Source organism: Panicum virgatum, chromosome 9N (genome assembly GCF_016808335.1).
Source record: "Panicum virgatum strain AP13 chromosome 9N, P.virgatum_v5, whole genome shotgun sequence".
Classification (NCBI taxonomy): Eukaryota; Viridiplantae; Streptophyta; class Magnoliopsida; order Poales; family Poaceae; genus Panicum; species Panicum virgatum.
In genome coordinates, this window is record NC_053153.1 from 17202230 (window position 1) to 17271865 (window position 69636).

Below are 69636 nucleotides of genomic sequence, written 5' to 3' on the forward strand. Positions count from 1 at the left end.
ATGATGCACATGCTACTAATATTGTGCCCGAGCTTGCTCCTTCTAGGGAAAAAGAATTGATGGATCAAGTGGCAAGCCTCAAGAGTAGTGTGGAGAAGCTCTCACGAGAAGAATACGTCCACAAAGAAATTCTCTTCAACAATGCTCGTGATTATGGCAAGAGAGGTCTTGGTTCATTTCCGGAGCCAAATCAAGGCACTGCTCCTTCTCCGGAGATCAAGACTAGCTTCATAAAAGAAGTTGGATCATATTATCAACATTGCCAAGTCACTGGGCACCACACTAGGGAGTGTCCTTTGCCATCACGTCTTTTCCCTACTTTACCTAAAAATTACTCATCTATGCATCAAAATAACCAATTTCTTTTGAGTAAGGTAAAGGGCAAGGTGAAGGCCAAATTCATTTGCAAGATCACAAATGAAGCAAAGAAGAAGCTCCCGAAGCAACTTTGGGTTCCCAAAGCTCTTGTCACACATGTGCAAGGACCAAAGTTCGCTTGGGTTCCAAAAACTCAAAATTGATTCTCATGTGTGTAGGTGGACTACAAAGCCGGTAGAAAATATTGGGTACTTAATAGCGGTTGCTCTCAATACATGACCGGCAATGATAGCATGTTCACCTCTCTTGAAGACCCCGGCGATCATGAACATGTCACCTATGGGGATAACTCAAGGGGAAAAGCTTTAGGTTTGGGTAGAATAGCAATTTCTAAAGATTTATCTATTTCTAATGTCTTGTTTGTAGAATCACTTAGTTTTAATCTTATTTCAATTGCTCAATTATGTGATCTTGGACTAACGTGTACCTTTGACAAGAATGGTGTTGTAGTAACCTTTGAAGAAGACAAGTCATTGGTATTCACGGGGTTTAAGCATGACAACATTTACTAGAAGCTTCTTGAGCATCCCATGGAGAAGATGGGTGGCATCATGGTTCCTCTAATCTTGTTGCCTCTAGTGTTGGTCAACTTCAAATCATCAACTTTTGTACACAAGGTTCTCCAAACATCTTGCGACATCGTCATCACTTTCTCCATTGTTTGTTGCTGCCTCTTCTTTGTTGAATTCCTTGATCATCCTGCGCAGAACATATACCAAAATTCTACTCCATGGAAAGCCTTATGAAATTACCTTTTCAACGAGTGGTCATTGATCCCAAACGGACTCCGGATGAAGAAGTTATGGTCGTTTTACTCCGGCACTACGCTCTGTCCCGAGACATTTCAGAACGCACAGCGTTGAAAGATTTTACCATAACTCTTCACACCGATCTCCAAAATTCATGATTCTTGATGCGTTGGAAAGTAGACTTGATGGACCTTCAAAATAATCTATTATTTGGTCATGGTACTTCTGATCTTGGATGAAAAACTCATTACAACAGTAACATTTTGGAGATGATGATGATCCGATCGCACGATTTTCTTCGCGGGCATGCTTCATACCTATTGCTTGAACAAACAAGTTTTCCCAAAAACATTAGTCTTTAAAATCAATTGACAAGGCGGCGTACCTTATTTATCATCTTTTTCTTTGGGGAGTGGGGACTCGATAGCGGATGCTGGGCCACTAACAAAAGTTAGCACCTACCACTAAAGAGCGGGTCTTCACGTAGCCATCAACTTGCTTGAGTGAGATTGGACTTGTCAAAGTACGGACGTTGAGAACTTCTCAATCGCTTTGTGTCTAGGGTTTTACCTGCATTCATGGACACAAACAAGAAACACAGGATATATGCAATAATAAAATTAGGGTTAGTCCAAAAACTAGATAGATCGCCCTAGGGTTCGTGTTGCCGATCCCCGGCAACGGCGCCAGAAAAGCTTGTTGACGCTCCTTAGCGCCCCAATTTGTATACCGCAAGCGCACGGTTCGTGTAGCTTTTCCCTTAGAGTATTCCCCCAAGGTTTATCAATCTGTGGATCGACAAAGAACTACCTAAGGTTTTCCATCTAATCTAACGGATCTATCCTAACATGAAGCATTGATAGCATATAAAGGGTAAACCTTTGACAGATATGAGTGATGTGTAAAGGTTGATCTCATCCATGAATATAGGTGTAACCATAGCTAAACCAAAGACATGACTAGGCCTATCGTCATCTAGTTGTAGTTCAAGCTAACGAGCAAATAAATCATGCATCTCAATCAAAAGCATCTTTAAACTCAAAATCTCCAATCCGATCCCTCGATACTCCGCTTACTCAGTGGGAATGTCCTGTCACGATGCCCCCCCTTTGGACGAAATACCCTGAAGCAAGTCGAACCCCCTTTGGTAGTTCCGCCATGAACCTCTAGCCACCATGACTACAAGATCATGCTAAGAGATCTATCTCGATAATAGATCTAAGATGAAGCAAACCCAAAGAAAAGAACGAAATCGAAAGAGAGAACATGATCGCTAATAGATTCGGAAGACATGATTATCATTACTCACATAATAGATTCGTTTGGATCGTCACCACCGAGTACATACCATTGACGACTCCAACTAGCTCATGAACTCCACCATGGCACAACCTCGCAGGGAGGCCATGGCGGCTAGGGGCGGCCTAAGCCATCTCCTAGACAACTTCGAAGACTTGCGGCGGCCGTCGTCTCCCTCCGGTCTTGGCCCTAGGTTTTCATCGAGTTCTGGGTGGATGGATGCTACGAGTTGAATAAGGTGCGAGCTATTTATAAGCCGAGGAAGCCACCGGTCGAAGGGGAGGCCGAACCGCCTCGTAAACGGGCTAGGCCGGCCGGCCTACCCCCTTTCGGGCTCGCCTCGGTCTCATCTTTCGCGTGCAGACTCCTCACATCTTCTAGAGCTTATGTCCTTCACGATTGCACCCCTTTGGACGTCGTTATCTTGGAGATATCTTCGAGGAACGGATATGATAGGGAATCTTTCCTTAAATTTTCATTTGCTTTGCTTAATCCCGAAGTATCTTGATCTCATCTTCGTGGGATTGGTCCATTGGGCTCTCTTGGAGGATGGATGTGCTTGAATGGGCTTCGAATCAACATGGGATTTGGTCCTTCCTTTGGGCTTTGGCCTTCGTCTTTCTCCGTGTTAGCGCTCGATCACGGGCCTCGTCATTTCATGCTCCAAAATAGGCCAAAAACCTGCAAAAATGAAGTTCCTCCAAAATATATGTGCAAGTGTGAAAATGACCAATAATTAGGCCGGGATTAGGACGGTTAGTGATTTTGATATTAAATGCATGCCATTATCAAGGATAAACAAGGGATAAAGTGGGTACTTAAGGAGCGCCAACATTCCCCCCAAGCTTAAACCTTGCTCCTCCTCGAGTAAGTCCAGGAGCTTTGCTTATAAAGAAATCAGCGTTGCCCCTCAATGTCCTCTCCGCACTTAGTCATACATAACAAGACATATTGCTCTCTCAAGTATTTAGCATTTAAGTTCATGTTGTGACCAGCTACTTTTTCATTATGGAAGATAGACTAGCAATTAAAGAACAAGCCACAATAATAAATAAATGCAATGCTCTCAAACTTAAGCGAACTTCAAACCTTTACCTTGTTTCATCGTGAAGAGTTTTCAAAAGAATGCATATCAAACATAAGTGAGGTTATCTTGCAAAAGATCATGGAAATACTCATCTCATCAAGTCGCTCAAGCCTACGTTAGATTGTCTTCAACCTATTCTACTCATATATAAAAGTGGAAGGCTTATGTGGAGCTTGGTAGGTTAAAACAATCCTAGCAAAACATTATATCTTCAACCTATTCTACTCTTTCTTCAGAGCATCTTCACGCTCCCATGTAGCTTCTTCTACTCCGTGTCTGCTCCACTGAACTCTGCAAATCCGTACTTCGGAGTTTCTTGTCCTCCTAGTGATAGTGTCCAAAATCTTGACAGGTACTTCCTGGTATCGAAGGTCTATTTGTAGATCTATTTCTTCTTCTGGCACATGCTCTTTCTCAGGCACCCTCAAACATCTCCTTAGCTGGGATACATGGAACATCGGGTGTATATCTGACATTTCCTCTGGTAGTTGGAGTCGGTAGGCTACTTTTCCGACTTTCTTTAGCACCTGGTATGGTCCAATATACCGAGGGGCTAACTTTCCGTGTACTTGGAATCTTCGAGTTCCCCGAATAGGTGAAACTTTAAGGTAGATGAGCTCTCCCTGGTTGAAGCTTATTTCTCGTCTCTTCTTGTCTGCGTAGCTCTTCTGTCGAGACTGGACGACCTTCAACTTTTCTCTAATCTCGGTCACTCTTTCTTCCGCTTCCTTTATGAGTGCGGGTCCAACTAGGGCACGTTCTCCAACTTCTGACCATATCAGAAGAGTTCTACATTTTCTCCCATAAAGAGCTTCGAATGGTGACATGCCCAAGTTTCCTTGATAACCGTTGTTGTATGAAAATTCCGCATAGGGCAAACTCTGCTCCCAATCCTTGCCATAGGTAAGGACACATGCTCTCAACATATTCTCCATAATCTGATTTACCCTTTCTGTTTGGCCATCCATTTGTGGGTGATAGACGGAACTGAAATCCAATTTGGTGCCCATGGCTTTATGCAAACTTTTCCAAAACTTAGAGGTGAATTGGGTCCCTCTATCTGAAACAATTCTGCTAGGCACACCATGCAACTTTACTATGTTTTCCACATAAAGCTTAGCTAGCTTTTCTCCACCGTAATTGGTCCGCACGGGTATGAAATGAATCGCTTTAGTGAGTCGGTCCACTATTACCCATATGGAGTCATGTCCTTTCTGTGTTCTGGACAAACCCACAACAAAGTTCATTCCTATCTCATTCCATTTCCAAACCGGGATGGGTAGGGGTTGCAACAATCCTGCTGGCTTCTGATGTTCGGCCTTGATCCTTTGACAAATATCACAATGGGCGACAAACCGTGCAATATCCGCCTTCATTCCGTTCCACCAATATTTTTGTTTTAAATCCATATACATCTTGGTGGATCTTGGGTGGATGGAGTAGGCCGAGTTATGGGCTTCATCCATAATTATCTGCCAGAAGTCCCCTTCCTTGGGCACACAAATCCTATTTTTATACCATAAAGTTCCCTCATTATCCACTCTAAAGTCCGGTGCCTTATTTTCTCCAATATGCATTTGGATTTTCATGAAGTCCTTGTCCGCACTTTGGGCCTTTCTGATTTTATCCTCCAAAGTGGGTTGAATGCTCATCTTGCGAATGGAACCTCGAGGGACAATGTGCACATTCAATCATGTCATTTCTTCCTGCAGATGGGCATCCTTGGGTCCATAAGATTTCCTGCTTAAGGCATCGGCTAACACGTTACCTTTGCTAGGTTGGTAATGAATTTTCATATTATAATACTTAACCAGTTCTAACCACCTTCTTTGCCTTAAGTTCAAATCTGGCTGGGTGAAAATATACTTCAAACTCTTGTGGTCAGATCTCACACTTATTTCCAATTAGATAATGTCTCCAAATCTTGAGGGCATGCACTACGGCTGCAAACTCCAGATCATATGTTGGATAATTCTGCTCATGAGGCCTGAGCTGTCGGGAAGCATAAGCTACTATCTTTCCGTCTTGCATGAGGACACATCCTAACCCTTGGCGGGATGCGTCACAATAGATGACAAAGTCCCGGTGGATATCTGGTAGGGTTAGTACTGGAGCGGTTGTCAATCTTCTCTTTAATTCCTGAAAACTCCTTTCGCAGGATTCTGTCCAGACAAACTTCTTTTCCTTCTTAAGTAACTCTGTCATGGGTCGGGCTATCTTGGAGAATCCCTCAATAAATCTCCGATAATACCCAGCTAATTCAAGAAAGCTTCTGATTTCACTAACATTGGTCGGTTGCTGCCTGTTGGAAACTGCTTCGACCTTCTCGGGGTCCACTGCTACTCCTTCTGCGGTCAGAATATGACCAAGGAAAGCTACTTTCTCAAGCCAGAATTCACAATTGCTGAATTTGGCATAGAGTTTATTCGCTCTCAACTTTTCTAGAACCACTCTTAGGTGTTGTTCATGCTCCTGAGCACTTTTGAAGTAGATGAGTATGTCGTCAATAAAGACTATGACAAACTTATCTGACTCGTTCATAAACACCTTGTTCATGAGATTCATGAAATAAGCAGATGTATTGGTGAGTCCAAAAGACATCACGGTGAACTCAAACTGTCCGTTACGGGTGACAAAGGCTGTCTTTGGGATGTCGCTTTCCCTAATCTTGAGCTGGTAATATCCTGACTACAGATATATCTTTGAGAAGTACTTGGCTCCTTTTAGCTGATCAAAAAGATCTTCAATCCTGGGGAGAGGGTGCTTATTCTTGATGGTAACCTCGTTCAGCACGGTAATCTACACACAACCTCATACTCCCATCCTTCTTCTCGACGAATAGAACTAGAGCTCCCCAAGGCGATGAGCTTGGTCTAATGAAGCCACTTCATTGTAAATCTTCTAATTGCTTTTTCAATTCTGCCAATTCGGAGGCTGCCATCCTATAGGGTCTCTTAGCTATAGGAGTGGTTCCAGGGACAAGGTCGTTGGCAAACTCTATATCCCTATCTGGTGGCATTCCTAGAAGTTCTTAGGGGAAAACATCTGGGTATTCGTTTACAACTGGAACTTCTTCCAAGGACTTAGCTTCCATGCTAAACACCATTGGGTCTGGTCCACTTCCCCGGGTATGGCAGGTCACTCGTACTCCTTCTGGTTTCGTTAGGTGTACCACCTTGCCAGTGCAACCTATGAGACCATTGTGTAGGCTTAACCAGTCCATTCCAAGGATCACGTCTATTCCCTTAGACTTAAGTACTACTAGGTCTACTAGGAATTCTACCCCACTTAAATTGATCCTTACCCGTAAACAACCTAGTTGGCACTTGATGTCACCTCCAGGCATTCGGGTTAATAGGGGTGTTTTTAGTAGTACAGTAGGTATTTTATGCTTATCCACAAAACTTGACGATATGAATGAGTGTAATGCTCCAGAATCAAATAACACTATTGCCAGAGTTGAGCTGACTAGGAACTCACCAAGTACCACTCCTTGTGCACCCTGAGCCTCCTGTGCATTGATGTGGTTGACGCGGGCTCGTCCATAAGGCTGCTGGCTGTTGTTGTTGCCCTTGTTGTTGCTACCGACGGGGACACGGTTGGCTTCGGATACAGGTGGCCTAGACCCATTCACCGAGTTGGAGAAGGCTAATGCCGCAGGCTTGTTCTTGGCATATGGGCAGTTGGCAATGTAATGCCCTATCTTACGGCATTTGAAACATGCCCTAGCATTATTGTTGTTGGTGGTGACTTGGCTGGCGTTGCTCTGCGGGGCTTTCATGGTGTTCTGGCTCCTAAACTGTGCGTTAGGGGCCTGAGATCCTGTCACTTGTGACTGCATCCTATAATGCATTGGGGCCTGAGATCTTGGTGCAGTATAGCTGGAGCTCCTTGGTTTCTGGAAGCGGTCCTGCTAGCGGGCTTTGCTTTCCAGGAACTTGCGCTTGTTTTCCTTCCTTTCTTCAGCCTTGGCCCTTTCTGTGAGGATGGCCATCTTCATCAGATTGTTGAAGTCTGGATATATCTGAGGGGTAAGCAAAGTCCGGAGTTCTGGGCTCAACCCCTTCTTGAACATGTCCTGCTTCTTTTCATCCTTATCCACTTCCTCTGGTGCATAGCGGGCAAGCTCCATGAACTGGTAGGTGTACTGTTCCACAGACATGCTCCCTTGCTGTAGTGCGCGGAACTCATCCGCCTTGCGCTTTATGGTGGCTGCGGGGATATGGTAGTGGTGGAACTCTTTCACAAATTCGTCCCAAGTGATGGTGGTGGCACAATAATTCTCCCACCAAGCTAAGGCAGTTCCGGTGAGTTAGTGAGACAGAAGAACCTTGTCTCGGTCTTGGCATTCGAATGGCTCGAGCTTCCTTTAGGTCACACGCAGCCAGTCATCTGCCTCCAAGGGGTTGCTGGATACCGCAAAGGTGGGTGGCTTGGTCCTCAAGAAAGCTGTCAGCTTGTTATTCATGGTCTGCTCTCATTGCCGCTTATTGATGAGTGCATTGGCCAGGGCTTCCAGTATGAGGGTCTGATTGCATATTGCCTGTGCCAGGTCCCCGAAAGGTGGAGGTGGTGGCAGTGGCACTTCTTCTTGGTTTCCTTCTCCATTCTGGCTCACTTCCTGTTCGTTCTGAAGAGGGTCCTGTCCGTTAGGCTGTCCTCCCGCGCCAGCGGCTGCAGGGGTCTGATTGTGGGAGGCCCACGTACCGCTTCGGGAAGCCATCTGTAGATTGAGTAGGGTCTTTGTGAGATTGGGATTAGGATTAAGTGATGTTTAAGTTATTTAATTTGTATTTTTGAAAAGGCAGAATCTTTCTCCTGCCGAAAGCACACAGACTAACAACAAGCACACAGACTAGCAAACAACAAGCATGAACAACTTTATTACTGCAAGGGGGGGTACACACTGGGATAAGGCCAAACGCGTACTACCCATCCGGGTACAAAGTTCACAATTAAGGGTACAACTTAAGCCAAAGGGACTGGGGGGCTTCTTCTAGGGTGGCTTCGGGTCAAGCTACTCGCGGGGCGAGCCTTCTTCTGGGGCAGAGTGTGCTTGCAGGGGAACGAGTAGTCCTTGCTCGCCGTTCTCTAGGTTCCCGTTTTCCAGGGGTTGTCCAGCAGCTTCTCCTTCAACAGCGGCAGTAGACCCTTCAAGATTCTCGGGTGGGGCTTGTGGGGTTCTCAAGAGTGGTCCCCATCCTACAACGGGCGTCCCAAGTAGGACATGGTCTTCCCTAATTGCAGGGACTGGCATTCCACTTCTGGTCCATTCTTGCATACGCCGGTCCCGGGCCTGCCTGAGGCTCTCCTGGACAACCGCTTCGCTGCTGACCGCGGCTGCGGCTCTCGCCTCAGCTTGGGCTGCCTGGATCTGTTGCAGTCTTACCATGAGCTCTGCTTGCTCGGCTCGATGGGTCTGCTCCCTCAGGATGCTGGCTTGCTCATCAAAGAGCTGATCCAAGAAGGCTAGGTAGGTAGCCACTTGGTACAGGGGGTCTTCTTCATGGCGGCGCCGTGGGCGCACCCTTTTGTCCCGGTTGGTGTTACCAACTGGGACAAAAGGTCCTCTTTTGTCCCGGTTGCCACACCCGAGACAAAAGGGCACCCTCTTTTTGTCCCGGACTGGTGTTCCCGGTTGGGAAACCGGGACAACAGCGGTTTTCCAACCGGGACAAATCAACATTTTTTAGTAGTGCTGCTTTTTCGTTAGATCGTCCCGTGGGCCCTTCGACCAATGATGTGGGCCGAAAGGCAAGTTGCGTTTACAGTACGTACGTACAGGATCTCGACCGCCACGAATGATCAGAACGAATGCGATGGATCGGTCCTTGCATGGCGTATGCTGTACGTACGTCCCACTCGACGGCGTACACCGCCTGTCAATGCCGATCCCATTCTCAGTTGAGGTGCAGGAGTAGCGTGCATGTGCTCCGAAATTACGCGACAAGGCCGCCACTCGATTCCTTGTGACCACAGCCATGCCTGGCCCATACCATACCCCCTTTTACCTTTTTTTTTTGTTTTACCAATAATGACATGTCAACGGTCAGGTACTCATTTCCTTTCACTGATGCCAACCTAGTTGGAAGGTGACTAATATTATTGCAGGTGACCTGTAAAAACAGCGCAAAAATCACAAGGGTTTAAATGATGGGTATCTATCAGAAAATAGAGAAAATCAGTAAAATAATTCCTAGCTATCAAAAGGACTATTTAACTCAGGAAAAGCTAGCATCCACAAAAGGTTGAATTATTTTACTGATTTACAGCGTGTAAAATAATTCCTTGCCGGCCGGGCCGGGTGAAGTGAAAATGGCGGTCGGGGTGGGCCGCTCCATCCATCTCTGGCGAGGTACCTGCCCGTCACTGTAGCACGCGGACGTGCATTACGACGTCATGCAGCGGGTGGGCAAAATACCCGAAACCCAAAACTTGTACCCGAAAAACCCGAGCCCGAAAAACCCGAACCCTAATTCGGGTTCCAACCCATGGTACCCGAAATTATTACGGGTAATTCGAGTATCAGGCCACGGCACCCGAACTACCCGAAAAACCCAAACAGCAGGCTAGCCCAAAAATATTACTCATTTCAGCCCAGCCCAACAAATCCCTTCCTAACCCTAACCCTAGCTAGCACCATGCGGCCTGCCCCCCACTCCCCCAGCCCCCACGCCACCAGCCTCCAGCTGCCACTGCGCCCAGGCCCACCCCGGCCGCCGCTTGACGCCCTCCTCATCTCGCCCCCGATGGCTCGACGTCCTCCTCACCTCGCCCCCGATGGCTCGACGCTCCCGCTCTGCCCCGCCCTCGCCGGCATCTGCGGCCTCCAAGGTCCTCGCCCCTGGCGCTCACGGCCCCGCCAGCCACCGGTGCCGCCGGCACTGCCGCCCGCCCCCGCTCCTGTTGATCTGCGCGGCACCTCTGTGCCGACCGACGCGGCGCCCCGCCCTTACCCCGGCCGGTGGTGCAACCGGCGCCGCCGACGCCTTCTTGCCCGTCGACTGCTACCAAATTTCGAGTAGTTTAGGGTTACCCGAATCCGAACCCGAATTTTCGGGCCGAATCCGAACCCGAATTTTCGGGTTCCCGAAATGTCGAGTTTTCATTTTTTTTTAGCAAATTTCGGGTATCAAATCTCAAAACCCGAAATTTCAAAAAACCCGACCAGAAATTTTCGGGCTACCCGAATGCCACGTGCATGGGCTCGACATCGACCAGTTAATTTGCCTACCGTGCTTGTTGCTAATCTTATTTCGATCTCGTATATAAGCTTCCTCTATCTATATCACAAAAAAATTAAAGGTTGCCGTTGAAGTGATGTGTTGGCCGGCCTTTTCCCCGGCTGTTAGTTGCTACCCGTACGTACCACATGGATGTGGCATGTTACTGCGAAGTAATTGGATGGCAAACCATGTTACTGCTACAGTGGGCATACATCTTTTCTAAGTACTGCATGCTTATTTTTAATACGATATTAGGGGTATTAGTTACAGCTAATTGTCCTTTCTAAAGCGTCTAATTAGGGTATTGGCTGCATGAGGTCTACCTAAAAGTGGCGCGACACAAATCCGGGGAGAGCACAGCACATGTCCATATTTAGTACGATTGATTGTTTATCTAGATTAGTGGCAAACATTATTGTACGACGACCTCAATAGTTGCTTTCATTGCTAGTTTTCTTTAATGAAGTGATACACTACTACTTTTTCGACAAAGAAAAAAAGAAGTGATACACTAGTACTAGATTTGAACTTTTCAAATATGAAGTGATTAGCTTTTTTTGGAAGTAGCTAGCCGACAGCTAATTAACATGGTATAGTATGATGTAGAGGGCCAAACTTTCTCTTCATAAATAAAACTTATACTATTTCGTATATTTCTTTTGAAATCAAGATGACATCCTTGCTTCACTTTACATTATTTGTGGAAGTGTGGAAAAGTTGGATAACTTTCCAGCAAAGGAACCATGCCAGTGATATACGCATACTTTCAGGGGCGAAATTAGAGCTGAATGGAAGGGTGCCCTGTCGGAATTCTAATTCCACACGCGAGCGTGAGGAAGCGTACGAACGCTCGATTTTCCGACCGGGTGACTCGCACTCCGATCCTGTTGCTCCGCTTGCGATCCCGTCGTCCGTCGATGACTTTTAGTATTTTTTTTTCTTTTCCTTTATCCACAAATCCACGTGACAGCTGCGATGCTGTGTGCCGTGCTGCAGCTGCGACCTCGCGTCGCAACCACGACATCTTGGACGTGGGTGGCGACGTATTCCCTGACCGGCAGCATATTTTTATCTTTTTATTTAAAACTTTCTATCTTAAAATTTTTACTTGTAACATTTTATTGTAATATTTTTGTCCAAATATTTATGCATAATTTACGAATCTAAATTTTCATCATACAAATTATAAATATAACTTTTTTGTCACATATTTTATGCACATAAGTTTTGCCTTTTTACACAACTTATGAATATAAATTATGTTGTTATACAAATATATTGTATATCAGTTAGTATATAGCTTTTTTCTATAAATTTTTATAATATTTTAATTCACATATATTTTGTATATATAGTTTATTTTTATATAAGTTTGTATATATAGTTTATATTTATATATTATGATGAAAGAGAATAAGGACGGCGGTGTCCATAGTGGTGTCAGTGGACTGCGGGGGGAGAACTCCTTTTTGCGCTGCAGCACGTGGAGCAGTGTGCGGAGGGGTGAAGGAGAAATAAAGACCGGGAAAAAAGTGGCAGTCGGACAGTGGGAGTGGGAGTGGGAGGAGGCTGTCCGATCGATTCTAGCGCGCGCTAATTAGAAACCTCCTCAGTGCTGTAGACATTTTGGGAATTCTCAGTGCTGTAGAAATTTTAATTTACATTTTCAGTGTCATTCTTTGCCCTTTTCCATCCATAGAAGTTTTTATGGCAGTTAGAGCAGCAAGAAACAAAGGGAGCAAATTAATCAATACAAACGTACAGTGGCATAGTATAGTACTGTTGGCCTGCTGTAAACTGTACACTCTGCTCATTAGTTGAATCGTACTAGCCGGCAACAAATAACACGCGGAGGCTGTGAAAACATGAAGATGTGCACGCGGCGTGCCCGCACGTGGAGACTGGCTCTGCGAGAGTGCACGGCCGGCCGGCCGGCCATACGCCGCACCGGCGGCAATCCGATCGACGGGTTGGTTGCGTGATGTTGAACTGCACTACTAGAAAACAGGAGTTCGGCACCGGCTGAGAAGGGCCAAAAGAACCGGTTTCGCAACCGGTGCCCCGCAACCGCGACCAATGGCCTCAGTCTAAGACATCGGATTTCTCAACCGGTGCCTTAGGCATCCATGTGTACCGGTTGGAAAGACCAACCGGTACCAAAACATTTTTGGCAAAAAAAAATAAGCAGGCATCCTGTTGCCGGCGCTCGGCCTCGAGCTCCTACTGCCGGCACTCGGGCCCGGAGTTTCGCCTCGTCGCCGCTCCTGCTGCCGCTCTCCGAGCCGCTCGTGCCGGCCGCCGCTCCTGCTGCCGCGCTCTGGCCCACTCCTCCTTTGGCCGCCGCGCCGCCAAGAACCGCCGTCCTCGCGCCCCTGCTTGGTCGCCGCTTGCCCTTCACCACCCGAGCGGCCGCCACCGCGCAAGGCCACGCACGACCCGTGCTTGCGGGGTGCGCCGCCGCCCAACGGAGGTGGGAGAAGAGGGGCCGAGGAGGGGGAACGCGCCAGGACCGCCACCGGACCCGACGTCGACCACCAGAAGGGAGGAAGCCCGCTCGCGCCGCCGGCCGCCATGGACGCCGCCTGCGCAGAGCGACCGCGACTCCAGATCCGCCGCGGGCCGCCGCTGCTCCGACCAAGATGGCTCGTCGGCGTGCTGCTCCGCGTGAGCCAGGGCTCGAGCGCCCCCTGCCGGCGTGCTGCTCCGCGTGAGCCAGGGGAGCGCCACTCCGGCGAGCGTGGCCACCTCCCCTCCCCATCGCCGCCGCCGTCCTCTCCGCCCCCGCCGCGCCGCTTGGGGAGGCCCAGATCCGCCGCGCCCGCCCCCAGGTCTAGGGGCACCACCGCCGGAGCAGCCGCTTCCGTGCGGAGGCCGCAGATCCCGCCGCCGCTGCATCTGGCAGCAGTCGCCGCCTTGGATCCCGCCTCGCGCAAGCTTCCTACTGCGCGTCCCGAGCGCCGCTCCGCCTCGCGCAAGCTTCCTGCTGCGCGTGGCCGCCGGCGGGCCCCTTCCTCTGGCGCCGGCCGGGCGTGCACGCCCCCGTAGCAGCTCGCCGCCGCCGAAGCTGGCCGGGCACGCTGCCGCCGAAGCGGAAGCTCCTACGCCGGCCGAAGCACCTGCCGAGTGAGAGAGAGAGTGCTGAGGTGAGACACTGGTCGTGTTTGGAGAGACGCAAGAGAGAGCTAATGGCTGACGCGAGCACTTAGAAATATCAGAGACGCGAGAGGCATGGGTACCGGGTGGTTTCTTCCACCGGTGCTAATGTCTGTTTTATAAGTACCGGATTGTGCCACTACCCGGTGCCATTGATGCATGGCCAATTTAGTACCGGCTGATGGATTTAACCGGTTTGTGCTGTGACGTGCTTTATCAGCGCTCGGAGCAGGCCAAGAGTACCGGTTATTGATGCAGCCGGTGCTGATGTCTCCCATTAGTACCGGTTCAAACAACAAGTGGTTTCTTTGGCTTGAATCTTTGGCCTATTTTTTAGTAGTGCAATGATGCAGCCGATGCATGCGAAGTTACTCGCACTCCCATAACCTGAATGTACTTTATATAATATACGTACGGCAAGTCAGCATGTACCTCTTTGTTCGACGACCTACATACAGTTGCTAGCTAGCTACGTACAGGTACGGCAGGTTTCTTCACTGCTTGCCATTATTTATACGTTTTGGCTCCGCTCCGGTGTATACGTTTCAGCCAACTAGCTGGTTCTGGACCAATCCACAGACTTGAGTATGGTCTTGTTTGGATCGTGATAGAATCTTAGCACTCATGTTTTTCGAGAAAAGAATTTCGTATGTATGGAGTACTAAATAAAGTCTATTTGCAAAACTTTTTAAGAGATGAGTGTAACTTTTCGCGACGGATCTAATGACGGTAATTAATCGGTGATTTGCTACAGTGGTGCTACAGTAATAATCCTCTAATCGCACTATCAAATGCCTCATTAGATTCTTCAGGGTCACTAGCGCGGGGATTCTGAAGTTGATTTTGTAAACTGTCTTTGTTTGACACCGTAATTAGCAATCAAATATTACTATTCCTAACGTGGCCTAGCATGCCAAACAAGGCCTAGTAACAAGCCAAGCAAACTGGGTTCGCTCGATCGCCGTGCGGGATGGACCATCAAATTAAAACTGATGACGAGCAAGACAAAGTTTGGATGGAAATTGAAAGAACCGGCCGGTCCAACTAGCAGTGCGGCTGGCTGGCTGGCTGGCTGGCGGCTGTACGACGCTGCTGAACCTGAACCATTTTCTATAGGGAGGGATCGGATCATCACATGCGCGTGTATCCAGCTCTTCATTGTATATTCCAGCAGTGTAGTCCTAGTAATAGTGTACCTCGGATCATAATTAAAATTGGACCATGCATGGAATGCGATGCCTCGACGGCTGCCGGTGCCGGGCCGGCTGGTGTGCCATAATATGTGTGCGGACAAATACTAGCACCAAACCAAGCTAGCTACTACGTTGTGGCCAATCATGGGAGCCGATCGAAACCCAATTAGTTAGCTGCGGGCGCGCGATCGGAGCATCATCAGCAGACAGCAGCAGCATCAAATGCGAGAGAGCGATGGATCGGTGGTGCGTCAGTGTCGTAGTCGTAGGCTGCGTGGGCATCCTCAGCTCCGATATGATCCCTACGGTCGTGGTCGCAGCAGCCATGCATGCATGCTCTCCGTCCTCTGGCTGGGTTGTCGAGCGACACAGCAGCCGTTCCAGTCCGGCCGGCCGGGCGATCGAGCGCGCGCCTACTGTTGCTGAAAGGAGCGTGCATGCATGTGCGTGACCCCAAAGTAGCTGTTAAATCTGTCGTCGGTCGGGATCCATCGTGTGTGCTTGTGGCCCCTCTGTCTAGCTATCTCTAGATACTAGACGGGCCATGGCCCCTCTCCTCCTTTGCTCTTTACAGGAGAAGGACCGGATCGGAACGGCACGCGCTGGCGGTCGCTGTCGGCTTGCAGCATTATTATTGTCTCAACCCGTCGAGGTGAGGATTTATTTCTTGCGGTCGTGTCGGGTCAGTCAGCTTGATTCAGCCGGGGGCACGCGCTCGCGCTCGCGCACTGAATTCAATTCTGCTTCCGTGCTTGTCGGCCGGCCGGCCGGCGGGACCAGCAGCCATTCTCAGCCAGCGTGCATGCATGCCGGGTGAAAGGAAGAGGAGGAGATCCATCTGCGGTCAAGTAGGAGTTTATATACATGCAGTTCTGGCCGGGGGCTGACCAAATATTATGCCAATTCAATCTGTATATATATGTTGTACATGACTACATGTTTATAAATAGAATCATAATTAGAATGGTTGCATGAAATGTGTATATTGGCTAATTATGTGTCCACCAGACAAGCAAATGCAACAAACAGGTATACGGTACGGTGGTGGAGGAAGAAAAAAATGTTTCAACTGAGAGGGAAGAAGTTCAGGAAGCAGGCCTGCTGGATAGATGCATGGATAACCGGACCCTCACTTTTATGTTTTGGTTTTATTATTATAGCTGACACGTACAGAATCCAGACAGATTATTAGCTAAACAGCGAGGCATATGAAACTGTACGGCATGCTCATTTATTAATATGCCACTAGAGGAATTATCCACAGACTCATAGCTCTGTCTGTCTAAAGCAGGTAGTGACGACGGCAGATGGCCACGTGAGTTTAGCTTTGCGAATGCTAACCAAAAGTGGCGCGGCACAAATCGCTGCAGAGCACGGCACATGTCCCTATCTTTTCATACTTTTCATTATATTGCAGGAATTATTGTACGGTGCTTAGAGTTGTACAGTGCTTCTTGAGAGAGTGGTCACCTCAGACATGTAGAGCCATCAAGTGCCACCCTGCGATTCTCCATGTCGACTGCATTTCATTCTGTGCGTAGGTCATAGTTGCCTGCACTTACCGAGCTACACTACAAATTGTACTCCTAGGGCAACAAAGTTTCCTCGCTACTGTAGTCTGCCGGTAGATCGATCAGCTACTACAGACGAACCCTATAGCTGCCTGTGTTAGTTCACATGCGCGTGCAGCGTATGCACGGCCGTAGCGTTATCAATACGAGGACATGCATGGTGCTAACTACTACCAAGTACTGTGTGTATCGGCAGAGTATATAACATCAACAACCGTTTAGTACTTGTATGCATACTGTACATATTTACGATACGGTATACCCTGCGTACTACTGTACATGCATATGCTCGCTTCTGATTGTGTGTACGTATACCTGTACTGGTCGATCGATATGAGAGCGCTTGCTCGCTAAGCTCGTTGAATGAGCTGGTTTCTGGAAGCCAAAATGCTTTTTATCAAAAAATGTTGTATACATGACAATTTAAAAAATGCTTTTATCAAAAAAGCAATGATGCGCTGCAAATTAAAGCCTGAGAGCTAGATAATGCAAGATGATCTGTATGTGTATGCATGCATGCTCCAAGACTATAGCTAATTGTTGTCGATCGCTACTTGGATCTGAACTTTACGCGATAGTAAGCCATATGTAGTTGCTGGATCGGATCGGACAGGCTAGCTGATGAAAATGGCAGGGATGTGTGTATGTGTGTGTATCGGATGGTATCGGGCACGTATGTCAGATCAAGCAGAATGCCTGTCTAATTTCATATAATAAATAATGCAAGTTTTGCATGTGAAGTATAGATGGCTACTGGCTGTTAGTTGTGTGATCTCCGATCAGTCAAAGGACCGATTCCTCAGCCTCCTCAGTGCCCTGATCGGGGGCGCGTCTGCCGTTCACTGGCAGTGGACCCCCTCTCGCGCAACGCAATAATATAGTCAAGGAGAGCACGCTGGGGCACGCGGTCCAAAGTTCGCCGTCTCATAGTGCCTCACACAAATCCTAGCTCTGCCCGATCTGGAGAGGCGCTGAAGCGAGGGGACTCGCCCACTGAACCATCACCGACTGCGCCACTGTTTCCTCTACTGCGACTCGCTGGTCACCGTTCAATGCATTATTTTTAACAATTTGCACTTTCACTTTGTTCAGGTGGGAGGTCCTAGAGGCAGCTTGATGCTCAATCATGTTGGTAGGAAGCGGATCAGTGCTCGTTGGTGCTATTTTGTTTTGGCAACCTGACACATTTTGTATGTGTACTGTTGTGATGTGTTGTGACAAGCTAAACCTATGGTTGTTTAGTGACTGATTTGACCTAGCTTGGCTGCCTCCCATTTTGTTGTAAATATTGCTGTCTGTTTGAACTGAGCTGTGACAAGCAAATTCAGCTAGTTTGGTAGAACTAAGCTTTGTGACAAGACAAATGATGTTCTCAATTGAAAACTCAAGTTCTGGTCATATGTGTCATTGATATCCTATGGCTTCAGTTCAAAATTATCAGCTATGTTCATATGAATTCTCAGTGTGAGATTATGTTATAATATATATATCTGTGATTTTCTATCATATATGATGCCTAGTATTGTTGGATTGGGGTCAGTATAGAAACTATATCCTCAAACTGTTGGTCGGTATAAATAATTGCATAGTATATATGCATGGGTCGGTATATCTCTACAGAGCATCCAACCATCGGTCAGGATAGTGTTGTTGGTCGGTATAACTTTATACCGACCCCAGTTAAAACGACCTATACCAGGGGTCGGTATAACTTTATACCGACCGATGGTGCGTCGGTATAGGGTACTTATACCGACCGACAGGGCTGTGGTATAGTGCTCGTCACCACATTGACGGCGGCACCGTGGAGGAGGCAGCAACTAATTAATGGCAAGGTATTTCCTAGCTAGGCTACTGTCGACCAACGTTGGTTAAATCGGTTAAAGAGACATAAATGGTTGATGATCCGCTCGAGAAGAACATACCGACAATAGTAAAGCCTCCTCCAATAGTCTTGGCGAAATCATGGCTGAGGTGGAGCACACAAGTAAAAAAAAATATAAAACCAGTTGTTTGCACAACTTGATCTCCGAGACTCCTCTCTCATTGTTTTGGAAACGAACCACGTGCTAGTGGCGAGATAAAAGCCAGCGAATATTTTTTACAACTTCTCTCTCTGCCACCTCACGCGATACAAGCGATATCGCTGCTTGTTGGAGGAGCGAGGCCTAATCCTTAAAAACCTACTACTCTACTATATGTATGTTGTTATAAGCCGGGTTCGGTTTAAGAAAAAGGTTTTTAAGTTGGATTGCATCTCATTTGGAGCGGAGTATGCAGATCTTTTTCTTAGAAGGTTGCTAATAATTTAAGACCCGTACAGATAATGATTTGTACAAAATTTTGTAGAAAAATAATAATAGTCATACTCAATATATCCAAGTTTGCATGAAGAAACAAGCCTGTGTCAAGGATTCATTGGAGATTCATACAGTAAGATGCTGCCATGATATATGTACTAAATGAACGCTCTCGATCTGCGGCCTGTCAATTTTTATGCAAGTTGGTTGTCCAGATCCAAGAGTTCGTACGGTCGTTGGTACTACGGCAGCAGGCAGCAACTGGGGCAATGCAATCACGCTGTTGTATGTCGTATATATTGTGTTTCCCCTAGCTACTAAGCATCTTAGCAACTTCGAATAGGGACTTGTAGTTATATATATATATATATATATATATATATATATATATATATATATATATATATATATATATATATATATATATATATATGCATTGCATTGGCCCATATATAGCCAATCACGCCATGATTCAATAATTTGCCCCGGCCCTTTTGGTTAATTATTGTTTGCGGTACGTACTCAGATTGTTGGTGGAGTCGCAATGTTAGGTCAATTATCATGCCGGCCGTTCTCCACGTACGCATGCATGCGGCATGCCCTGGACTGGACTCCAGTGGTTCTGATCCTAAACACTATATATGATTTGATACGCTCTCCTCCCACACTGGGAGCCATATATAGGCCCCGCTGATCATATAGGCAATTGCATTGCCAGTCATCAACAGTAGTGTGAACCACATGGGTGTACATACATGTGTGCACATATAAAAATCCTTCTGTTTAAAAACATTATTATATATGGTACCAGCAAATCAATTTAATTTCTAACACTTTCACCACTATGCAAAAGTATCCAAAATATGAAGTTATATTACTATTATATTGCCGAAATATTGGTTAATGTTGAGACTTCGTTTTTACTTGATTCCATTAGTGAAGTTACCAGCCTTCCTATGTATTTTTGAAGTTCTTTTTTTTTACCTTTGATGATAGGATAAGATTAAGTTAGGAAAGTTGGCTAGGCTTTCTATGATTGAAATCTGCGCATCCAGATTTAAGTATCCAACTGTGGACACACCAATCAATAACGAGGTTTTGTGGTTATTTCGAACAAAACGAACTAGGGCAGATGAAGTGTCTAGAATTTGATTGTAAAAAAGTTTGGAAACAATGTTGAGTGCTTAGAAATATACCAACTACGACACGTATTTAATGCAAAACATAAGAAGTAAAATGGCAACTAAGGACTTGGCAAGTTGCCAACATTGTACTACCATCAAATAACTTGGATCTTTCATGGAGCAAGGACGTCAGAACGGGAGTTTGCCAGGGCATCAAGGAGAAACAATTATGATAAATGACTCTTGAAATTAAGGACAAGAAAACATGGTTGTGTTCAGTTACTCCCTCAAAAAAATTTTGAAAGGTAATCTTGCTATTTAGGAGTATTAAATAAAATCTATTTATAAAACATTTTGCACGGATGGGTTGTAAATCGCGAGATGAATCTAATGAGCCTAATTAATATATAATTAGTGGATGGTTATTGTAGCATTACTGTTGCGAATTATGAATTAAGTAGGCTCGTTAAATTTGTCTCGCGATTTACAACTTATCCGTGTAAAAAGTTTTGTAAACAGATTTTATTTAATACTTCTAAATAGCAAGATTCTCTTTGATGTGATGGGGTGTAAATTTTTTGGGGAGGGAACCAAACACCCCATGTTTTTTTTTGGATCAGTTCGTTAGAGCTTCTCAAAGATGAGTCGTGTTGCACAATTTGAATGGATCCAAAAAATAGCTCTGAGAATTGGCTAGGCTCCTAGGCGTAGATGTATTTTTTTTATTTGTACGCCGTGTGAGATTACTTCTGTCGTCAGAAATAAAGGAAGCAACAACCCATAACACCTGGTGTTTGCACGAGGCCTAATACTAAAAACACAAGCAAGGAGGCCAAACAAAGATGATGCACTGGCCTACTAATAATACCACGTATGGTATGACGACGCTACCCCATCATGTCCAACATGGTAGGATTACTATAATTTTACACCAGCCAAAAGGATCGGCGGCTCTAGTATTAAGGATTAATTAACCAGCACGCCAACCCACTACTTCCTCCGTTCTTTTTTATATGACATTGTTGATTTTTTTTCTTCAACTTTGACCAACATTATTTAATTAATCAATTAGTTAAATGAAGTGAAATGAGTACCTTTACGTCTATTGTCAAGAGTCTCTTGAATCTAATTTGAAGATTTGGCTATTTGCATAAATATTTGTAGAAAAAACAAATAGTCAAACGAAGAAAAAAAGTAAATAGTGTCATATATTTAAGAACGGAGGGAGTACATGCATTATATATTTGTATATTATATATATAACCCTATAAGAAAATCTCTGTACAAAGAAGGCAACAAATCTCTCTGTACACTAATAATCAAATAAACCAGATATATAGCACAGATCTCAGCAGGTTATTATTTCAATAAAAAATATCAGCATGCAGGGGCTCCCCGTCCTAAAATACTTGTATTCACGCGCGTACGGCGGCGGCGGCCTTGGTCAAAAGAAACAAGAAATAAAGCAGCGGTTACGTGCCCATACTATGGCTTTTCTCCCTCATCTGCAACTGCAGCCACTACGAAAAACACCAACGGGAGCGAGGCTTATCGGGCCATGCATGCGGATGCGTGCAGCAGGAAACGAAACCCCCTCCCTGGCTGTATCCTTCTGGGCAAGTTCGCGGCTCTTGTGTGTGTTGGGAGCACGCATCACTAGCTCCCTGGCTGTATACTCTGATGTCACGCGATGAGCTCGCTGCGAAAAAAAGGCCAATGCGTGCCACGCAGTAAACCTATCGAAAGCCGATGATGTATACTCCCTCCTTCCCGAAAAAAACACAATTATAGGACCAGGCATCAGTTCCTAGAAATTATCTAAATGTCCCTATGTACAGTTATGTTCAGACAATCTGATTTGCAGAACACACGTCATCAGACCAGAGAAAAAAAATGAGTATAGTAGTATTCGGCATAGTAATAGATGTTTTTCATGTCTGTGTGATGGTGCAAGACTCTTCTAGAAGATGGAATGTGTGAACCAAATTGCTTCACGTCTCTGTATGCAGCCTTCCTGCTACTCGGAACCTGCATTGTGTTTGTTCAGATTACCAGTACGAGCTGACAGCTTTAGTCAAAGTGAGTGTTAGTTTTGGGGCAAAATTTAAACGCCACGATTGCATATTTTTTTGGGAAGGAGGGAGTGTATATATATATATATATATATATATATATATATATATATATATATATATATATATATATATATATATATATATATATCCCGAAGCAATGGGCGGCGCAACAGGGCTCCGGATCTACGCGGGAAGCCGACGCCAGGCGCACAGGGCTGCCGTGACGGTGACGCGGACCCTCAGTCCCTCACCCTCCCCTCCGCCTTTTTACGCTCCCGGCCAAACGCCCGGGACGCGATCGTCATGCCGGCCGCGACGGGCGGACGTGGCGGCCGCGCCCGGCCACGTAAGACGTAACCGACGGGTGCCGGCGAGCGCCCAGGCGCCAACGGCAGGCGCGCGAATCCCGGGAGTGGAAAGCTAGCTACCGAGCGACGACGCCGCCAACCGCACGGCTCGTCTCGACGGGCGCGCGCAGCCTGCCTGCTGCTGGAGCCTGGAACCCCTCTCGGATGGACGGTGCGTGTGCGTCAGGGGGCCCGGGCCCGGGCGCGCGGTCCCGTCTCGCCTCGCGGGCGAACCGCGCCGCGACCGGCACGTCGCGCTGCAGCCTGCGCTGGGGATAGATGGATAGGAAGGAATAGGAGATAGCCGCAGCGGTTAGTGTGAGGGCCGCCGCGCGGACCGGCCGAACCTTCGCTTAACGGCGGCGCCGTTTGGGGGCTCGTGCGCCGCGCCCTTCGCCTGGCCTGCGCCTGCTTTTTCTTTTCTTTTCTTTTAATCGTAGAAGAGATAGAGGTGGATGGAAGGCTCTTGTTTTTTAATCGTAGAAGAGATAGAGGTGGATGGAAGGGCTGCGGCGGCTACGCTCACCGCCCAGGGTGAGGATCCGTTGGTTCTCCGGGATTTCTTGACGTCGAAAATACTGACGGTAAGTAAACCAATGAAAAAACCTCTTTAATCATTCCTAAAGTCCGCCAGCATATACAGTGATGCAAACACTCAAGTGTGAAATAATATCACATCGCCAACTTTCTCGGTTCATATATACAGTGTTGTTTTGGTCTAGCTATCCACCAACTATCATCAACACTCATCGATTGTGAACAATTGTTACCTTTTTTGTTCACGGATAACGATATTATGCAACAAATGATCTCGTCACTTTCACATTTGTCACGGAGCAGAAACTTCGATTCTACGCATCAAATCATCTAGTATAAACGTGATGATGGACGAAAGAGTTTTTAGAAGCCTAGCCATTTGGTGGGCTGAGCAACGGATTATGATAACTCACATCTTTTACAAATGGGATGGTCAATGATTATCCCTAGTGGACTTGAATATGCCCACAAGATTAGGGGTGGGCCTAGGATTGCAGGGCCCTGAGTCTGTCAATTAATGTTTACACATTGATCACCGATAATCGTAACCGTTGTGAAATAGGGATCAATAAACCTTTGATACACGCTATGGAAAAGTGTTGTCACTATTGATACTTTTGTCATACGACCGGTAGCATACTACCAATGTTTTCGGTTCATCGTACCGAATGGATGTTTTTTATATCCACCAATCAGAAACCTCAATGCATTAATTGTCAAAGGTTGTTACTTATTCGCATGTGGATAATATTGCTTATGCAACCAACGTCATCGTTATATTCAGGTTTGTCGCGGAGTATAGACGTTAATCAATCCACCAATGACCTTGCTTGCCGGTAACCCTTACCGTTATCGATACTATTTGCACGCAATTGTCGACAACCCTCACCAAACCTTGGATACAGATGCTACAATGAGTCACCACCTTGGATACATGCACAATGGAGCCGCTAAGCCATTGCTAGTGTTTTATATTTCGGTTATGTATGATTACAGTTTCAATTCACCAATTATGATGTCAGCACATTACTACTTGTCGGCAACTATTACATCATTAAGGTTCACGATACTCACGGCACGCAACCAGTAGTATTGCCAGCTTTTCCTATTTGTCGTGCAGCAACACGCTACGCATCCCTCCAATTACTAGTATCATGCATAAAGCGTTTCTGTCCAACTCGCTACAACACAACTATTTTATTTCGACGAACCTACAACACAACTATAACCTGTTTCATTTGCAAAACACCTAAATATCCTAGCTCTATGTATAGATACCAAACCGCATTTCTAAATTTTACCCTAGGAAAATACTCACTCTGGTAAATAACTGCTAGCAGTTAGAAGTACCCCAAAAAAAAATACAAACCGCCATATCTCAAGGATGGAAACCGGCGGCCGTACCACAGTGGGCAGCGGCTGGCACCGCGGGAGCGGTGAGCACACCCGAAGAAGGTGAGGAGAATCGGCAGCCGACTTTGCGGTTGCGGCCGTCTACCACCTCCACTCGCCGTCACACGTCGCACACACTCGCAGCAGGCTCGCCGCCTGCAAACCGGCGTCCAGCTCTGCCTCCGCTGCCCACCATTTTCGCCACCGCAGCCCACGCCTCCGTATAAATTCGCAACCAGACCCCTCCCACCCCTCTCATTCCTCGGCCACAGAGCCACGCGGCCCACGCCTCGCCGGGCGCCCCCGCAAGGTTTCCGCTATTCGCGAGCAGGTCCCCCTCCCCGCCCGGCCCTGGACCATGGAGAGGCGGCAGGGCTTCTTCGCGGCGCTGCGGGAGGAGGTGGCGCGCGGGCTGTCGCCGGCGCGCGCGCGTCGCAAGTCCGAGGCGGCGGCGGCGGACCTGGCCGCCGCGTTCAGGTTCGCCGGAGGAGGAGGCGGCGAGATGCTGGCGCCGCTCATGGAGGGGCCCGATCTGGAGTCTGGCGACGGGGAGGGCGGCGGCGGCGGCCGGGGAGGCGCGCGCGGGAGGAAGGAAGGCTGGGGGCACTGGGTGCGCGGCCAGCTCGCGCGCGCCCCGTCCGCCGCCGGCGCGGCGCGCAGCGACCTCAGGATGCTCCTCGGCGTCATGGGCGCGCCGCTCGCGCCGGTTCACGTCTGCACCGCCGAGCCGCTCCCGCACCTTAGCGTCAAGGACACCCCCATCGTGAGATCTTCTTCTCTCTTGTCACTCTGCGCTGCAAATTTTGTTTTTTTTCCCCCACGATCGTGTGTTCGACGAAATGCCGGAGTCAAGATTTTCATGAATGTCTGTATCTGAGTTTACTTGGTTCTTCAATTCATGGTCCTGTAGACTGTAAAATTCCCTGCTAGTGATTACAGCGCTGTAAAGAGTAACTATTGATGTCTGATATCTCTGGTCTTGGGACCTTTGACTGCTCTTTAGGACTGATATGTGTTAATGTGTTATCTTTATTTTCACCGCTGGGATGTGTTTAATTCAGGGATTGTTACCGGGGTGCTGTAAAACATGGATATTTTTACTGTTACTGACAAGTGAATTGCTTGTGACTGTGCTTCTCCACAGGAGACCTCGTCGGCACACTACATCCTGCAGCAGTACCTCGCGGCCTCAGGAGGGCACAGGCTTCTGGCGTCCGTGCGCAACGCCTACACCATGGGCAAGGTGCGCATGCTGGCAACTGAGCACGAGACCGCCGGCCGCCTGACCAAGAACCGCAATGCTGGACGCGGCGGGGAGCCCGGTCGCTTCGTGCTGTGGCAGATGGCTCCAGAAATGTGGTACATAGAGCTGGCTGTCGGTGGGAGCAAGGTGCACGCAGGGTGCAATGGCAAGCTCGTGTGGCGCCACACCCCATGGCTTGGTGCCCATGCTGCCAAGGGCCCTGTTCGCCAGCTTCGCCGTGCCCTTCAGGTATGCTCATGTTTGTGGATGTCACTGCTAATTCAGCCATATAAGCTGGTTCCAATTTACCCAAGTGGTCTGCATGATGTTCTTTCCAGGGCTTGGATCCACTGGTCACAGCAAGCATATTTGCTGGTGCACGGTGCGTTGGGGAGAAAAAGGTGAATGGGGAGGACTGCTTCATCTTGAAGCTGAGCACAGACGCTGAGACCCTCAAGGCACGCAGCGAGGGCCTTGCAGAGATGATCAGGCATGTCATGTTCGGGTACTTCAGCCAGAGGACTGGTCTTCTTGTCCACATTGAGGATTCACATCTGACCCGAATTCAGTCAAACACCGGAGGGGATGCAGTCTACTGGGAGACTACCATCAGCTCGTTCATGGAGGATTACCGTCCAGTAGATGGTATAATGATCGCGCATTCTGGTCGCTCCGTTGTGACCCTGTTCCGGTTCGGCGAGGTGGCCATGAGCCACACCAAGACCCGGATGGAGGAGGTGTGGAGCATTGAGGAGGTTGCGTTCAATGTTCCTGGGTTGTCCATGGACTGTTTCATCCCACCCACTGATATCAAGTCTGGATCTGTTGACGAGACTATGGAGATTACCCAAGGCGAGAGGAGCAGGGCGGGCCCTCCCCCAGGCCACCGCGCTAAAGTTACTGCGCTGGAGAAGGCAGAAGAAGATAAAGTGGCATGGGGTGGTGGAACCGTACTGGAAAATCACAACTGATCTGCAGTCTGTTCATACTTGGTTCTCGCAATGCAGCTGCTGACTCTGCTGGATCTAGCGTAGGAGAGAAACAAGTGAAATGGGAGGATTTGGAAGTTTAGTAAATCCAAATGCCTCCAATGTATAGGAAGAAGCAAGAGAGAGATTTTCACAAGGTCCTCATCCAGCGATATGGTAGTAGGTAGCCTATTTGCTGCTTCAGGCTTTTGTTTTTTTCAGTGCCTATTAGGTGTGTTCCCCATCCCAGCCACATGAGAATGATCATTGTAGTTTGTTCTCTTTTAGCTATACTAATTGGTCGCTGCCCTCAGCGGGGAAGAAGGATTTCCTTGCCGGCAACCAGCAGTGATAACTGTCATTGCATCCGATTGGCGGTGGTTCAGTGTGCTCTCCTTGATGATGGTCCAATGGATTCAGGTCAAGCTAACTTCTCAGAGGGAGAGATCTGAATGGTTATTGCTTGTGTTTTTGTACTGAGTAGAGCCTGTTAGATGGTTGTTACCAGTGTTTCTGAGTTTTCTTTTGTTCCTTAACCTCCTCCCTTGGCATCTCTCTATATTTTACCATGAGATGAAAGGATGTGGTGTTAAACACCTGGTCGGTGCATGTAATCCCAACCATGTTTGTTTCGAGTTGTCATGGATTGAGCTGTGCTTTTGAACTGTGACTGTGTAACACCCTGCCCGGATACTCCGGGCGTGGAATTTCTATTTCCCCTAATTTGGTCATCTGGGTCCCACAAATATAATAAACACTCTATTTCTCTCTCTCAGCAGCTCACTTTCACTCCCTCCCCGTTTCCTCTCTTCCTCTCACTCCCTCACCTCGCCCTACCTCTCCCCCAAGCCCTAACCTCCAAATCCCCCATCCCAACTCGACCCCAAAGCCATAGAAGCTTCCAACCGGCATGGGGAACCTTCCTCTCCATGTGTTCCTCCCCGGGGTGTCTTCGTTTTCAAGTTCTTCGCGCGGGAACGGCTCGTTCAAGGTACGCTAATTTGTGCCGGCCCGATCTATCTTTCTAGGAGGTTTTGAGTGGTTTCCTCTAGTCAATCATCTCCTTATGCATCCTTGAACTAGGATTCAAGAGGGTTTCAATTTTGGTGGGCTAGTTTTCCCACCATGAGAATTTCTGTTCTTGGTAGAAAAAAATACTGTCGGGCCCGGAGACTCCGGGTATAAGGCCGGATACTCCGGATTTTTAACATTCCGGGGACAACTCCGGGTATAAGCCCGGATACTCCGGACTTGGAATACTCCGGGGGAAACTCCGGGTATAGGCCCGGAAACTCCGGACTTGGGAGTCCTGATACTCCGAGCAGGTGTCCGGATACTCCGAATTTTTGGGTATTTTTAGGTGAATAAGAGCAATTGGGGTAGATCCTTAGTAGTTGTGCTCGGTCAATGGTTATGTGTAATTATAAAATCATACTTGCATTAACTCATATCATATGCATACGTGTAGCAGCCGCAGCGGAGGAAGTGGTGTACGAGGTGGTTACGGAGCCATAGGGGCTGCAGGGGCAAGCCCCGCAGCAGGAAGAGCGGCGTGAGAACCAAGCCCAAGGTCCAGTTGACCCCGGTACTGAGCAGCAGTCGCAAGGCAAGCCCCGGTGCACATCCTACTATTTCAAATTATGACACCTATATATGTCTATGATAATTGTGAATTAGGTTTAGGAATTGTTTGAAACCTTAGTCGCATGATCTCTAGGCTTTCCTGGGCCTCATACTAGTATGAATAGGTCGTTAGCACTGCTATGCTTAATAGGGCTCGATAGAAGTCGAGTGATAATTCTGTCACTCGCGAGATATAGGATGTCTTTAGATTACAGTATATGAATTATTATATTCAAGATGGAAGGTATGGGATGGGAGACCGGATGGGGAATGGTGTAGCCCCATCTATGTTGATTAAGGACCGTTCCGTTGTCGGCTGTGCTGATCGGGGATTGAATTGTACTAACCGCATGCCGGGAGTAGGAGGTAGTCGAAACCAGTAAGCCGAGTACTGCCTCGCTTCGAAAGTACAGAACTTCATCACCACCCCTTAGGGTGAGTCGAGTAGTCGCGGAGAAACGGGATGCATATGTTTACTTTTGGTGGTCTCACGTTGAGCTCGACTGACTATATGTAGGTGGGGCGGTTCTGTAGTTCGAGGCGGGGAGGGGAAAGGTTGGTGCGTGGGGTCCGACGGGGCTTTTGCGTGCCGTGTTGGTTAGGTCCACCTTGCAAGGTTAAATCGAATCGATTCGCCGTGTCTCGCGGTTACGAGGGCCTTGATCTCTTGGTCACATCGTAGAAAGGAAATGGAAAAGAATGAGATGAGATGGGCTGATATTATTTAATCAATGGTTGCTCACCTTGATTGTTGTAGTTTTGCAAATCCTAGGTGGTTAGTAATTCTATTAATATAAATGGAGGCTAAAACCTGGAAAATAAGGACTCACCTCTAGTGTTTTTCTTGCAAATCCCACCACCCGCCAAAATGTCTTGCATGTCTAGATATGTGGGCTAAGTTATATCCACTGGTCGGGTAAGTCTTGCTGAGTACTAGTTGCTTAGGGTTTGTTGCCATCAATTTTTTTGTTACAGGACACCCGGACGTTGATTTCTGCCCCTGCTGCGTCAAATTCATCCGCAGAGATGCGGAGGGGTGGGAAGTGGTGGAGAGAGACCCTTAGATTAGGGATTTGGCGGGTTGCACACTTGAGGGCAAGGTGTGCAACCCTCAGTTTTGTTTCGACCGGTCTGACCGGTGGTTGGTTAGGCCAGGTAGCACCGGTCTGACTGGTGAGACGTACCGGTCTGACCGGTGGTGTTAGAACTGAACCAGTGAAGTAGTGTAGTTGTATGTTTTTCTTTTCCATTTGAGTTTGGCTATGCTATGTAAAAATTGTAAATTATGTAATTTATGTAAATTACGTGAGCTTGTGTTTTGAACTAAATTTGTAAAACTCTCGTTATCGGTTGTCATCCTTGTATATTTTCAAGTATTTTATCGTGCTTGTACCATCTGCGCCCACCTTCGCGTGGGACTTCCGGTGATGTTTCGATCGGCCCGTGGGTTAAGAAAGGATCGTCAAATTAAGTCATTAAGCTAATGCGCCCGATGTGTTCAAATGACTGACATTACGTTTAATTAGAGTTTTAATTTGACGGTTCCGTCACATACTGTCCTTGAGATAAATGAAATGATTCAGGCCTTTTGGAGCGTTGATGTGCAAACAGTGTTGGCGCCATCAATGTGGTTTTCTCCAGGCCTGGTCGCGTTTTACTTTGTGTCCTGCGGTGTGTGCTGGAGGGGAGTAATGATCCATAAGTATGATGGCATGGCCCCCATGTGGCGCTTCTATTGCGGCATCAACCTCCCCAGGTGCTGCCTGTCATTAGAGTGACGAGCACAGGGATGCTAGCTAGTAGTACGTACATCTCTCAGCTTACTAGTATAATAATCTGCACTGAGCTGTGCTTTGCGACCATGATGGTATTGGTAGCAGCAGCACTGGCAATGCAGTAGATAGTATATATAATATCTCTTTGCCTTTGTGTGCCGGTGCAGTGAGCAGGGAGCTCCATTCCCTGAAGGGAGCAGAGCAGGTTGAGGGCGGCCATGGCGGTGTGCCACCTCGCCCCTTGTTGGCAGTAATGGCGTCGCACGCCGTTCCTTGGAGTGAGGAGTAGTTTTATTCGTTGGGCCGCGTGTTCTTCCTGGGGAGGAGGGACCAATGTCTACGCCGGAGGAATTCTAATGCTCCCAGTCCCAGGTCCACCACTGTCTTACGCTGTAGTGCTCGCTTCCTAACCTATTGGGGAGTGCTTGGGAACTCACAAGCAAACCAAACCTGCAAGGTCAAAATCCTTAGTATACACACACACTACTGTGGTCTGAAGCTTCGCAAGAGTAGGTTATTTGTTTTTTCCTCACACAATTCCTAGTGGTTAACCTCAGTAGAGCTGCATTGCAGACCTGCAGTGTATTTTCAGTGTGCTCTGTTCAGCTGGAGCTGCATTGGCCTATGCTACGCGGCTGCAGCTGATCGAGAAGAGACCGTATGAATTGAATTCAATCCTCGATTTGAAGCTTTGGTTTTGCTCTGAAATGAAAATCCAGGTTTTTTGCCTTTTTGGTCGAGCGAGATGAGGCAGGATGGATGGAAATGGGTCGGGTCGATCCATTGGGTAGTTGACCCGACCCACGAGAAGGTAGCGTGATCAGCTTTTCGGATCAAGATTCATTCAATGGGTTATAGGGACCGATCCTAAATTCCAAAATGGGTCAATAGGGCCGGAACCTATTGACCTAATGGGTATTATGGGTCGATCCACTTTATTATATTAATGATCATTTTATTTGATTTATTGGTTTTCTTTATTCTTTTGAATAAATACAACTGGTCATAAGTTGTTAGATTCTATATACTTCAAAATATAGTAAGAAATATCACACGTTGGAAGTGAAAATGGATAAAATTAAAATCATGGATCGCTAGTAAACATATTTAATTTGATGCATTGCTAACAATCTTAATATAATATTGTGATATATTTTAATCTTGAATCTTATCTTTTCTAAAAGTGTTGATAGTATTCATGGTTTAGGATTATAGAAAAATATTTGGGCCGACCCATAATATCCAATGGGCCATCAAAACCATAACATCTAGGAGAAATGGGTCGACTCATGACCCCTAGAATTGGCCTCGAGGACATGGGGCTGGGTCCAGGCCAGGGCCGGGTCGGCCCATTCCCATCTTGAGGCAGGAAGCGCTACAACAGCTACCAGTTCAATTGGCAACGCGATGCGGCCTGAGGCTACACCAAAGGCAATAGGCAAACCACGAACAAAGAAATATTGGTAGCAAAAGCTTAAAGCTAGCTGCAGCCTCAAAGCCCAAGTGGCCATGCTACAACCACGAAAGCAGGGGGGTGGATCGATCAAATCATTGCCGTTCCTTGTACGCCCCACGCACGGCCTCAAACCGGACCTACAGTACCAGAAACGCCGGGAGCAAAAATGAGATGAACAAAAAAAAAGAAGAAGAAGGAAGGCCAGCCCGCACAGAAGCTGCGTTGCTGACGACCCTCCTCCACTGTATGCAATTGTATATGTGCCCCAGCAGCATCCTGCACCTTTCTGAATTCTAATGCGCCCCTCGATCAGGCATTCAGGCTTTGGACCACACTTGATAATGTTTTTTTCTTCTTCTTGCAGACGCAGGCTGCTACCGCTTGCATTTTCTGAAACCCTTTTTGAACAGGCACCGGGAGCTAACGAACAATCATGGTGCATGGGTGAGCGTGTTTAATTTTTCCGTCATGTCATGTCATGTACTCATGTCATGTTGGCGCCAATTGCACAGCACAGGGAAGAGAGAGAGAGAGAACCGCGTACTTTTCCGTTTCCGGAAGGTGGCCGGCGTGTGAAATGGAACACGAACACTGGGCGGAGAAAGCACATCGGCCGGCCAGCAGAGAAAGGGCTGTTTAATTCCCACCCCATAAATCTCGTAAACGCAAAAAAAATCATATTGAATGTTTCGACACATGCATGGAGTATTAAATGAAGTCTATTTACAAATTTTTTTTCATAGATAGTCTGTAAATCGCGAGACAAATCTAATGAGCCTACTTAATTCATGATTTGCAACAATAATGCTACAGTAACAATCCGCTAATTATTAATTAATTATGGATTAATTAGCATCATTAGATTCGTCTCGCGATTTACAATCCATCTATGCAAAAAGTTTTATAAATAGACTTCATTTAGTACTTCAAATTCGCAAGATTCCATCGCAAATCTTTTTTTGCAAAACATCTAAACACAACCAAAAGAAGCCGAAGCGCAGCTGCAGATGGACGTCTCTGAACAGAGAGATCTTGCCACACAACCCCCTTATTTAGTTGCAAAGTTCAAAATTCCAAAAAAAAATCTGGCACCTGATGGAGAATTAAATCTAGACGAAATAAAAAAAGTATTGCACAGTTTGTCTGTAAATCGCGAGACGAATCTAATGAACATAATTAGGTCGTAATTAGATGCTAAATTGTTATAGTAATACTACAATAAACAACCTCTAATGATGGATTAATTAGGCTCATTAAATTCGTCTCGCGATTTACAAACGAGTTCTGTAATTTATTTTGTGCAAATGTAGAAAGATGCCTTTCAAAAATTTTACACAGCGCAACTAAGGCCGCACCCGGACACCCCAGGATTGGAGTCCAAGCCAAGGAGCTCTCGAGTCGAGGTAGGAAGGAGAAGGAGGCCCCTGGTGCCGCAGGCAGAAGCAGCTGCTGACTTGCGCGGAGCCTTGTCTGCCAAGCAGAGACAGTGGCCGGCCGGCGCGGTAAGGATTCAGAGCTGCACCCTGTTGTTACAGTTACAGACAGACGGGGGGCCGCCGCCGGCTCTCTCCCAGCCGTACGTGCAGCGTGCGTGTGGCAGCAGATCGACCGATCAATGGAGGCGTGCCGCTTGCTTAACTGACGGTCCGGTCTGACCCGGCCGCAGCACGCAGGCGGCACAATGACCACACTTGGCGTACGAGAGCCGCCCGCGGGAGCGAATAATTAGCGAGCAGGGAGCCTTGGCGCGGCGCGTAATGAGGAGGCTCTTGTCTTGGACCTCCCTGACACCTGACCCAAGGGGGATTAGTTATTCAAACCAACCCGTTTGGGGTGTTAATAATGATGAACAGCACGCGTTGACTGACACTGGCAGCGGCAGCATCTGCAGGTCGTCTCTCCGGCACCGGCACTGGCACCGTCACCGGCAGATACGGCCGCTTCGTTAGCATGTGCTGGACACCGGTCTCGAGAAGGGCGAAACGGGGCAAATTCGCTTGTAGTCCAATGCTAGGATGGTCTAGTGGGACGTTATCTACCAGAGTTTAAATCCTGGTGCTTGTATCTTTTTCTGAGATTTTCCTAGGATTTATCGGTATTACACGTTAAGTGGTAAGCGACGTTCCCATCGACGACGAGGCTCCAGTGGTGACTTCGGGAATCTTCAGATTTGCCGGTGCTCAGTCCTTCGAAGATGCTCATAGGGGTAGGGTTTGCTACGTGTATTCATAGGGTGTGAGTGTGCGTACGTATTATGGGCGTCTTCGTTGTACCGTGTATTCTCAAAAAAAAAAGGGCGGGAGGAAATGAAGAGGACAGAGCCCAAGCCCAACATTCTTTTTTTTTTTTTGTCTTTGGGAGAAAGAAGGTGAACCAAGACAACATTGCTCCACGTAAAATCTCAGGCCCACACTTGAGCGAGACGCAACCTAGCCCACCAAGCACACCACACCACCGCGTCCGCCCAAAAGCAGGCCTATGCTTTTGCTTGCAGCCCGAGACGGGCACCGAGTGAATGGAATGATCTCAGGCCCGTTACCACCCCGCTCCTACTCAGCTCAATGATTGTCGCGGTTTTTTCTTTTTTATATTTTTTAAAAATAAAAATTTCAAAAATATATGTCCGTTTTGAAATATTTCAAAAATATCCCCCGGTCGCCCCCCATAGGGCGACAGGCCCTAATTGTAATTTTTTTTCTTCAAATTCGCAACGAGGTCCCTGGCAAAAAAAAAGAGCCTGTCGCCCCCCCCCCCCCCCAACGTGCTGCTAAGGTTGTGTGGTGGTCGTAGGATTTGCCTCCTCTCCGTGGTGCTCTCTCGGCAAAGTCGGCACTACGTCCTCCTAAACTATAAGGTATTTTGTTCCGTTCTAAATTAAAATAGTCTAAATTTCTAGAAAAATAATATTAACATCCAACACATCAAATAAGTAAATTATGAAAATATGCTTCAAATAAATCTAATCATTCTCATTTAGATAAACCAAAATATCAAGGTAGAGGAAGGAGGTGGCTAAAGTGAATAGCTTGCATTACTAATGCGAATATGCGATCATGCAGGATAACCAGCCATATGCATGTAGGAGCAGCACGTACTGCAGCAGGACGGCCATGGTTCCTGCGGCGAAGCGTCAGTGAAGCAAACGTACCATGCCCTCCAGCCGTCCTACAACTTTTGGAGATCACCAGCTGGTCCAAATAATAAAAGAAAACCAGCAGCTCATTCAATCAAGCAACTGTGGGGTTTACCAGTAAACCCCCAGCCTCCAGCTCGGCAGCTCCCCTCAACGAACAAACCGCCGTAAATAAATAAAGAGAAAAGGAAAAGGAAAAGGAAAAAGAAGTAAAGGGAGTATGACAGCCTAGCCCAGAAGGGCAAAGGAAAAAAGCCGCAGGCGTTGCCTCAGCATTGGGCCAGGCTAGCTGGAAGACGAAAAGGAAAGCCCAGGCCACATTTTTCTAACTCACGGGCCCATACCCCCGACGCACGCAGAGGCGCAGCGACGGTTTTCATTTCCCGCTGCTTTATTTATTCGCCCTGTCCTGAACAAAATCTCTCCTTCGTTTCCCCTTTTTCCTCTTTCAACCTCTGTACGTTCCATTATCTCCGTAGCAACAAAGCAGGTGTGGGCAGGGGCGGAGCTGCAGCCAGCCACCGGGGTCCGCTGACCCCGCAAATCCCTTTTAAATCACTGTTGTCTATACCAAATAACTCCGTAGAAAATCAAGAATACTACACGTCGACCCCGGTGCTGAAAATTTCTGGCTTCGCCCCTGGGTGTGGGTGGTGTGTCACGAGGACGCCATTGCTCTCTACCAAATTGAAAAGGCGCTTAATAAACCGGCAGGCCATCTTCCTTCGTTCTTTTTTTTTTTGCCCCTGTCACCGGTCCCCCGCCAGCGCCCTGCTTTTACTCGCCGCCTTTCTTCTTCGTGCATCTTTTTCTTCCTTGCCTCCCTCCCGTCCTGCTCCAATCCTGCCTCCCTTTACCTTACACGCATTTGCTTAGTAGCAATAACAATACTATTAGCATTAGCTTTACCGGAAGAAAATTGCTGTTACGGAAAGCCGGAACGGGAGGTGCTTTGGTTTTGAGACGGCGATGAAGGGTTTCAGGAGATGCAGCACACTGCTAGAGCACCATGTCTTTTGTTTCGGTCTCTTCTCCACTCTTTTTTTTTTTCTCGAGCCCTTTTGGCTTTTGCCCTCAAATAATTACGACGATTCATAAGGCGCGGCCGAGCTTTCGATTGAGTTGTTAGGCTCGTAACACAAGAGGCCAAAGCTTCGATATTCCTAGGGTCGATCAGCACAAACCTCAATGAAATCATCTGATCGGCTTGGGCACCTCCAAAATGCAAATTCTTCAACTGGCTTGCGGTTCAAGATAGAATCTGGACAGCGGACAGATTACATGCGAGAGGTTAGCCACACAACCCGGTTTGTGTACTTTGTCGCAGGGCTCCTGAGACTGGAATGCACCTCTTCGCCGAATGCAGGTTCACTAAGCGTATTTGGGTGGACATTTCTACTTGGCTAGGGGAATTGTCACTGCACCCGATAAATTGGAAACAAACAACTTCAGTACATGAGTGGTGGTCGGCGTTGGCCGGGACACAAGGAGTTCCGCGCAGAGGTTTGAAATCCTTAGTCATCCTTGTTTGTTGGGAAGTTTGGATGGAGCGCAACGCTCGTATCTTCAACCGTACAGAAGCGCCCTCTTTCGTGGTGACAACAAAAATTAGAGATGAAACCACTTTATGGATTGTGGCGGGCGCGAAGCACCTAGCACACTTTATTAGTAGAGTGTGAGTCCACTTATGTTTTTAGCACCCCGCTTTTTTTCTGGCTTTGTGCTAATCTCTGTACAGTTTTGAAACCACTTGGCTCTCCTTCTTATTAATAACAGGCAGCTCTCCTGCCGGTTCCGTTTCAAAAAAAAAAAGTAGTGTCGGATGTATTTTCTATGCGCTGGCACCACTAAATTCTAACATTATATTTAAATACAGGCACGTGCCTCCTCCTCCGCTCGCCAAGTTGTCGCACAGCCTTTTTTCACTTTGAACAATTTATGGCTCTATATATTTTCTTTTGTGTTTTTTTTAGCCCTATATGTTGCCACCACTAGCAGAGGCAAAGGAGAGCGACAAATCTGTGTCGACAAAATTGCCGACAAAATATCTATTTAGATGAGCTAAAGTTAATTATTAAACTTTAGCATCTATTAGCATTCATAGCACCTTCTAAAGTTTGTGAGTTTAGACTAAAATCACTCCTAAAATTTTGCCCACCGCATAACATTCTTATTTGGATAATCTAGTGCTAAAGTTTAGCACTTGGATCAGGCATCCCAAATACACACCTCTATTATGCTACTTTGGTATGCTATTGTTTGAAAAGTCTTTCTACTAAAGTAATGATGTTACAAAAGACATGGTGCTCTAGCATGCTATTATGATGTTAGTAACAGTCAAAGCATCATAGGAACATATATACCAACAATTAATCCAATTCCACGATCCAGGGAACACCACGAATTTTTTTTTTAAAAAGAGAGATAGAGAGAGATAATTTAAGGTAAAACATTGGTGGAGAACATTTCTGCTGGCCACAGGTCCAAATTAGTCATTGTGAAGCTGCCCTTGCACTTGCAGCGTCGCAATCAGGTCCAGCCCCCCCTCCAGGCAGCCATTCTAATAATTCCATTCCAATCAACCACCACCATCCCATCTCCATCATCCAACATTTCACACTCCAAAACCACAATCTAGCTAGACACCTGCCAAGATTAATCATCTTATTTGCAACACGTAAAGAAACCTCCAATTTTCACCCCACCCCCCTCCAAACCTTCCGATTTTACACTCCAGCCCTTCGGCAGTACTGTACGCGGCGGCCATCACTTGGACCGTTGCCCACGCACCGTTTTTTCAGGCGCCAAAACCAAACCCCATCGTCGTGCCCGTCAGGTCCACGTGAACGCTATCGGGCTGGCCACGCTGTGCTTGCCGTCCGACCACACGAGCCGCCCGAATCCGGCGGTGCCCGACGGCTGCGACCTGGACGTGAACCTCACCGTGTAGCTCTTCTTCTCCCCCGCCGACGCGAACGCCAGCTCCGCCGGCTCCACCGCCACGGCCACGCCCCGCGCGGCGCCGGACACCGACGTGGACACCTTGTACGTGCCGGCCCCGCCCACGCTGGTGAGCGTGCGCGTGTGCGTCACGGTGGTCGCCACCGAGGACTCGCCGCCGTCGCCGTTCGCCGTGGAGAAGGGCACGGAGAAGGACGGGTAGTTGAGCCCGCCCACGGAGTAGGTCTTGTTCTCGGCGCACGACGACATGTCCCGGCTCCGCGCCACGGCGGCGATCATGTTGGGGCTGTACTTGAGCGCGCACAGGAAGTCCACGTAGTCGCGGGCGCCGAGGTCGTAGACGAGCCCCGGGTCCGCCGCCCGCGCGGGGTCCACGTGGCCGGCGCCGTAGTCGAACGGCGTGGCGGCCGCGCCCGTCGCCGCGTCCAGGAGCGGCGACCCGCCGGAGTAGGTGGCGTAGGCGGTGGTCATCAGCGCGGACCGCACGGCGGCGGGGCTCCACTCCGGGTGCGCGCTCCGGAGCAGCGCCGCGAGCCCGCTCACGTGCGGGCACGACATGGAGGTGCCGGAGATGATGTTGAAGCCCACGCGGCGGGTGTCGGCGGCGAGCCCCGTCGGCCCGGCCTTGCCCGTCCACGCCGCCAGGATGTTCACGCCGGGGGCGATGATGTCCGGCTTCAGGATCTCCGGCGTCACCATGTTGGGCCCGCGCGACGAGAACGCCGCCACCACCGGCGAGGGGTGCACGTCCACCTGCGTCCCGGCGACCACGATCGTCGCCGTGGGGTTCGGGTCTGAGGCCACGTAAGACTTGATCGCGATGCCCTCCCTCTCGCCGACGCCCGCAGCGGGGAGGAGGTGCGCGTCGGCGACGAGCTCCTGGCCGTTGGCGGCCGTGTTGGAGAGCACCATGCCGGCGCCGCCCGCGTCGCGCACGACGAAGCCCTTCTGGACGCGCGCGCTGACGCCCCGGTCGCAGACGACGATCTTGCCGGCCACCTTCTCCGGCGTGAGGGTCCCGGGCATGCAGAGGTTCCCGGCGGTGGAGTTGGAGGCGTTGGCCGCGTAGATGATGGGGAGCGGCGTGCTGGGGAGGGCCTTCCCGGAGTAGAGGGAGACGCCCGTGTAGTTCTTGCCGTTGCCGAGCGCGACGTCCGCCGGGAAGTCGCGGTCGAGCGTGCCCGCTCCGACGGTGGTGATCCACGGCGCGACGTTGGAGAGCGTGGAGCTGCCGGGCCCGGCGTTCCCGGCCGAGCAGGAGACGAGGACGTTCTGCTCCATGGCGGCGAAGGCGCCGATGGCGACGCTGTCGCGCGAGTAGTCTGCGGCGCCGCCGCCTAGCGAGAGCGAGAGCACGCCGCAGCCGTCGGCGACGGCGGCGTCCATGCCCGCGAGGATGTCGGAGCTGAAGCACCCGCCGAGCCAGCACACCTTGTACACGGCGACGCGCGCCCGGGGCGCCATGCCGCGCGCCGTGCCGGCCGCGAACCCGAAGAGGCTGGCGTCGGGCACGGCGGCGCCGGCGGCCGTGGAGGACGTGTGCGTGCCGTGGCCGTCGTCGTCGCGCGGGGAGCGCGACTCCTGGTCGGTGTCCATGGGCCCCATGGCGGCCTCGTACCCGCGGTTGAAGAACCGCGCGCCGACGAGCTTCCGGTTGCAGGCGGAGGCGTTGAACCCGGCGCCCGCCGCGCACTGGCCCTTCCAGAACGAGGGCACCTCCCCGAGCCCCGCGTCGCCGTAGCTCGGGCTCTCGGGCCACACCCCGGTGTCGAGCACCCCGACGACGACGTCTGCCGCCGTCCCGGACTGCGGGAGCAGGTCGGCGCCCGCGATGCCCAGGAACTCGGGCGTCCGCGTGGTGTGCAGCTCGTACCGCGCCTCCGGGTTGACGGCGAGGACGCCCTCCACGCGCGCCAGGCCCGCGGCCTCCGCCGGCGTGAGCCGCGCCGAGAAGCCGTGCAGGACCGTGTCGTAGGCGTACAGCATCTTGCCGGCCGCGGACACGGAGCGCAGCGAGGCGCCGTACCACTCGCCGCGGTCCGCGTACGCCGCCGGCATCGCTGACTTGGCCATGTGGACGATGTACGTCTGCCGCTTCCCGGCGGCGGCGGCCACCGCGAGCGCCAGCACCAACGCCCGCAGCATGACGGTGTTACCCATCTTGTGTAGGTGGGTAGATGGATATAGATATTGTGGCGGAGCTAGCTCGCCGCTGCAAGAACTTGCAGATATATATATACACGCACACACGCGTGCGCACGCAGTGAGCTGAGACTGAGAGAGGGAGGGGGGAGTTGAAGAGTGTGAGCAAAAGATGGGCGGTTGGTGGGGCGCGCACGACTGGAAAAGGCTACAGGAGGAGAGCGAGGTCTGGGAGGTTGAAGAAAGAAGGAAAAGAGGTGAAGGTTCTGTGTGGTTAAGCGATTGCTTGCTTGCTGAGGGGTAAGCGATCGAAAGGAGCTAAGTAAAATTAAGCAAAGATCGATGACAAGGATGAGCATACGCACTAGGAAAAGAAAGGGGACGACGCTAAAGAGATGGTCGGCCGACGGGTCACATGGATTTGTTTTTCTCGGCAAACTTTGGGACCTTTAATTTCTTCGGCGGCCGGATCGGCGACGGATCGCGGTGTTGCTTGATTACCTCCCATGCTAATGCCGCCGTGGAGACGGATCGGGGGAGATTTTTTTTTTTTTTGAGGAATCGGTTGGGGATGGCCGTGAGCTTGCTGAGCTGGGCGCCGATAAAGAAAGTTGAGTCGGCTCATGAGCTCAGGGATCTGTGGAGGCCCGTGCGTGCGTGCGGACAGTGTGGCGATCGAGCAGCTAGCTAGCGAGGAGAGCTGGCGGACGTGTGTGCGCAGGGGTAGTGGCAGCTCGGTGTTCGATGACGACATGCATGTGTTTGTACGCACGCGAAGCGCACAGAGAGGTTTTAGAGGATGACATGCAAATACGTGTGGTCTCATCCGGCCTGGCGTCCAATGGATACACGTGTTGCCGCATAAAATGGGCCGACGATCCCTCGCGCGCACCACAGCGGGGTCTGGGTCTCGGAGATCTGCTTGCTTCGGTGCGGGTCCTTAGATTCCTGAATCTCGAGGCGTGACAGTTAGTTTGATCCTGCAAATAACAAGATAGATAAACTGAGGATCAAAGAGGCAATCGACCGAAAAGATCGATGCAGCGATATCAGCCAGTGTCACTAAGATTTTAAACATTCGGCTATGTAGCTAACATAGATCATGACAGATAAAATGATGATATGAACCGATCGGCCGATGATAGTGATACAGAATATACTAAATGTAGACTCAATTGTCAGCCATACAACAGGGAAGATGAAATTTCACCTTGAGGCGGGCGTTGGAGGCTGGGAGGTAGTGTACCTGCAGGGAAAGGACCAAACTGATCAGCATCGCATTATTGTTTTGGTGGCTCGATTTGCTTCATCCTGAAATTGAACTGGATCTCAGCGCACAACCGGTACGGTTGATTCAGTAACCTAATAATAACTACTACGATCTCCGACCCAAGCTACTAGCTAGACCTCCGTCCTCTCCCCTATCCCCTCGCTCATCCCGAGCCGTCATGTTAGGCCAGCGCGGGGACGATCACCATCGCCGTCGTCCTAATCTTTGGGGACCGGATGGGAGTCCTGGAAATCCTCAAGAACACCACCGAAAAGATTATGCACACCAGGCCACTGATCATCGTCGGGCATGAGAACATGTAGGTTCTCATAATACCAACCGAAACGAACCGGGTTTCCGGATGGACTGTGATCCGTACCAGGCCACAACCAGCGTGACGCGTAGTTGGATTCGCTTGAGGACGACCAGTAACTTGCATTGGGCGCGCGATCAAGGTAAAGTGCGCGCAAAGGTGATCCGTCAGGGCACTCAACCCACCATCTTCGATTCCTCCCAACTTGCACCGGGGATAATTAAATCCCAGAATAATTATTACATTATTGTTCGTCTTTATCAGCTAGCGCTAGCTATGCGTGGCGTGATGATGCGACCAGCATTGTGGACCTAGCTAGAAATGGCCGTACCTGCTGATATCGAATCGCGATAGCGAGAGGGATAAAGAGGAGGAAGAAGAATCTAGGAGGCAACAGCAACAATCCCTACACGGAAACGGAATCAGGATCGGACTAGAATTTTTTTTGACAACGACGTCCAGCTTGCCCGTCGTCACTGCGCATGACACACATCTAGACTAGTCCATTTCCCTTGCCGGGTGTGCAGACAGAATCTTTACCGCTGATTGCTACGTTAAGCACGTACAGATACAACGGAGAAGCAGGTAGCCTGAGACTGAGATGCATGACAACCCTTGCATCCCTAGAGAAATTGGGGAGAGCCATATCTGTATTAGAAACGCAACGCTTCTCTTCGCAGTGTCCCCGTGCGTGTAGCAAGCAGGTAGCTGGTTTTATTTGTACGGCTGGCCGTGTACCGTGCAGCGACACGGTCGCGCAGAGAAAATAGGAAAAAGCAGAGGCCAGGGTGTGTGTGATGGGGACGTCGCGCTTGCTCTTGCTGGTCGTTACGCTAGCTGCTGCTGAAGCGACATGATGGATCATCAATTATTGGGTAAGCAGCGAGCACGGCGCGCAAGAATCGACTGTCGTTGCGACTAACGACGACTGGGGGCCGGGGCATATGCAGCTTCCATTTGCTCTGAACAAAGCAAGTGTGGTCCTCGAATAATTTCCCTATCACGGGCGCTAGCTAGCTCATGTGTAGCGCTGGTGGGACTGGATGTCTGGATTGCTTGTGTTGTGTGGTGGATCAGATAAGATATCAAGGGTCCTAAGCCTGGCCGCCATGCCATGTGGAGAGAGGAGCAGGGAGAGGACAAGTCCGGGCAGGTCGTAGCTACATCTATCCTGAAGAAATCGACAGGGAGAGAAAGGAGATCAGTGGGCGTAGCTCTTGCACTTGTTCGCAAGCATGCAAACCAAACGAGCCAACAATTTGTGCCTTTTATGTGTGGTGTGTACCGTGTGTGTGTGTTCACATACAGCTTCTCCCGTGGCAGTTCGATCGCGTGTGGGGCAGCAATGCAAATGCTGCAGACAGGCAGATGCATGCTCTGCAGGTTACACAACTCCACACATGTGCAGCAGTGCAGTTAAATTAGTTCGCATCGCACCGTGCTCTCTGCATGTCGTCGTCGTTCAGCTGGAGCTGGAGGTAGTGTTCATCCAATCCAACCCGCCGGCCGGGCGCCCATATCACGGTCACGGGCCACCGCCGCCCGCGAGCGTGTCGCCGCAAAGCTCCAAGCGGGAGCAGCTAATACCGCCAACCAAGTGTGGGACTGCCTGCCCCGGGGGCGTTCGCGGCTGCTGGCTAGGCTGACGCTGCTCCAGTCCTGTGACTACCTGTCCAGCCACCGCTAGCTACTTCGTCTCCCATCCATCCATGTGCATGGAGATGGAGCTACTACCTGTGCACAAGAGCGGGGCCTGATCACACTACTACAGAACAGACCTTTGTTCCAGGCCATTTGTCCCGGCAGTCTTTGGGCCCGGGACAATAGGTGGCTTTTGTCCCGGGTCCAACGGCTAGCCGGGCCAGCAGGGGGGACATGGGCCTTTTGTCCCGGTTGGAGACACCAACCGGGACAAAATGGGGGCTTTTTGTCCCGGTTGGTGGTTCCAACCGGGACAAAAGGCCCGCGTATCCTTTTGTCCCGGTTGGAACCACCAACCGGAACAAAAGGCCCCCATTTTGTCTCGGTTGGTGTCTCCAACCGGGACAAAAGGCCTTGGGCCCCTTATCCCCTTCCCTCTCCCCCCGCCCGAGCCATTCAGCTCACTTGTTTTCTTGCTATTCTTGGCTCGGGATAGAGGAGTTCTTGCTCATTTCTTCACCACATTTGTGAAGATCTTTGATTCCCCGTCCATCCATCGGCGCTAAACGTTTGGGGCTTGTTTTTCTCTTCTTCCTTGGCTTGTACAGCTCATTTCATGCTTTAGAAATAGAGAAAATGTGTAGCTAGCTCATTTCTTGGACATTTAGCTAGCTAGATTGCATATGTAGGTGTGATTTTCTTTTAGATTTAGATGAGTATGTGGATAGTAGAAATTTTTTGAATGAGTGTAGACACTTCATGTGATGTACTTGTATATATGACCATATTGTGGATAGTTGATTTTTTTATTCATGAATGAATTAATGAAATGAGTATATTATAGAATTTTTTGTATTATGAATGGATTATTTTGATACTCTAGTGATGTATTTAATCAGGCTCACATTGAAACCATCTAGAAGCTAAAAAAATCTTTATTTCGAAACAAGTATACGTCGTTAATCTCCATCCAACGGTGATGGCACTACCTTTCAGGGATACACGATGCGCTATAAGGACGTCGCAAATCGGTTGGTCGCATCACCAGCACTTCCGATTGATAAGAAGACAGCATTTGACGCAGTCAGCATGGCCGTTGTTGTACTGAGAGCATATCAACAAGCATGTTGCCTGTACCAAGTGTTGTGCCTATTAATCGTAAATGTTGGTGCTGCGACTGGCCGATTGGTGACATCCTTGTACCGCACCGTGTCCCCCCGAAAGGCTGTGTCATCACCGCAGGGTTGAGGTTACTGACATATACATTTTCAGAAATAAAGGTTTATTTTTCTTCTAGAGGGTTTCTGGATATTGAAAAGAGTGTACTCCTAGAACTGAAGGGTGTCAAAGTAATTAGAAGTTATAGAGAATTCTTTCAATTAATTAGAGATTTCTTGAGGATTAATGATACATTTCGTCTTTTTTATATGATTTCATTGTTATTTGCAAGAGTTATTAATCTGATCATTGTAATTGTAATAGTAAATAATTTTTGCATTGTAATGGTAAGAATTTATAATTTTGTGGAAAATAAAGGTATTTTTCAGTAAAATATGGCTTCAGCAGCTGGAGAGAGTGGCGCCGGTGGGGGTGATCGTTGTCCTTCTGGAGAGAAGGGCACAACTCGAGTAGGTCGTCGGTCCAAAAAACCTAGTGCTTTTCATAGGGCAGTGCTCCGTTATTTGGAAAAAGAATATAGAGAATGCATGGCAAGGGGCGAGGAACCTCCGTTTGATCTTGAGGATTTATTGCGGCGTTACGGTTCGTCACCACCAAACTCGGAGGTTTCAGCTCCGCCATCTTCTTCTGCGCTAGCAAGAAATCCGTTAGAGCATTCTGCATTCCAACGCAAGGACGGTTGAAAACCTATGTGTTGTTGACCGAATTTTTAAATTTTATGTATAGTGCTCCTTTGTTAAGTTCTGTAATGGATTAAGTACTCCTTTTAATTAATCAAGATGTATGATGGATATTGCATATCTTTTAATTATTCATGTTATGTTACATTTAGTTTAATTTAGGTTTGATATATTTTATTTATTCGATACGTGTAAAGAATTCAAATCGATTTATTTAAAATGCAGATGGACCGGCAATGGATGTACAATGCTGACCGACGTTCGAAAGAATTCATTGATGGCCTGCATTATTTTTTGTCTGTGGCTGAGGCAAACAAGCAGAATGGTTTTATGTGCTGCCCGTGTGTTCATTGCAACAATAACAAGGATTACTCATCTTCAAGAATCCTACACAGCCACATTTTCGCAAATGGTTTCATGAAGAAGTATGTTTGTTGGACGAAGCACGGAGAACAGGGGGTTACCATGGAAGACAATGAAGAAGAAGATTTTGACGATCACTTTCCCGGGAATGCTGGAATCGGTGCATTCGATGACGATATTCCCATGGAAGAGCCCGAAGTAGATGTAGCAGAAAATGATCCCAGCGACGATCTGGGGCAGGCATTGCACAATGTGCAGGCAGACTGTGAGAGTGAAACGGAGAGGTTGAAGTTCCAGAAGTTGTTAGAGGACCACCATAAGTTGTTGTACCCAGATTGTCAAAATGGATTTAAGAAACTTGGCACCACCTTGGAGTTGTTGCAATGGAAGGCGACAAATGGTGTATCCGACAAGGGATTTGGTGAATTACTCAAACTTATTAAAAAAATGCTTCCTAAGGACAATGAATTGCCTGCCACAACGTATGAAGCCAAATAACTTGTTTGCCCTTTGGGACTGGAAGTGCAAAAGATACATGCATGCCCCAACGACTGCATCCTCTACCGAGGCGAGTACGGGAATTTGGATGCATGTCCCGTATGCAGTGCATTGCGTTACAAGATTAGAAAAGATGATCCTGGAGATGTCGAGGGGGAGCCTCCCCGGAAGAGAGTTCCTGCGAAGGTCATGTGGTATTCGCCTATAATACCACGTTTGAAGCATCTGTTTAGAAATAAAGATAATGCTAAGTTGATGCGATGGCACAAAGAGGAACGCAAGAAAGACTCGATGTTGAGACACCCCGCTGATGGGTCACAGTGGAGAAAAATAGATAGAACGTACCCTAAATTTGATTTGGATGCGAGAAACATAAGGTTCGGTTTGAGTACGGATGGCATGAATACTTTTGGTGAGATGAGCAGTGGTCATAGCACTTGGCCTGTGACTCTTTGTCTATACAATCTTCCACCATGGCTCTGCATGAAACGAAAGTTCATCATGATGCCAGTGCTTATCCCGGGTCCAAAGCAGCCCGGAAATGACATTGATGTGTACCTAAGACCATTGGTCGAAGAACTCTTATTGCTCTGGGGCGATGAAGGTGTACGGATGTGGGATGAATACAAACAGGAAAACTTCAACCTACGAGCATTGCTGTTCGTAACGATCAATGACTGGCCTGCTCTTAGTAACTTGTCAGGACATTCGAACAAGGGATACAAAGCATGCACACACTGTTTAGATGATACCGATAATATATGGTTGACTCACTGTAAGAAGGTTGTATACATGGGTCATCGTCGGTTTCTTCCCATCAGGCATGCGGTACGAAAGAAGGGCAAGCATTTCAAAGGCCAAGCGGACCACCGAACAAAACTGATGCACCGTAGTGGTAAAGACGTCTTCAACATGGTAAAAGATCTAGAAGTTATTTTTGGAAAGGGATCTGGTAGCCAACCTGTTCCGAACAAAAATGGAATGGCGCCCATGTGGAAGAAGAAATCTATATTTTGGGAGCTACCATATTGGGAAGTCTTAGATGTTCGTCATGCAATTGATGTGATGCACCTCACGAAGAATTTTTGCGTCAACCTGATAGCATTCTTGGGAGTGTACGGAAAGACAAAAGATATAGTAGAAGCACGTCAAGAATTGCAACGTATGGAAGAACGAGATGCCTTACATCCACAACAGCGAGATAATGGACGACAATACTTAAGTCCTGCCAGTTATACTCTTAGCAAGGAAGAGAAAGAAACCATGTTTGACTGCTTGAGCAGTATAAAGGTTCCATCTGGATACTCATCCAATATAAAAGGAATCTTAAATTTGGCAGAGAAGAAATTTACAAATCTCAAGTCCCATGACTGCCATGTGCTTATGACTGAACTTCTTCCGGTTGTGCTGCGGGGGATTCTGCCTGATAATGTCCGGTTAACCATCGTGAAGATATGTGCCTTCCTCAATGCAGTTTCTCAGAAGATAATTGACCCGGAGAATTTGATAAAGCTGCAAAACGATGTGGTGCAATGTCTTGTTGGCTTTGAGCTGATATTTCCACCATCTTTCTTCAACATCATGACACATCTTCTAGTGCACCTTGTCAAAGAGATTGATATTCTCGGACCAGTATTTCTACACAACATGTTCCCATTCGAAAGGTTCATGGGGGTACTCAAGAAATGTGTTCGTAATAGAGCTCGTCCAGAAGGAAGCATCGCCAGTGCCTACGGAACTGAGGAGGTCATTGACTTTTGTGTTGACTTTATTGATGACCTTAAACCGATTGGAGTCCCTGAATCGCGATATGAGGGGAGACTAACTGGAAAGGGTACATTAGGAAAGAAATCTTATGTCTGCACAGATGATTTCTCATTCAAGAAAGCGCATTATACGGTTCTTCAACAATCATCCTTGGTTGACCCATATATCGAGGAACACAAGAAAATTCTGCTCTCCAATTTCCCGGAAAAGTCTGAGGCATGGATTACACGTGAGCACATGAACACTTTCTGCTGCTGGTTGCGGAAGCATCTAATGCATAACATGGATATAAGTGAACAACTGTTCTTATTGGCTAGGGGACCATCTTGGAATATCTTAACATACCAAGGGTGCGAGATAAATGGAAACACATTTTATACGATAGCCCAAGATAAAAAGAGTACCAACCAAAACAGCGGTGTTCGTATGGATGCCACGGACAATAATGGAAAAAAAGACACATATTACGGCTACATTGAAGAGATATGAGAGCTGGATTACGGTCCCAATTTCAAGGTGCCTCTATTTTGTTGCCAATGGGTTAAGCTATCTGGAGGAGGGGTAACAAAAGATGAGTATGGGATGACAATAGTTGATCTCAACAATCTTGGGTATAGAGACGAGCCATTTGTCCTAGCCCAGGATGTCGCTCAGGTTTTCTACATTAAGGACATGTCCAGCAAGCCAAAGAAGGGGACAAACAAGCAAAAGGATGAGCCTAAGCGACACATAGTTCTATCAGGAAAGAGAAACATCGTTGGAGTGGAGGACAAGACAGACTTTTCAGAAGAATATAATAATTTTGTTGCGATTCCACCTTTCGAAGTAAATGCTGATCCATGCATCCTGCTAGCCAATGATGATGCTCCATACTTGCGCCGTGATCATAATCAAGGGACATTTGTGAAGAGAAAGTCTGTTACCGCTAATCCTTCATGTACTTGAATCATTTTATATTATTGTATAAAAACATAATCGCAATGCGAATACTTTTATTATATATGTACTGTACAATTATACTTTATGTGTTATATATATTATTTTATATATTTTTCACTTAATTACTAGACTCAATTATAATTTTCATTCAATAATGGATTACTCAACTAATTTTATTTATTTCATGAAATTACATTCACATTAACACACTATACTCTCTCACTAACACACACAATCTCACTAACACACACTATCTCTCAAACTCACACACTACTCATTAATATCATGAAATTGCTTAATTTTATCTAAAATTCACTTTTTAAATGTTAATATCGTGATAGAATCCACTTTCTGTCGAAAAGCAATAGTTTGAAAAAAAAATTCACCTAATATATTTTTGCATGGTCAAAATAACAAATATGATTTCAAAAAAGTTAGATATTTCATTGACCCAATCACTTGAATGAAAATTAATTATTTTTGTTGCGTGTATCAAGTTTATATAGAGATAAGAAATTTTGTTCCATAATTTTTGGAATCATAATTTTATTAACTGAATTAACAAATGAAAGCCAATTTTAAAAGAGAAGTAAAAAGAAACAAAAACAAACATAACATTAGGCGGGAAGAAGGGAAAACGGGCCCATTTTGTCCCGGGTGGTAGATCCACCCGGGACTAAAGGTGGCCCGCGGGCTGGAAATTTTCCCGGCCCGCCCAAAAACGCCTTTTGTCCCGGGTGAAGCCACCACCCGGGACAAAAGCCCCCCCCCATATATTTTCTTCCTCCCTCCTTCGCCCTTCCCCCAAACACTTGTTTCTTTTGGTGCCGCCGCCGTCCGTTCCCCTGCTCCCCCCACCGCGCGAGCTCAACGTCCCCGAGCACCGCCGCCATCGACGTCGCCGCCCAGAGCCCCTGCGAGCGCCGCCGCCATTGACGTCTACCATCCCGGCCCCAGCCCCGTGCCACCTCGGCTTCGCCGCCCCGGCCTCCACTCCGCGCGCACGCCCTCGTCTTCGCCGCCCCCGGTGGCCTCCACTGCACGCCGCCGCGCCGCCACCCTCTCCGCTGCGCGCCACCGCGCCGCCAGCTCCCTGCCTCGTCGTCCAGGGCCGTGCCGCGCCCCTAGGTTTCCCCGCCGCCCTGTGTGAGTAGTGTGGCCGGCCGCATTTTCTTTTTTCTTTTCAAAGTTTATGTTTATGTAGAATTCAATTATCATGTATGAGTAGTGTTAATTTAATTTATTATATATTAAGTAGAATTCAATTATTAGAATTAGGTGCAAATTTTGTGCAAATGTTATTAGAATTTAATTTTGGATATATTATTAGAATTCAATTATGGATATATTAGTAGAATTCAATTATGGAAATATTATTAGAATTCAATTTTGGAAATATTATTAGAATTCAATTTTGGAAATATTATTAGAATTTAATTAAGGAAATATTATTAGAATTCAATTTTGGATATATTATTAGAATTCAATTTTGGATATATTATTAGCAACAAATTATGGATATATTATTAGAGAGAATTTCGAGAGAAATAGAGAAGGAAATATAGAATTAGAGAGAATTTCTATTATGATGTATTCATTATTTAATTATGTCATTCAAAGACTTTAATTCATCATGTATTTATTATTTTTTATGTCATTCAAAGAGTTCAATTTATCATGTATTTATTTTTTAATTATGTCTCGAGCTCGCAAACTCGCGCTAACACACAAACATTTCCGATAGTTTCATTATAACGGAAGTTGGTCCAGATGGCGAACCGATCGCTCCAGAAGCTGCCGCCAAAAAATTCATAAGACAATCCGGATGTATTGTCAGGGACCACATCCCGATCAGCTTTAGGCTCTGGAAAGCTTCCAATCCAAGCGAGGAACGGGATGCGGTACCCGAAAGAGAAAAAGAATGGTGCTGGCGGGAGCTTAAGAAAAACTTCACGGTTCCAGCTGAATCCGAAGAGATATGCAAGTGCTGGACCCTGAGTAAGATGGCCGAACAGCTGCGATCATTCAAGAAAATTTTGACGAAGTAATATATCAAGACCGGGACCACACCCGTATTTACCGGCGAGCTCGAAAAGCTCAGGGGTCACTGGGATGCATTTGTGGAATACAAGTCTTCAGAGCTTGGGCTTCAGAAGGTGCAGAAGGACAAAGACAACGCCTCGAAGAAAGTGTACCATCACACTCTAGGCCAAGGAGGCTACAAGCTTGCAGTACCCAAATGGGAGAAGATGGAGCAGGATCTGCTTGACAGAGGCATCCAACCTGCGACCATGAACTGGCCTGAAAGGTCAAGGACCTGGTTTTATGGTCACGGGGGAAGCTTGGACCCATTGACTGGTGACTGCATCTATGGGCCAAACATCCAGCGAGCAGCCCAGAGACTACAGGAGGCCATACAAGCAGCGGCCGAGGGAACATTCCAGCCGGATAGAGAGAGGGACGAGCTGACTTACGCCCTTGGGAATCCAGAGCATCCGGGCCGCACAAGAGGCAAAGGCATGGTTCCGTGGAAGTATGGGTTCAGGGATTACATTGATTCATATAGAAGCCGGCAAAGAATAAAGAATGTTGAGCGGGAGCACTTGCGAAGGCTAGAGGAACGGCTCATGTCACACGATCAAAGACTGGAGGAAGAGGTTCAACGCCAAGTGGCCGTAGCAATGAGCCAGCAACAGCAAGCGCAAACGTTGCCTCCAGAGCCTAGTGTCGCAGCCGATCACCTGTCTCAGAGGAAAAGCAGCTGCGCTTCCACAGACGTCGCCGCCGCCGAGCCCACGGGGATCCAGGTCGCAGTTGAAGCGTCAGCCCCGCAGCGATTTCCAGTGGATGAGATCACCCACCGGACACCTTGCGACCTGCAGACTGCCGTTAAGAACTTAATGTTCACTGTTGCGTATGGTACCACCATGCCAACCGAACCAGGCGACGTGTACCACGGGCAGCAAATTCCGCCTAGATACACAAGAGTTGGCGTGGAGCAGGTGTGCCAGGGTTGGGAGACGCTCGAGCTTGATATTCCTGGAGGCGATGGGGAGAGGACACTAGCAGAAGCCATTCATGGCTACATCCTATGGGATAAGCGCTACATTGTCCTAAAGTCGGATGATCAAACACCAAGACCGGCATCTTAGCATGCCTCTCCAAGACCGGCATCTCCGCAAAACTCCCCAAGGGCAGCACTGTCTCGGCAAGGTTCACCGGCACATTCTCCATCACCATCGTCTCATGGGCCGATGAACACTCAAGCGTCATCGTCGCCTCCATGGTCACCCCCTCCGCCGCCGGCAAAGAAGCAGAAACGGCCGCCGGCAAAGAAGGTAGCTGCACCAGCTAAGAAGCCTCCAAAGAAGAAGGAAAAGAAGAAGAAAACCAAGGAGGCTCCTATTAAACCCTGGGACATGAGCCTTGAAGAATGCGATCGGATAACTCAAGAAAGAGTTAAAGAGCACTTCAAGCCGAAGCCGAAGCCGGAGCCCGAGAAAGTGATAAATCCGATAGATTTGAATTTTTTTAAGGGTATGTGCGAAGCAAATAAGAGAAAATTCATTCCGAGAGACCCCCCTTCAGACTACGTAGTGTCTGTGCTTCCAACGCAAATGTATAAGCTGCACCAGCACTACATGCGTGCGATGGCCGATTGCATCTTCATGCAGGGCGCAAAGATTAAAGATGACGATTTCTTAGGGGGGAGGCCATTATATGGATAAACTGGGAAGAAATTTACCAACTATTCCATCAGAGGCCCTCGGCATCTCTATGGTCGGCTTGTGGGTTCTGTAAGTATTTTACTCTCCTTACGTATTGTTTTGCATGATCTCAATATACTGATCTCTTGATTTATTCGGTATCATGTAGAATGGAGATACATACTTGCAGAAGAAAGGGATACTCTCACCTCGGCTTCATCGACCCAATTACTTGTAATTGGAGGCTTCTACGCGACAATACCGATGAGATATTCCAAAACTTGTTCAAGTACATAAGCTTTCATCACAACAAGCAAATGATATTGTTTCCTTACAACTTTGCGTGAGTGATTCCTTCCGTCTAACTCTTTCTATTCTGTAATCGAATTGTTTAAACCTTAACTACCAAGAACTGCCTCCGTATAATCTTGCAGTGAACACTGGGTCCTAATTGTCATAATTCCCGAGAAGAGCCTACTCGTGGTTATGGACTCATTGAGGAGACCTCCAGAACAATACGAAAATCTTCTTAACATGATGAAAAAGTAATTCTACCACTACTCCGTCGGTGACCGATAATTTGAATCACTTTGTTACTTGACTATAATTGTTCTAATCATGCACAGGGTTTGGAAAGAATTCGCTAAAAATCATCCAGGCAAATTTGACAAGGAATTGAAGATCAAGACAGATTTTCTGGTACGCACTTGGATGATTCGTTGCACGATTCATTAGTTTTATTATATATTCATGTAAATACCTGATAATTTCTTCTCTCTTAAAGTGTATGAGGAAGAAACCAGTCACTATATTGTGCGCATACTATGTATGCGAGAACATCCATGGTCTGGTAGGTCCTCCAAAGGGCTGGACAGATTGGGAGGAGGAAGTAAGTAAAAAAACTTGTTAATATTTGAACTCGTATTTTAATTAGTCAAAATTAATTATCCCCTTTTTCCATAGGTCGGGGAGATGCGCGATAAACTCATACCGGAGGAAAAGATTATGGCGATTCAAGAACAATTCTCCGGATTTATTGTTGAGCAAGTCCTCGATCCAAAAGGCGAATTCTACTATGATGGAATATCTAATATTGACAATCACAGCAAATATGACAATATACGCATATATATGTAATTAAGAACGAATATAACTATGTAAATATATATGTGTGTCTATGTATTAAATTTCTATTTATGAGTATGTATGTATGTATTAAATTTCCAAAAGGCGAATTCTACTATGTAATTAAGAACGAATATACCTATGCAAATATGATGGAGTATGTATGTATTATATATATAAGCACTCCAATAATATATATATGTGTATATATATATATATTTATATAATATTGGTCCTAGACATTTTCATATGTAAAGGAATTCACATGTATAGATATGTGTATACATATATATATATAAGTGAATTAATTTATATATGAAAACTATCTAGGACAAATATTATATAAGTAACTATATATATATATGTATATATTAGTGGAGATCATACACACTGAATTCCAATACATAAGTTTAATTGAAATGCAAAAGTATAATTGAAATAGAAAAAGAATTGAGAAAAGAAAAACATGAAAAAAAAGAGACCTTTTGTCCCGGTTGGTAACACCAACCGGGACAAAAGGGTGCGCCAGCCACGTGGGCGCTGGCTGCACCTTTTGTCCCGGTTGGTGTTACCAACCGGGACAAAAGGTCCTCTTTTGTCCCGGTTGCCAGACCCGGGACAAAAGGGCACCCCTTTTTGTCCCGGACTGGCGTTCCCGGTTGGGAAACCGGGACAACAGCGGTTTCCCAACCGGGACAAATCAACGTTTTTGTAGTAGTGTCAATTCGCGGGGCCTCTGATCACAGGACCGAGCCTGCCGACGCGATATGCAGCGGCGGAGCTTGATCTGTGATTTCAGAAAAATGAGGGGGGGCCATCCTTTAGCTACAGTAATGAACAGTGTCAAAATCACTGTTCATCCAGTGCAAAAAATGCAAAGCCAGGGGGGCCATGGCCCCTTTGGCCCTTGAGAAGCTCCGCCAGTGGCGTTATGAATCATATGATACCCCGTCGAAGCTTAGATTGCTGGCGATGCCACTCTGGGTGCATGCAGTCGCCGCCTAGATCGACGACTTCCCCGGCCATTGTAACACCTCTAGGATTTAGATGATCATCAATTCTTGAACCAAAACAAAACTCAGTTTTTGACCCGGCCACCGGTTTTTCCTGCCGGTGAGCAGAGCACGCATCTCGGCGCGCCCCGTGTCGCCGCCGGCAAGCTGCGCCGGGGATGCGCCACGTCGCTTTAACACCGACCCCATCTCCTCTTTCCCGGCGCCGTGTTTCTTGTTCCCCTTCCTGCTCGTGCCCTAGCTCGAGCAGAGATGTCGCTGCTGCCGCTCCGGCCATCTCCGGCCGCCGCGCGTCGATTCCTCCCACCAGCAGCTGCCTAGCCTCGTCCTCCACCCATCCATAAGCCCGTTTGAGCGATTCCCGGCCGAAATCGGCTCCCCCACGGCCGCCACCGCTTGAGGCTCGGCCTCACGCGTCGATCTCTATTTTCCGGCCTTCTCCGCGCAAACTGAGCACGGGGTAAGCATCACGGCATCCCCCTTGACCTCCCCGAGCCCTTCCTTCTTCTGTTCCGGGCGCTGCACGCCAAGTTGTGCGCCACAGGCCGAAACCGGTGCCACCGGTTTTGAAAACCAGTACCACCGGTTTTTGGTCTGACCGCGCCTGAAACCAGTACCACCGGTTTTGAAAACCAGTACCACCAGTTTTTGAGGTCCGGATACTCCGGGAATTTTTTCCGGATAATCCGGGTGTTGAGGTCCAGATACTCCGGGGATTTGTCCAAATACTCCGGGTTTTGGGTAATTTCTTAGTGAATGAGAGCAGTTTGTATAGATCCTTAGTAGTATACTCGGTTAATGTTTATTTCAAAGTTGCAAATCATATTTGCATGCGCTCATGTCATATGCATACATGTAGACGCCGCCGCTGAAGGAGTCACGTTCGAGGTGATCATGGAGCCATAGGCGCTGCTGGAGCAGGCCCAGCAGTAGGAAACTCACGAGCACCCGGCCCAAGGCCCAGTTGAGCCTAGCCCTGAGCAGCAGCAGCCCGATGACAAGCCCCGGAGCATCACCTACTATTTTAAATTAAGAATCATTATATGTTTATCAATTGTGCATTATGTTTTTAGAATTTGTTTGAAACCCTAGTTGCACAATTTCCTAGGTCCCCTTGGTTTAACACTAGTATGAGTAAATCGATAGTACTGCTATGCTTAATAGGCTCGGTAGAAGCCGAGTGATTTCCAGTCACTCACGAGATATAGGATATATTCATATTTCATTATAGTAGTATTACGAACACGATGGAAGAAATGAAAGTGGAGACCGGGCGGGGAATGTTTAGCCCCATCTGTGTCAGTTAAGGACCGTTCGTTGTCTGGCCCTGCTGATCGAGTTTGATATTGTACTAACCGCATGCCAGGAGTAGGAGGTAGTCGAAACCAGTAAGCCTAGTACTGCCTTGCTTCGAAAGTACAGGAACCCGCACCCAACTCCTAGGGTAGTCAAGTGGCCGCGGAGAAATGGGTTGCACGTATTACTTTTGGTAGTCTCTCGTAGAGCTCGGCTGACTATATGTCGTTGGGCTGGTTCCTGTAGTTCGAGGTGGGGAGGGGAATGGTTGGTGCGTGTGGTCCGACGGAACATATGCGTGTCATGTTGGCTAGGTCCACCTTGCAAGGTTAAATCGGATCGATTCGCCGTCAGTCGCTCTCGGATATGAGCACCTTGATCGCAGTACCGCATCGTAGTAATGAGATGGAATATTAATGTTGTATGTTGAAGAAAATGGGAAATTTATTAATTAATCTTCTACCATGTTTGTTTTAGAAAGGTTACTGCAAATACTTAGAGGATATTAATTTAATATAGAATGTGAGCTAAAATATTGAAAGTAAGGATCCATCCTTAGATGCTTTTCTGCAAATAACCCACCAGCCAGAAAGCCTTGCATGTCTAGATAATGGGCTATGTATACCCATAGACGGGTAAGTCTTGCTGAGTATTAGTTGCTCTGGGCTTTTGTTGAAATATTTATTTCAGGACACACAGACGTTGACTTTTGCCCCTGTTGTGTCAAGTTCATCTGCCGGGATACAGAGGGGTGGGAGGTGGTGGAGCGAGACCCTTAGGTTAGGGAGTTGTTGGATTGCACCCTTGAGGGCTGAGTGTGCAACCCCTTAGTTTTGCGTAGACCGGTCGGACCGGTTGTGTAAAAGCAGAACCAGAAGGACTAGTGTAGTTGTAGGTTCTTTCCATTTGAACTTTGGATACCTCTATTGTAAAGTTTATAACTTATGTAAGTTATATGTGCATTTGAATCGGTTTGTAAAACTTTTGTATCTCAGTTTATTCTGCTTATGTATTTTCAAGTATTTGTTGTACTTATACCATCTGCACCCATCTTCGTGTGGGACTACCGGTGTTGTTTCGATTGGCCGTGGGTTGAGAAAGAGCTGTCAGGTTACCTTAATTAAGCTAATGTGCCTGATGTGTTCAAATGATGGCCATTACACATAATTAAGCCATTTTAACTTGTCGGTTCTGTCACAGCTGGTATCAGAGCCGAAACACACCGGGGGTGGTGCGAGTATGACTACTTTCATGGTTTTTAAAACTAAAAGTGAATTTTCAATTTAGAATAGAAGTTGTTGTGGTCGCGCGGGATGTTTATCCGTAATAGCCCTATAGTAATTGATTAGGTTATGTTTGCATGTCAATTTGTGTTGGAAAGAACGTAGGATGATCATGCATTATATGATGCATCATTGTGAAAATGCATTCTAGAATATGACTTAGGTTTGGTTAGCAAGGGGGTAGAATTGTAGCCTGTTGGCACATACACACCCGGAGATTCCGGTTGTAAGTCCGGAGTTTCCGAAAATTGTGGCCCGAATATTTCAGCCTGAAATCCGAACATTCCTGGCTTGGCACAGATATTCCATGCAACTTGATTCAATGTTGTACATTTAGCATTTTCCATGTTTTGTGTATTAGTTACTATCATGATTACTTTCTTTAATCAAGATAATGTGACTAATCCGAACATGGTTGAATGCAGAATGGCGGACAGTGGTTCAGGAGACCACCCACCGCCGCCTCCCAATTTGGTTGAGGCGATTGCGGCTATGCTTACTGGGCGTGACGAGCAGAAGGCGTTCCTCCGTCAGCTCGTGCAGCAAGGCGCTGGGCAACGGCAAGGAAATCACAATCACCATTAGCCGCCTATTCCTGGGTACCAGGAGTTCTTAGTACTCAGCCACTACTTTTTCATAAGGCAGATGAACCACTGGAGGCTGATAGCTAGCTCAAGACCATTGAGTCCAAGTTCACTTTGTACCCGTACAATGACAATGACAAGGAGTCATTTGCAGCTCAGCAGCTTTGAGGTCCTGCACATACATGGTGGGATAATCATGTGGCTATGTTTCCTGCTGGCACTCGATTTTCTTGGGAGGAGTTCAAAGAGGCTTTCAGGGCACACCATATCCCTACAGGGGTTAGTCGAAGAAAGCTTACCAAGTTCCTGGCCCTGAAACAAGACAATAACAATGTGATGCAGTATGCCCATGCCTTCAACACCCTATCACAGTATGCGGGGTATCACGTGGACACAGATGAGAAGAAGCAGGCTTGTTTTTAGGAAAGGACTTAATAGCAAGCTCCAGGATAGCTTGGCTATGTTCCAGTTTAATACTTTTAGTGAGTTAGTTAATGGGGCTATCACTCAGGAGGATGCTCACTTGGCTCACAAGGCAGAAAAGAAAAGGAAGGCACCAGCTGTGGGATCTTCTAGCAGCACTCCACAGAGGTTCCGTCTCGTGCAGTCTGGGCCACAGCGAGCCCCCTATCAACATCAGCCTATGTTTAGGCCACAACAGCAGCAGTGGGGATATAGGCCACCTCAGTACACACAGCCACAGGGGGCAGTCAGACCTCCTATTCCTCCACAGAATGTGCAGAAGGTGACACAACAGGAGGTGTGCCCAAATTTATTTTCGTGCTACAATTGTGGGCAGATTGGCCATTTTGCACATGCTTGCTCGATGCCACCTAAGTAAGGCTAGAACTCTGATCAGAAAAATTAGAAGAACAAAGTGGCTCACTTCAAGCCAGGGTAAGTGCACTACACTACACTTGAGAATATTCCAGAGGGAGCTCAAGTAATGGCAGGTACGTTTTCGATAAACGATCACCCTGTTATGGTGTTATTTGATTCAGGTGCATCCCACACATTCATTAGTAAGGAGTCTGCAAATAGGCTTGGGTTGGAGGTAGAATGTATGACAAAACCGTACCATATTCAATCACCTGGGGGAAAATTAATTACCAATCAATTTGTTAGACAAGTACCTCTGCAGATGCAAGGAAAAATCTTTGTCGCCTCTCTTATAGTGTTACCAGTTCAAAAAGTGGATATTATACTTGGCATGAATTGGATGGAAGAACAAAGAGTTCTTTTGGACACTATTTCACGTTCTTTGCACATCGATTCTCCCATTCATGGTTCTATGAGCTTACATCTTGTGAGCCATGCACCCTTGACCCATGCAGTGAATCATGTTGAGGGCAGGAAGCTTGCTGACATACCAGTTGTATGTGAATACCCGGATGTCTTTCCGGATGATTTACCAGGTATGCCACCTGATCGGAATGTTGAGTTTTCCATTGAGCTACAACTGGGAACAACACCAATCTCTAGAAGGCCTTATCGTATGCCACCCAATGAGTTAGCTGAGCTAAAGAAGCAAGTGCAGGAGTTACTGGATAAGGGGTATATCCGTCCTAGCACTTTGCCTTGGGGCTGTCCGGCACTCTTTGTTAAAAAGAAAGATCAGAGCCTAAGATTGTATGTGGATTATAGACCCTTAAATGCTATCACAATAAAAAAATAAGTATTCACTTCCCCGGATTGATATCCTATTTGATCAGCTAGTTGGGGCTAAGATGTTTTCAAAAATTGATCTTCACTCGGGTTATCATCAGATAAAAATCCGAGCTGAGGATATTCCCAAGACGGCCTTCTCTACCAGATATAGACTCTATGAGTATCTGGTTATGTCTTTTGGGCTGACAAACGCCCCAGCTCGTTTCATGTACCTCATGAACTCTGTATTCATGCCTTTATTGGATAAGTTTGTCATGATTTTCATTGACGACATTCTTATATATTCCAAGAATGAAGAGGAGCATGCAGAGCATCTTCACATTGTTCTTCAACGCCTGCGGGACACAAGTTGTATGCCAAATTCAGTAAATGTGATTTTTGGCTCAAGGAGGTTCAATTTTTGGGCTATATCATTTCTGAGGATGGTATCTCTATGGACCCTAGTAAAATTCAAGATGTGCTGAATTGGAAGACCTCTGAGTCTGTTCCAGAGATCCGAAGTTTTCTTGGGCTAGCAGGATATTATCGCCGGTTTGTACCGGACTTCTCAAAAATTGCTAGGCCCATGACTGAACTGCTTAAGAAGGGGGTGAGATTCAATTGGGACGACAAGTGTGAACAGGCTTTTCTGACTTTGAGAAAGCTTTTAACGTCGGCCCCTATTTTGGCTCAGCCAGATATTACTCGTCCCTTTGATGTTTATTGTGATGCATCAGGTATGGGTCTCGGCTGTCCTTATGCAAGATCAGTGGGTGATTGCGTATGCTTCCAGAGCCCTCAGGCGACATGAAGAGAATTATGCCACCCATGGTTTGGAGGTAGCAGCAGTGGTGCATACATTAAAGATCTGGCGCCATTATCTTCTGGGCAATCCAATTCATATATACTCATACCACAAAAGTCTTAAGTATATCTTCACCCAGAATGAGCTGAACCTGCGCCAGAGATGGTGGTTAGAATTGATCAAAGATTATGACCTGGAAATTCATTATCACCCAGGAAAGGCTAATATTGTTGCTGACGCACTGAGCCGCAAGGCAAGTTGCAACTGCACCTCAGCCACACCAGTGCATGCAACTCTATGCCAAGAAATGGAGAAATTGAACCTTGCCATTGTAGCCGAGGGTACACTTACCAATATTATCCTTACTCCAACACTGCGAGATCAAATTATTGCTGCTCAGAAAAATGACGTGGGCATGGGTAAGATTAGACAAAGGCTCGGTGAAAATGATCCAAGGGTTCAATGTTTTCATCAAGATAATGAGGGAGTGTTATGGTTTAAAAATCGATTGGTGGTGCCCAAAGACCTTGAGCTTCGGAAACAAATTCTTGATGAGGCTCACCTCTCTAGGTATTCCGTTCATCCGGGCAATAATAAAATGTATCAGGATCTCAGACAGCGATTTTGGTGGACAATAATGAAGCGGGAAATCGCCAAATATGTGTCGGAGTGTGACATTTGCAAAAGAGTTAAAGCAAGCCACTTGAGATCAACTGGTCTTCTTCAGCCGCTGACTATTCCATCAGGAAAATGGGAAGATATTAGTATGGATTTCATTGTTGGACTTCCCAATACTTCTAAAGGATATGATTCTATTTGGGTTATTGTGGACCGTCTCACGAAGTCAGCCCATTTCCTTCCCGTAAAAACCATCTATAGGGCACAACATTATGCCGAGCTGTATATCAGTCATATCCTGAGTTTGCATGGAGTACCCAGGACTATCATTTCTGACCGTGGTACCCAATTCATTGCACATTTTTGGGAGCACTTCCATGCAGCCCTTGGTACTCAACTCATTCGCAGTTCGGCTTATCATCCTCGGACCGATGGTCAAACAGAGAGAATAAATCAGATTCTTGAAAATATGCTTAGAGCCTGTGCACTCATCTACAGTCATAAATGGGATGAATGTCTGCCTTTAGCCGAATTCTCTCATAACAACAGTTATCAAAAAAGCATCAAAATGGCTCCTTTTGAGGCATTGTATGGACAGAGATGTAGAACTCCCTTAAATTGGTTAGAAGCCGGTGAGAGGAATTTCTTTGGACCTGACATGGTTGGCGAGGCAGAAGAACAAGTTCGGCTCATACAGAAAAATTTGAAAGCTGCCCAATCTCATCAAAAGAGTTATGCGGATAAGAGACGCCGGCCTCTGATGTTTGAAGTTGGTGATAATGTGTATCTTCGGGTATCTCCGATGAAAGGGGTTCAACGATTTGGTGTGCGAGGAAAACTGGCACCTCGCTATGTTGGGCCTTTCCCTGTGATTGAGCGTTGTGGGCCGGTAGCATATCGGGTGGAACTTTCCCCACACTTGTCGGCAGTCCACAACATTTTTCATGTCCCAGCTCAGAAAATGCCTTCGTGTTCCAACCGAGGTGGTTGATATGGAGAGAATCTACAGTTGGAACCCGATCTTGTTTATTCAGAACATCCGGTGAAAATTGTGGACCATAAGACTCGGGTTACTCGGCATCAAGTTAGCAATTTCTATAAAGTGCAATGGAGCAATCACTCTGAGCGAGAGGCTACTTGGGAGACGGGGGAATTTATTCAATCCAAATATCCTAGTTGTTACAAGTTCATCGAGGTACTTAACCATTTCACTCCCATTTCAATTTGTGCACCTCCTCCAAAATCTCGGGACGAGATTTCTTTTAGGGAGGGAGGCTGTAACACCTCTAGGATTTAGATGATCATCAATTCTTAACCAAAACAAAACTTAGTTTTTGACCCGGCCAAAACCGGTGCCACCGGTTTTGGGAAACCGGTACCACCGGTTTTGGGAAACCGGTACCACCGATTTTCCTGCCGGTGAGAAGAGCACGCATCTCGGCGCGCCCCGTGTCGCCGCCGGCAAGCTGCCCCGGGGATGCGCCATTCCGCTTTAACCCCGACCCCATCTCCTCTTTCCCGTCGCTGTGTTCCTCTTCTCTTTCTTGTTCCCCTTCCTGCTCGTGCCCTAGCTGGAGCAGAGCTGCCGCTGCTACCGCTTCGGCCATCTCTGGCCGCCGCACGTCGATTTCTCCCACCAGCAGCTGCCTAGCATCGTCCTCCACCCATCCATAAGCCCGTTTGAGCGATTCCTGGCCGAAATAGGCTCCCCCACGGCCGCCACTGCTTGAGGCTCCGCCTCACGCATCGATCTCCATTTTCCGGCCTTCTCCGTGCAAATTGAGCACGGGGTAACCATCACGGCATCCCCCCTTGACCTCCCCGAGCCCTTCCTTCTTCTGTTCCGGGTGCTGCGTGCCAAGTCGTGCGTCACAGGCCGAAACCGGTGCCACCAGTTTTGAAAGCCAGTACCATCGGTTTTTGGTCTGACCGCGCCTGAAACCAGTACTATCGGTTTTGAAAACCAGTACCACCGGTTTTTGAGGTCCGGATACTCCGAGAATTTTTTCCGGATAATCCGGGTGTTGAAGTCCAGATACTCTGGGGATTTGTCCAGATACTCTGGGTTTTGGGTAATTTCTTAGTGAATAAGAGCAGTTTGTATAGATCCTTAGTAGTATACTCGGTTAATGTTTATTTCAAAATTGCAAATCATATTTGCATGCGCTCATGTCATATGCATACATGTAGACGCCGCCGCTGAAGGAGTCGCGTTCGAGGTGATCGTGGAGCCACAGGCGCCGCTGGAGCAGGCCCAACAGCAGGAAACTCAAGAGCACCCGGCCCAAGGCTCAGTTGAGCCTAGCCCTGAGCAGCAGCAGCCCGAAGGCAAGCCCCATAGCATCACCTACTATTTTAAATTAAGAATCATTATATGTTTATCAATTGGGCATTATATTTTTAGGAATTGTTTGAAACCCTAGTTGCACAATTTCCTAGGTTCCCTTGGTTTAACACTAGTATGAGTAAATCGATAGTACTGCTATGCTTAATAGGTTCGGTAGAAGCCGAGTGATTTCCTGTCACTCGCGAGATATAGGATATATTCATATTTCATTATAGTAGTATTACGAACAAGATGGAAGAAATGAAAGTGGAGACCGAGCGGGGAATATTTAGCCCCATCTGTGTCAGTTAAGGACCGTTTGTTGTCTGGCCATGCTGATCGAGTTTGATATTGTACTAACCGCATGCCGAGAGTAGGAGATAGTCGAAACCGGTAAGCCTAGTACTGCCTTGCTTCGAAAGTACAGGAACCCACATCCAACTCCTAGGGTAGTCGAGTGGCCGCGGAGAAATGGGTTGCACGTATTACTTTTGGTGGCCTCTCGTAGGGCTCGGCTGACTATATGTCGTTGGGCTGGTTCCTATAGTTCGAGACGGGGAGTAGAATGGTTGGTGCGTGTGGTCCGACGGGATATATGCGTGCCGTGTTGGCTAGGTCCACCTTGCAAGGTTAAATCGGATCGATTCGTCATCAGCCGCTCTCGGATATGAGCACCTTGATCGCAGCACCGCTTCGTAGTAATGAGATGAAATATTAATGTTGTATGTTGAAGAAAATGGGGGATTTATTGATTGATCTTCTACCATGTTTGTTTTAGAAAGATTACTGTAAATACTTAGAGGATATTAATTTAATATAGAATGTGAGCTAAAATATTGAAAGTAAGGATCCACCCTTAGATGCTTTTCTGCAAATAACCCACCAGCCAGAAAGCCTTGCATGTCTAGATAATGGGCTATGTATACCCATAGCCGGGTAAGTCTTGCTGAGTATTAGTTGTTCAAGGCTTTTATTGAAATATTTATTTCAGGACACACAGACGTTGACTTTTGTCCCTGCTGTGTCAAGTTCATCCGCCGGGATGCAGAGGGGTGGGAGGTGGTGGAGCGAGACCCTTAGATTAGGGAGTTGTTGGATTGCACCCTTGAGGGTTGAGTGTGCAATCCCTTAGTTTTGCGTAGACCGGTCGGACCGGTTATGTAAAAGGAGAACCTGAAGGACTAGTGTAGTTGTAGGTTCTTTCCATTTGAACTTTGGATATCTCTATTGTAAAGTTTATAACTTATGTAAGTTATATGTACATTTGAACCGGTTTGTAAAATTTTTATATCTCAGTTTATCCCGCTTATGTATTTTCAAGTATTTGTTGTACTTGTACCATCTGCACCCACCTTCTTATGGGACTACCGGTGTTGTTTCGATCGGCCGTGGGTTGAGAAAGTGCTGTCAGGTTATCTTAATTAAGTTAATGTACCTGATGTGTTCAAATGATAGTCATTACACTTAATCAAGCCATTTTAACTTGGCAGTTCTGTCACAGCCATGTATGACCCCATGCTCGTCGATATCTTGTCGTGACCTGGCTTCGGCTATGCTTGCTTCCGGCTACATGGCGTCCAGGGCATGCAGACTGCAATGCGGGTCTGGTTAAGAGCAACTCCAACAGTTTAGATATAATACTAGCTAAATTTAGAATTTTACTTGGCCTCTAAAAAAAAATAGAAGGCTTCCCAAACTATGGGATAACCAACATCCTCGATTTTATGTGCACCATTCCGTCTCATCGAGCACTATCGCAACTTGCCTCGGTGGCATGCATATGACAGACTTTAATGACTGAGTTTCTTTTCTAGTATGACAACATTACCATTCTTCTTTCCTGATTTTTAGCTCCCGATCATCAATTCCATAAGAACTATTTCATTTTTTTTCAAATTCAATTCTTTTTTAATTATACTTGACACATACTAGTATTTAGCTTTTTAAATAGTTATATACAATTTAACTACTAATTTTATTAATTTTAGTTCTTAACTTAGCTATTTAATAATCATATTTGGCATGAAATGTTTGTGAACATGTTTCCGTTTTAACTCAAATTTAGTTATTATTATTTATATTTGATCTATATTATTTATTTAACTATTTTCCTTTCTGATTTGTTGCTTAATTGCTATAAGATCAATTCTTTTTTATTTCCAATTCTTACATTTATCTACTTATTAGACATATTTGATATGGACTTCTGGTCAACGACTAATTTTCTTACGCTTTTAGTTTTAAATGTAGTTATTCACTAATAGTAAATTGTTTTTTATGTGTTACTTTTATTATTTTTTAAAAAAATTCTAATTTAGCTATTTACTCAATGCATTTTATATGAACTCTTTGTTTAATTTCTAATTTTCTAATTTTTTAATTCTAAATTTATCTATTTACTAATCGTATTCGCCATGGTCTATTTTGTCATGTCTTTCTTAAGTTTTTAATTTGAAAATTAGCTATTTATTAATCACATTTGGCATGATTGAGTTTTCTTATTTTGTAATTACAACTTTTTCTATTTACTAATCGTATTTGATATGGACTCTTTTGTGAAATCCTAATTTTTCTTATTTTTTAATTCTATAATTAGCCACTTATTAGTGTTTTATATGGACCCTTGAGCTATTTAGACCGTCAGGTCTTAAAAAAAATCAAATGATGTAAATCCTTCTCCCTTTTATATTAACATAGGAATTTCTAACCCTCTCCAGTGTCTTCTTTTAACACTCTATTAATAGTATAATATATAGATTTCAGACAGAATACTCATCATATTAAATGATCTTGTTACCCCTAATTAATATAACATTTGTGTTTGAAAAACTGTGCTATTTATTTAGTTTTCTAGATCATCAATAAATACATATGCATTGGAACTAGAAAAAATAGAATCAGCTAAGCATTTGATTGGCTCTACATATTTTTCTATACAATTTCTAATCAGTACTTGGCATTGCTTTAATTTGATGAATTTTATTACAAGCCATATAATAAACACTCTTTATTGTAGAACAAACTTTAAAGGCTAAAACAACCGTCTTTTGTATGCCGACGGAGGGAGTACCATTGTGCAGCATTATTCCATCTCTAATTGTAAGCACGGATGCGTACGTGGAATCAGCGAGGGGCCGGGCCCCGCAAGTATCAGCCTAGCTCCCAACAGACATGCTGGCGCAAGAGCCATGGAAGCAGCGAGCACGCAGGAGCGCCTACAATTATTCCTGTCGCGATGGTGGCCCGATCGGTCGAGTTGTGATGATGATGATGATGCCATGGACGATAATGCGACGGCCGGCCCGCCGGCTGACTTGATTAGTTGATTGGCGAAATAAAAGCTAGCAAATAGCAAATCGTCTCCGTCCTTGCATCTAGCTGCGAGTTAGTTGCACACTGCACAGTGTCCCAACCGGCAACCGCTACTAGCTAGCAATCAGTTCTGCGGCAACGAGCTGAGCGAGAAAAAGGGCAGACTGCGCGCGACGCCAGGAGGGGCTCGTACAAGCACAGCACATGTTGAGGCCACATCGGCCACCGGTGGGTGGGACGTCGAGGCGGGCTTCGGCCCGCCCGGTCTCGAGCATCATCACTGCATCGTCGATCAGCCACCGCCCACCGGCCACCGGCGGAGCCCGCGCTGGCGACCGTTTCGTGGGCCGCAGCCGTTGGACCGTGAACGCGGCGCCGTCGCGTTCTTCAGACGTACGCAACGCACACAGGCCAGCTGCTGCTTGGAATCAGAACCCAGATGACTAGCGAGGCGCCCTCCTCGTGGACGATGACGGTGTGGTGTGATTGACGAAGAGTCTCTGTGGCTCCGTGCTTTGCAGGTTTATGACGGGGACGGTGACGATGCTGACGTGGATGGGTCACATTCATGAGCGCCGGAACAAAAGCCTAGAAGCGAGCCGGACAGCGGCAGCGAGGCAATGCAATTAGCGTACGACGATCTGATAGTGTTTGTGATCCTGTCCACAACTGCGCGCAAAGAGACAAACACCCGTGAGGGGGGCCCTGCGGGCAGTTCCGGCAGGGCCACCTTCCCTAACCCAAGTATGCTGTATGCCAGAGTTGCGAGAGCTAAGAATTAGGGTGTGTTTACATTATTTTGCATTTTGCATTTTTGTGTTTTCGGAAGGGAATCTTTAATATTTGAAGTATTAAATGTAGACTAATCACAAAATTAACTATAAATCTCGTCTATAAACTACGAGACGAATCTAATGAGCCTAATTAATCCATCATTAGAGCATATTTACTGTAGCAATTTAGTGTCTAATCACATCATAATTAGGCTCATTAGATTCGTATCGCGATTTACAGTCCATTTGTGTAATGCAATTTATTTTTTGACTATATTTAGTACACCATGCAAGCGATTTATAAAAAATTTGCATTTTGTATTTTGGGATCTAAACAAGACCTTAGCTAGCCCGCGGTTCGAAAGTGCCCAGAAGCTCAAATATACAATACCGGACTTCGTTTCTTTGCCGAGTGCCAATCACACTCGGCAAAGGCCGTTTTGCACTCGGTAAAGCCCCTGACGGCAAAGGGGCCTTTGCCGAGTGTCATTTCGCGGGCACTCGGCAAAGGCGTTGCCGAAGGCAACAGCACTCGGCAAACTTGCCACGTGGGGGTGGCGGATGAAGACGCATTTGCCGAGTGCCTAACAGTCGGCACTCAGCAAAGACCAAAACTTTGCCGAGTGCCATGATTTGGCACTCCGCAAAGTTTGAGTCTTTGTCGAGTGTCTTCCAGTTGGCACTCGGCAAAGTTTTGGTAGGTGCCGAGTGTCAAACTTCTGGCACTCGGCAAAGTTACTTTTTCAGTACACCCATTATAGCCACTTTGCCGAGTGTTTTTCCTTATGCACTCGGCAAAGTGACCAAATTTTTTATTTTTATGTTTCAATTTTCTCTATTATTCGATACAAATACAACAAAAATATATCTAAATACATAGATATTATAGGCAGTTATTATAACAAATATATAATTAACAAATACGACAATAACACATATACGAATAACACAAGTGATCACATATATCGCAAAGTCCGATAGATAACACATGTCCATCACATAGAACGAGTCCGATACATAGAATAAGTCTGATACATAGAATTAGTCCAATACATAAAAAATGTCCACGATTAATGTCACAAGTCCACTAGTACTACAAGTCACTCACGGTCAGGTGGGGGGCCAAGTTTGCCACGGGGTCGCCTGCGAGTTCTGGTCCGGAGGAGGGTCGTTCGATGCGTTCCACGACTGATTCTGCAAATAGAAACATATAAATTGAGTAAGAATAATAAAAATATAAATAGAAACACATAAACTGATTCTGCATACTCACGGGAGTGCTAGAAGGTCCAGGAGGAATGTAAGGCTGAGCTGGAAGGACGAAGGGAGGAGGCGACGTCGCATAGTTCATCGACGCGCCACGTCCTTGCATCCAGGTGACCATGCTCTGCAACATTGCCGACTGCCCCTTCCTCAGCTTTCGCTCCTCCTCCAGCTTCCGCTCCATCTCCAATTGGCACCTCCTCTCCTCAGCCCACTTTCCCTCCATTTAACATTCATGTTACAATACGAAGCAAATTTGCGTAAAAATCATAGAACAACAATTAAATCTGAACTAACCTGTCTCTGGTGCACGCTGGCCATAGAAGTCTCAGGCCATGGGCGTATGGGCGGGGTCGAGTCGGTGGTACTTGCCCTAAGCTGTGTGAGGCTGGGCGTACTCGCCGTGTCGACCAAGCTGTTGGCAATCCAGTACTGCCCGTGCTTCTTCCAGCCTCCCGCCCTCATGATGGCTTCTCCGGAGAGTGGTGCAGTCGCCGGATCCCAAGTCTCCCCGTGGAGCGCCCTTCCCACCTCCGTGTACGCATTGAGGTGCGCCGGGATGCTGGGGTTTGTGTAGGCCTCTGGTGGAGCCGCCAGGTTGTAGGCAACGTCCGACGTCGCCCTGCCCATGTGAAACATGGCGTACGCCGTGAAGTCATTGCAAGATCATTAGTAAGAATTCAAAATATAGCTTTAGAAAGAATGAAGAAATTAGTGAACTTACTCAAGTTTCCTTATACTCGGCGAGACTACGGCTCCCTTGATGATGTGCTAGACCCGGCATCATCAAGCGGCGCTCCCAGCATAAGGCGTGCTGGCGGGCCCAGTCCTCGCCGATCCACTTGTCCACCATCATGGACCAGCACTCGGCCTTTTTGCGCACCAGTTCGGAGGCACCTAAACATAATGAAGTACATGACATATTGTAATATCAAATACAAGATAAATGAGTAGAGATGGCATTTATTTACCCTTAAGTACTGGTCTCGCGTGAGGAAGATGTCCCTTGCGACTGGTTTCTTGACTTTTCTCTTCTCGAACTCGGTGCAGTACACAACGATGGCCTGGACACGGACCTCGTAGTGTATGTCCTTCACCAGCTTGTAGCAATCCTAGTGAGCCTGCTCGTTCGCCCGGGCCTCATAGCCTTCCTCGCACTTGTAGAAATCCTGCATATATATACCCACAAGATAATTGCAATCATCATTCCAAAAATTGAAACAGAATGCGATATTTCGACCATTTTAGTTCGAGAATGACTTACCCACAACTCCCCGACCACCCGCCTCGCTTTGGTGGTGAAGTTCCTTCCTTCGCGATCTGTAGCGTCCGGGCTAGCCATGTAGTGGTCCCACGTGTATGCCAGCTCCAAGACCCCAGCATGCATCACGAGCCCGGGGAAGTGCTGCCAGCACAGAAGACCCAAGATACCATTGGGCTTCCTTTTGTGCTCACCAGTGTAACATCCCAAAAATTCACCCAAATAAATTACTCGATAAAAA

At 47.2% G+C, this 69636-nt stretch overlaps 2 protein-coding genes across 2 annotated transcripts; one reads left to right on the top strand and one right to left on the bottom strand.

Moving 5' to 3' along the window:
- Positions 1–24543: 24543 nt before the first annotated feature.
- LOC120692308 lies at positions 24544–27365 on the top strand. The gene is made up of 3 exons (XM_039975574.1): positions 24544–25194; positions 25576–25923; positions 26013–27365. Exons 1-3 carry the CDS (start codon positions 24790–24792, stop codon positions 26643–26645), a joined length of 1386 nt encoding a protein of 461 aa, XP_039831508.1. The 5' UTR covers positions 24544–24789; the 3' UTR covers positions 26646–27365.
- A 9607-nt stretch (positions 27366–36972) lies between these two features.
- LOC120691126 (subtilisin-like protease SBT1.7) lies at positions 36973–40215 on the bottom strand. The gene has a single exon (XM_039974104.1). It carries the CDS (start codon positions 39748–39750, stop codon positions 37462–37464), a length of 2289 nt encoding a protein of 762 aa, XP_039830038.1. The 5' UTR covers positions 39751–40215; the 3' UTR covers positions 36973–37461.
- Between the last annotated feature and the right edge of the window lie 29421 nt (positions 40216–69636).

Bases quoted from the DNA above. Each gene is read 5' to 3' on its own strand.
- LOC120691126 (XM_039974104.1), bottom strand. From the start codon at position 39,750: ATGGGTAACACCGTCATGCTGCGGGCGTTGGTGCTGGCGCTCGCGGTG.
- LOC120692308 (XM_039975574.1), top strand. From the start codon at position 24,790: ATGGAGAGGCGGCAGGGCTTCTTCGCGGCGCTGCGGGAGGAGGTGGCG. The intron at 25,195-25,575 runs GTGAGATCTTCT...GCTTCTCCACAG, and splicing joins GCGTCAAGGACACCCCCATC to GAGACCTCGTCGGCACACTA. The intron at 25,924-26,012 runs GTATGCTCATGT...TGTTCTTTCCAG, and splicing joins AGCTTCGCCGTGCCCTTCAG to GGCTTGGATCCACTGGTCAC.